Here is a 63,400-nt window from a genome sequence, read left to right as displayed (position 1 = left end):
GTTCATTGTCATTTATTATCAGACAAGTTCAACTCAGCTGTGAGCAGCTCTACTGAAGACAGCAGTGTCGTTATTCAGCTCGAATCAGCTCAGTGTTGATTCGGTTCAGTTCAATAACAGCTGTGACTCCGATCTCATGACTCTTGTCTTAATGGTCACTTGTAAATGAAATGTTTTTATTTAAGATCAAGTTTCACTGAGGCTCAACTGCAATCTCCATCCAGAGTAAGGAAATGAAAGAGGTCAAAAGTTTAATACAAAAATACAATGGTGTTCTGAGTGAGTCAATGGTAGGGCTGTCAAAAAAAATTTAGATTTTCGAATATTCGTCTAATTTAAAATAAAAATCCACATTCGAATGCAAGACCATTGGTAACCACTACCAGAACAATACAGCTAGAAACAGAATATCGGGAACCTCGCAATTTACCTTAATGCACAAAGATATGACTTGATCTCAGGACTTTCATCTCAGCACTCCTAAAAATCTGGGATTAGGCTGTCAGCCTCTTCAGGAATAAGGCTTCATCTTTAAGCCTTTATGGAAATGTTTCTTTGTAGGCAGAATAGTAAGCGCAAAATAGATTTGGAAAAGCGGATATGAGAGCAAGCCTCCCTCAGTGGGGAAAATTTAAGACACCGTATTAGTAACACACTCGAGGCAAAAATCACCCATAAATGTGTCTCATACAAACTCTTGTTTTTGTTCAGACAAGTTTCTTTTGCTTCATAACACAATTTAGGTCATGAGGTGCAAATTTATGGAATATTTTTTTCAGGACGCAAATATTTATTTACAATATATATGAAATTGTCTTTGGTGCTGAATATTACATTTGGTAAACCAAATCTTGTTATCTGAATAAAACATGAATAATGCTACTATTAAAATTCCACAGTGAACATTATGATTAATTTCTCTGTTTTGGCTGAAACTGGCTTTTTTGAAAATGTGCATTCTCTCATTCACTAAACTGTTAACTCCCTTCAAATCAATTGAAAACAGATTTAGAAATCAGTTTCATTGTTTGGAAGTTGTTGTTGGAGTGCCAACAAAAATCATCACTGTCAATGACACAACAATCCAGATTGCTCATTCTTTTATATGTGTCCAACTTTAAACACAGTTAATGGAAAGAATATAACAGGAATGAAAGTGTAAGTCATTACTCTTCCTTTCCAATAGATTGTCATGATGTTTTGCTCCATCTCATATGAAAGCTGAAAGTACTGTATTTTGATGAAAAACTATGTTTACATAATTAAAGAAAGAGAGAAGAATCTAATTAAAATGATTTGTTATAGTTAAATTAGCTTGTAGGTCCACCCAAAACCAACCTAAAATCAAATGCAAAACCTCTCCACACTATATAACCTATTAGAACAGGAAAAAAAAAAAAAAAAGAAAAAAACCTTATGTCATTGATTTTATTGTGTTTTATCCGAAGATTTTTGGATTTGATTATGGATATTTTATGAAAGGTAAAACAATACAGGCATGTTTTTAATTGTCAAAAAAAAGTTTTTAGGTTTTGCACATTTCTTTAACATGTAGTATTTATAAAATAAACATTTTTAAAAACTGTTTATTTTAACATTTAATTTTCCTGACTTTTCACACAATTTGTTTAAGTACAAAAATGGGTATGAGATATATTAACATTATTTTGGGGGTCAACTGTAATGCAGAAGATGCAATCATGACAGACTTGCCCAAGTTTCATTTCTCATATTTCATATTAATATATTTCCAAGCATTTGCCATCTTTTCATTAAAACCATGATGTCCTTTTTAAAATCCACTCAAATCTTGCATGTATAGTCTGAGAAATTCAGAGGACAAAAATGATTGACTGAGTCTCAGGAGAATAACGCTTACAGGCCAAATATGTTTGAGCATTTTGGAAACATTGTAAACAAATTCCACTTTCATTTCGGTTTATAAGTCCAAATAAGGACGTGTTGGTTTAAGGACATGTTTTGGGTCAGTAAAATCTGAGAATCTGTGAATGATGAGCTGAGCCTCTAGTCTCATGCATGTTTCATTTCAAAGTGATATTGATTTACAGGGTAGCTCTGGATTGACGTTCGATCAGGAGTGCAGGAATAATTTAAAACGGATCTCACTGAGCACTTGATGCACAACATGCACTAGACGTGTCAGAACTTGTGTATGCAGTGAGTGTTTGTATAGCTGAGCAACTGCTTTTACATTAAGAGAATGTGTTAACAGTTTTTAATACATGTTGTGTTTATTTTACGGTCACATTCTACAGTATTTTTCTTGTTTGTATGACTTATAGAGAATGCAAAGCTTAGAGGAAGTTGAGGTCATGCTCTCTACATTCGCAAATCGCAAATCCCTGAAAGATTGTTGAACCAAGATGGTCATAATTTGCTCTCACAATCAATGGACAGAAACCTCTTTTCATTTGTGACTGGGCTGTCGTCAGGGGGGACACCTGGGAATTAGGTGGTCCCACTAAGGTCCTCTATAGGACAGCCTACTAATTGGGCCCAGAAGATATGGGCCTATCCTTAAAAACAGAATTTTAGCAAAAGCTTTTTTTCTAGGTTAACAAATAACCAGCGTTATATGCACAAGTGCATTGCAGTGCATTTTCATATAACAAGAAATATGCATGAATTCACATTACCAGTGTTACCTTAACAATGGACATAGCTTTTGGCTGTTTGCACATAAACTATGGGTGAGATCAAGAAAAACTGTCTAAAGTTACAAAATGTCTCGGGACGGGCATGTTTATAGAATAAAGATGTTAATGTCAAACCATAACAGCATCGGAGAACCAGAACCGGATGTGTCATCTGTGTGTGTCGTTGTTTTTTGTACTTATACAATAACTTATACAATAAAATTCTCTGAAAAATTAATTGAAAACAAATTCATAATGTAATTTTATCTCTTTAAATAACTCAACTATGGGCACTTTTGTCCATTCAGAAAATATTCTTTCTTATGGGCATTTTATGTATCCTACAACATACAATGAAATAATATTTGCACATAATGTTTGCATAATGACTATGGGCACTTTTGTCCATTCAGAAAATATTCTTTCTTATGTTCTTTCAAAAACACTGTGTTCTTTTAAACATACAATGAAATAATATTTGCACATAATGTTTGCATAATGCAACAATAAAGCTTGACTTTATAATTAAATAAATAAATAAATAAATAAATAAAATTCACTATTTCACTATTTGCAAATGTATTAACATTTTAATAATCTATTTTTACATAAAAATAATAAAAAAAATAGTGAAAGTATTAAAAAAAACTATACATAAAAGTTATTTGAAAAGTAGCAAACAAAAAGGAGGCTAAGAAGTTTACCATTTTAATATATACCATCATGTAATAAAAATAAAACAGTTAAATCTGTTATTAATAAGAATCCACACCTGGATATACTGTAAAAGTGTCCATAATTGAAAAAACATCCTAATTTAAATTTGCATTAGTTTCTCTTTATATGATTATTTGCAAAGAAACAAAGTGCACTCCAGTCCCACTGCCAATATTTATTCATTTAATTTAGTTGTAATAAATACTTAATGTTAGTTACATCTAACCAAAACTAAACATCATTAGTGTTTTAATAAGCAAACACAAGCCTTTTTTCATCTTAAGAGTTGTCAGATTCAAACAGTTTTATGACAATGGCCTCGTGTGGCTTTATTTTTATTGACCTCAGAGACACGGGGCCATATCGGTCAAGACCTGTGCTGGTTACAAATACCCCACCTTCAGGTAGGCTGGGAGCCCAGTCTGGATCCAGAGTGTGAGGTTCAGACCCCAAATTAAACAGGGCCAGGAAGTGAACACAGCCCCATGAGCGCAGGAAAGCTAAAGGAGGTGTGGCTGTAGAATTGAGGCCAGAGGATGACATGCTGTGATTGAAGGAAAGGAAGGTGAATCTGCCAAAGTGTAGAGCCTCTTCATGGGCACGTGACTGACTCAGAGAATGGAAGAGGGCTAGAGGCTGATTCACCTGATCCAGGTCCTGAGAATGTATTTTTAAATAAATAGAAATGTCATGCCATGCCATAATTTGAATTTGAATTCATATGTGACAGAACAAGCCTTGTGGGTTCCTTAAAGAACATTTAAGTGAAACATTTTTATTTATGTTATGTTTATTTATAAACCTTTTTCCACTATAAAGAACCTTTTGTCCAATGGAAAGCTTCCATGGATATTTAAGGTTCTTCATGGAATCAGAGATGCCAATTAAGAACCTTTATTTTTAATAAAGGACCTTTCACACTTGATCTACAGCAGTGTTTTCTCACCTGAACTGGATTGACTTCATCTCCGTATTTGATGATGGGTGTCCCAGGTAAAGTCATGATCAGGACTAGAATTGCTCTCTGCAGCTCCCATGGTACTCCTCCACCCACCTGTTATTGGCACAAACACATGTGACATTGCATACAAAGCATTCTTAAAAACTTCTCTTGTGAAAATGCAACATGGTTTGTGCCCACCACAACGTGTTTTGTTCAATGAATTATTGGTCATCAAAGTCATCAAAATGTAAAGTTTTAAAGCCTTCTGACCAATGACTTTAATAACTTTTCCATGACTTTTAGACATGTTTGTAATAACTTGATGAACATTTTCATTTGCATATATACCTGGAAATCACAAATGAAGTCTCCCCTAATATTTAAATTTTTTTTTTTTTCATTATTATTTTTTACATTTCAATTTCTCTGTATGTGCAAGTTTTAGCACTAAAACACGAATTAAACTATATTGGTCTTGTTTACTGTAAATAAAGCTGTTCCTGTTTGATGCGTCACAAAAATGATACCGTGATCATGTTATTGCCAGATAATTTTTTCTTCCAGAGCAAAAAAAAACAATATTAAGCGAAAAAATAAAACGACAATAATCAAAGATTGTTTTGCATGTTAGCTTTGTTTTTGTTTATGAGTTCATGAATGTTTTAAGTCTTTAAAAATATGATTGTTGACATGATGTTGTGTGCTGATTTTAATGTGATTGGTTTTTGTTGGGTTTTTGTTGCTGTTATGGTTTCAGGAAATACCAAATCTTGTTGATAATGACAGAACTCGTGTTCATAGTTGGCTAACAATGCTTTTGGACAACACACCCCTGAGCAGTCTGACAAAGCAGACCAAGTAGGACCAGCAAACCAGCTTAGGTTTTGGGAATCATTTAAAGAATCTCTGTGCAAGATTCTGTCCCCAGTAGATGTACATGCACTGGACTTACACTAGCTTAGCAAGTTAAATGATTAGCATGCTGACTAGAGGATATAATGATGGAATGTTAGCTTAGCAGTCTAATGGCTAGCAACATTGGCTTTAATACGATAATTTCATAAAATATTTTGGGAATTTTGCTGTCAATAAACAAATCGAGTCAGTTCAGTGTAATGTCCACTCACAGTCCAGCTCGGCCAGTTTCCTTGTGGCATCTGCAGACTGGCCTCCATGGCCTCAGCCACCTCAGAGGGAGACAATGGATGGTGTGTTGGGGGGATCAGTGACTTTGTAACCAGCTCCACCAGTGAACCATTGACAGCAATGCTGGACACATTGAGTGCTGGAAGAGTGTTACCTGTTTGCCTCACCATCAGTATTCTACAACGAGATAACAAGACCCCATTTATGTCACCAAGACTGCAGCAAGTTTATATAGCAAAATTATTAATTATTACATTTGTCAAGTTTAGTGAATGGGCTTACAGTGAATATGGAGTTAAACTCAATATAAAGTTATGTTTATAATCTATTTTACTTCCATTTTTCATCAAGACTTGATTAATCATTCAGGAATTGGTTTTGCTTCATTGCCAGTGTAATGCCTGGATTTATGGGAGAGTAGGTTATTGGTTATGTTTTGGGAATTATTATGAATGAATGATTGTGTAACAACCTGGGTGCTGGGACGTCTGTGAACGACCCCCGAGACCACTGGTTACCATGGCAACCAGGATATGATTTATTTAAGAGCATGCTTTAAGTCCACATGTTGTAGTGAGTGAGTGTACTGATGTATCATGTATACGTGATCACAAACTTATTACCTTTAGTGTGTTTCCACATTCTCCACAGACAACCAAGGAGCATGTAATTTGCTTTAGAAAAATAAGAGATATTGACCTAGACACTTTTATACATACTATTTTTTATTGAACAACCAGTTGTGACTTCCATTGACCAATATAATGCTGCCTTTACATCTACTCTGGATGAGTTTGCCCCTGTGAAGAAGCGTGTTGTTTCTTTTAAGAGGTCTTCTCAATGGTATACGCCTGAGCTTTTTGAGCTTAAGGCAACTGGTAGGCAGTTGGAGTGACAATATAGGAAAATCGAGAACATTTATAATACTATTGGATCTGTCTCTGCTTCATTTGAACTATTAGACCTGCATCCCTTTACTTCCCCTCCTCTGTTTTCAAGTTTTACTGCTGTTAGTTCTGATTTTATTTTAAAATTGGTTTCAGCAAAGAATTCTTCATCTTCTATACTTGATCCACTTCCTACAAGTGTTTTGAAGAAGTGTCTGCCATTTTTTATTCTTCATATTAAAGTGATTGTGAACACTTCACTTGTTTCCGGGATCATTACTCCAGCACTTAAAGTAGCAGCAGTCAAACCAGTTCTTAAAAAAACTGGGGAGTGATATTGCCGACATGTCTAATTATAGGCCTGTCTAAAACTTGCATTCGTTGCTAAGGTTCTTGAGCGTGTAGTAGCTGGTCAGCTACAAAATCATTTCTCTGCAAGCAGACTACTAGAACCTTTTCAACCAGGGTTTAGGTCTGGAAACAGGATGGAGACTGCCCTTTTGAGGGTAATGAATGGTCTCCTTGTTGGAGCAGATTCTGGGGCTTGTGGCATTTTGATTTTGGTCAGATCTCGGTGCTGCATTCGATACCATTTGTCACACTATACTACTGGACAGATTACAAAAGTGGATTGGTCTTTCTGGTACAACTTTAAAATGGTTTGAATCATATCTTTCAGAATGCACTCAATTAGTTTATTCTGGTACAAACAGATCTCAGACTGTTCCATTGTGGCAGGGCGTCCCTCAGGGGTCGGTATTGGGTCCTACTCTTTTCAGCATTTATATGTTGCCTCTCGGGCAGATCACTCAAAGTATGGTCTGTGTTATCATTGACATGCAGATGATATCCAGATTTACATTAGTACTCAACCTGATGTTACAACCTGATTTACTGGACATACAGGTCTGCATGAAACTACAGAACTACAGTTAAACTGCTTAAAAACTGAAGTTCTTTAATTAGCACTTCAACTGCTGTAAATCAATGTAATAATTTTAAACTTACAGTGGATGAGCGCAGATTCTCCCTTCTGTACTGGTGCGGAATTTGGGTGTGATTTTTGATGCACAGCTGACTTTTAACACTCATTTTAAGACTGTTACTAAAGTAGCTTTTTATCATCTTCAGAATATTGCACGTATAAGACCGTTTCTCTATATGCCTGATGCAGAAAGGCTTATTCACGCCTTTATAATATCCAGCCTTGATTATTGTAATTCTCTTTTTGCAGGGTTACCTGCAAATATGATTAAGAGGCTGCAATATGTGCAAAATTCAGCTGCTCATGTTTTAATTTATACACCATTCCAAAGTCATATCACTCCTGTGCTTTCTCAACTACACTGTCTTCCAGTTCAATCACGTATTGATTTTAAAGTTCTATCTTAACCTATAAAGCAGTACATGGGCTGGCCCCAGAGTATATTTGTAATTTGGTCACAGTGTCAATGCCATCTCGGTCTCTCCGCTTTACTGGTTCTCTTACTCTGTCCCAGCCTCATTGTAAACTCAAAACTATGGGTGGGAGGTCATTCTCTTGTATTGCTCCCAGGTTGTGGAATTCTCAGCCTTTTCCTATTAGGAATGCTCCGTCTTTTGATTGTTTTAAGAAATTAATCAAAACATATCTCTTTAGTGAAGCTTTTATGTTATAATCTTACAGTTGTTGTTGCCGTTGTTGTTATTGTGTTGTCATTGTGATTGTTATTATGGAGTAGTGTTGTTTCTTTTATTGTTGTTTTATACTGTTGTAGAGCCTTGAGTGTAAGAAAGGCACATTACAAATAAAATGTATTATTTATTATTATTATAAATTAAATGAGTTTCTGATTCTGTCACTGCTTGTGGATAATGTCCTTTTAACAATTCCTGATCTTGTTACATGTTTAATGCACTAGTACTGTAAGGAAGTTATTTTCTATGGCCACGAAAACATCCTTTCTTAGAGTTGATATGAAATTACACTGAATGCTTGCTGATCAGATTAGTTGATGGTCAAATTCATTCTGCTACAGTTACTACTGGCAGCTGATATAAATAATTGTCATTAATTATAATTAACTGTAAATATTTAAATACATTTCCCGTTTAAACTAATTTGCTACACCAGTAGTTCAGCAGACAAACGGGATACCTTTCATCATCTTGTGAACTGAACTCTTGTATCAGCACATTCCACTCCATTAGGGTCTGTGAAGCATAAAAACACATCAATTTTTAAGCAGACACTGGGCATGGGCTCACCACATCATGTCTCCAAGAAAAACCCACACATTTTTTCCACATAAAAAGACACGTCAGTGTGTTTTCAGGCAGCTTTACCTTTGCAGAGAAGGCTGCGTCTGTGTCACAGATCCCAAACCCAGATATACCATGCTCCAGCCAATACCTTAATGAGTACTAGAGAGGAAAATCATACCACATGAGCAATAATGAACAAAAGGTAAGCAGAAATATGGTCATAAAACAAAAATCCTGACCACATGAATCTTTCGTTCATCTAGTGACATTTAAAGTTGCCACAATATAATTTTTTTTTTATTCTTCACATTTGAAAATAACGTACCACCTACATCAAACCCATACTCTAAACTTAACTGATAGTGTTAACAAAAATGCAATCTTGAGATAAAAACACTGAAGCAACCATGCCATTTTAGCTTGCTTCTACAAGTCTTTGAGCTCTTTCGTCACTTGTGTTTCATGGGACTCATATAAGTGCTCTGCATTGCACCAGGTGAGCTACCCAGCAAGTTTACTACATCGGAAAAGCCAGACAGAGCTGGTTGTGTGATGCAAATGTTTAAATGTGTTAGTTTAGAAATCATGGACTATGCAAATTGTTTGAGGTCATAAGTATTGTGCAAGTAATTACAAAAAAAAATCTTTATTAATTAATAATCTGCCCCGTAATAATAATTTTTGTGAAAAGGAATAAAAATGGTTGGCTGTTTTACTACTTCTAGTGATTATTTCAGCTAGATACATACAGTGAACTGAATGTATAGGTACTTTTTGGAGAGACATTTCCAATCAGTCTATGTTGAAAAAATAATACACACTCTTAATGATATCTTGCATTATATATATATATATATATATATATATATATATATATATAATTATATATATATATATATATATATATATATATATATATATCCAGTATATATGCGATATTTCTTACTTGAATGTACTCTGATGGACCTGACCAAACATCAGTGTCATTACCCGACTCCTGCTCAAACAGATCCAGCTCACAAAGGTCCAGCATCACTCTCACACCTGAAACATATACAAATCCAGTGGATCAGTTAATATTGCTTTATGACAACCAACATAGCCTAATGTTGCTTAATATTTTTAAGTGCAAAAATGGGTTTGTATTCACCATTGTTTAACAAGCATGGATTTACAGTAGCCAAAAAACACTTCACAAAAGATATAAAAGATGAAGCAAAAAGCATTTGGACACTTTGAGGACAGCTGTGTGAACTTGAGGGTCTTCATATATCTACTTTAAATTACCTTGAGGCCAGTTGGCTAAAAGTAATTAGTTAATATTGGCTAAGAAAAAATTGCATAATTTGTTTGCACATGCCACTTTGATATCTTTGTAAGTTTAATGCAATGACTTTCATACATGGCTTAAGTGTCCAAATACTTTGAGACCAGTGTGTAAGACAAGAGAAGACTGATGTGACCTAACAGCACCATCTAGTGAATGCCAAAGGTACCACAATCCTGGTCCACATGTAGATAAATCATTTAAAGAAAACTTTTCACTTTTATAAAAGGGTGAATGCCAGCAAAACTACCAAAATAAAATCAAGTGTATTTCTCAATAATAAAAATATACATACCTGCTTTGCGGCTTTCTGTGATAAGCCGTGTGAATTGTGGAAGTGTGCCCAGACTTTGGTCAATCTCTGTCAGGTTGGTAGGAGAGATGTCATGCCGGAATAACCCCTCCAGGATCACTGCCCCGACCCCCAGCGATTTCAGATACAGCAGCTGCTCGGACACCCCTGAACGTGAAACATACACTATCATGCTGGTCTTTACTACTGGAATTTTATTGCTGTTTACTAATATTAGGCCGCCTTTATAGTCCATTCTGTGCTGCTTGCGCTCAATCACAGCACCATGACACTTCTTATATCAGTAGTAATCTAATATTTGTTGGGTTATATACTGTAAAATTGATATATTTATTATTTATTATTACAATTATATTTCAGAAAATTGAAATTATTTTTTTTTTTTACAAACAAGTGAATAATGTGATGTAATTTGCCAGCTGAAGTATTACACATTTTATTTATTTATTTATTTATTTATTTATTTTTTTTTTTTTGCTGTTCAACCCTGTAACATGAGAAATGTTATGGGTTATTATTTTTCATATCTATTTAATTTGAAAGGATGATGATAAATAAAAAAAATCATTTATCATTTATTTATATTTTAATATTTATTTTTTTATTTTTTAATTTATATATTATATTGTAAAATTTGCATGTTTACATATTTGTTTTCTGATTAAGTGTATACTACACTCTCAAACATAAAGGTTTCAAAAATAATTTTTTTGCAGTAATGCCACTATGAACCATTTTTGCAATCTACCATCATTGTTACTGCTGTAAATGATATTTTAATTACAGTAACTTACTGCTGATACGGCTGACCTCGTCACTGTCTGCATCCATGAAGAGTGTAGGATGCAGGCGGTAAAACACATCCCTCTGCCACCAGTGCAGTGAAGGAGACTCCATCCGCGGGCTCTGAATGATTATTGTGATTGCAGCGCACAGCATTATCAGCCAACCAATCCAGAAGCAAAGCACAAGACGAGAACGAAACTTCTTCCATTCTGGTCCTCCTGCGCACTTCTCCAGCTCTTCTCTGCTCAGGTGCTTCCGGGTGTGCTGGTGTTGCTCAGTGTCTGGGATGAGGAGAGGTACGGTCTCTGAGCTGTCCAGATCAGTGAATCGACCTCCAGCAGATGCGCTGCCATAGCCTGGATCACCTTCGACCTTCAGTGTCATCTGGTCTCACTGGATGGTAGGAGCCATTGAGAAGAAAACTGTTTGCACAAAACTTTATAGTGTTTTATAGTGACTTTATAGTGTAGGTATCCCACAATACCAATACAACCACAGCACCAAATTCCATCGAATTTTATCATATGTAAAATATTTCTTGTTTTGTAGCTGATCAAAACCCCTGAAATTATCACATATATTGTGTTTCTCCATGAATGCTCAATATAAAAATATAGTCATGTATGATGTATACTGTATTTTTCATTCTTTGTTGAATGTCTCTGGTGGCACAACTGAGTGCTTAATGTTACTAATGTAAAGGAATTTACTGAGTAAAACATAGAAACTCAGCGTCATAAAATATCCCATAATACTTGTTCACTAGTGACTAGCTCCATGACACATTAGCACAATGTTATTTCATGCTCGGTATTCATGTCAGAGTTCAGTTAGTGTTTCGCGTATTTATTTACATATTGTTTAGTATTTCTTGGTCTGTATACTTAATGTAATGACACTAAACACTGTAAAATCCTCCCACCAGTGAATTCTAGTCTCAAAGACAAGATATTTTAGCTTTTGTACTTACCTGTTGGGAACGTCTGACACTGCAAGCTCTCTCTGTGACTCTGCACTTCTTTTTGTTTCAGTTTTCAGTTTATTGTTATGATAAACACACCAGTGATGTTGCAATGAAGAACAGGTTAAACTTCAGTGAGGTCCAAATGCTCACGAATCCTTGAGCCTCTTGTTTTGAACTCTCTTTGAACATTAAAGTATGACAGTTCCACCAAAGATGAGGTTTCAGTAATTAGTATAGAGGTGTGAAGAGCCATGACACCTCAGTCACACATTCTACAGAGGTTATGGTACATTCACTAAAGGCCAAACATAACATAAGCTTCATGAATGTCTGTTGTTCAGAGGGCTAACAGCAACTGAGAAATATTAGCTGTAACACTAACATTAGGAGCAGGATAAGAAATACTTCTACATCTAATCTATAATGAATAACTTAACATATAATAAATAAATGCATATTATCTTATATCTCTGTTTGTGCCTTTTCAGAAAAGCATGTATTTCTGTAAACCTTTGCATAGTGATATACTGGATACAACACACACACACACAAAAAAGTATTTGGACAATTCATCCACTCTTCACTAATACTTAACTGTAAAACATAACGCCTGAGCTCTTCATGTATGATTTCATAACTATTTAGACTGACAAAATGACAGAGAAAGTGCTTTTATACAAAATGAGTCCTCATTCTCAATGTTATTTTTCATGTGTTTTAAAACTGATGTATGTACTATAGTAAAACACAAATAAATAAGAGAGAGAGCGAGAGATAAGTGAATTTATATTTTAAGTACCCTTTATAAAGTTTTACAGATGTTAGTTTTAATATATTGTACAGGTTTGTTTATATAAATCTAAGCTCTCTGTAAGTAAAGAGAGCTTAACATCCATAAACAAATAAAGCAAACATATTTATAATACACTTATACATTGAAGTATCTTATAATGTTTGTAAATCGTGGGTCACTCGTGAAGTTAGTTATGAGAAACATATTTATAATTATTTTTTAATTTGAGTATTTATTTAAATACATTTAGAAAACTGTTACTTAAAAGGCTAAATAAATTGAATTATTTATTTTATCCCAGCTATAAGTGGATAGACAATCAAGTAAGCCTTATATTTAATTACATTTTTTTTTTAAGTAATCTTACTAAAAACTTGGGCTCTGTGGCATTTTAAAGTTTCCATATCAACACACACACACACACACACACATCATATATATATAATATAAATATATATATATATATATATATATATATATATATATATATATATATATATATATATATATATATATATATATATATATATTATGGAATATTGTGCCCTTGAAATCTTTAACCAAAAACACTAACAATTCCATTTGGTGGCACTAGTGGTATATTACGCACTTCACCTTTAAGTAAAGTAAAATCTTTATATCTTCCATTAAAAGCTTTACATGATGTCAGTGTTTAATGCTTTACCTTCATGAAAGCGTTTGATAAACCCTCCTTTCCCCCCATTTCTGTTTAAATACACAACATTGATTTAAAAAAGAAATAGTTTGGCTAAACAATCAGACCTCTGTAAAACAGGTGGTACACAAATGTCCTCCTCACATTATTACATTACAGAGATTCAAGGCTTGATTCTTGATCTCCAACATAATGGCCACTAGGTGGAGTCATCAGAGCCGCCAGTATCCTTAAATGACGACAAATTAGTGGAAAATTGTTGATGTTTGTAAATTGAACATTTGCACTTTACATTTAAAGACACCTAGAGATCGTATTAAAAAAATAAAAAATAAACTGTTGAGGAATAATATAATACGGCTTTAACATACCATCGGCTCAAGAGATCTGAAGGCTGCTGCATATTTTTGATATGCACCAATTATGCAATCTTTCCTGCAGACAAACAAAACAGAGATTGAGAAAACATGTTTGAAAGTTGAATTGTCACCTATATACAGTGCCCTCCACTAACATTGCCCCCCTTGGTAAAAATGAGCAAAGACAGTAACTAACTGTTTTAGTGTCCACTTACTTGCATGAGATTCCTCCACTTGGTGGGAGGCCGGGAATATTTTCAGATGCCAGGAATTTCATCACATAGAGCAGGTCAGGTTCCTCGTCTTTAGATCTGATCACGTTAATGATCTCTAAGTAACATGAAAAACAAAATGCACTTTTATATATAAAATCTGACATTTAGAGAGATATTTAATCTAATCTAGTATTTTTATTATATAGTTTAAAACCTTTTATATCAAGTGAATTAGTGAAATTACCTGCCACTTTTTGCTCAATGACGCGTTCTAACTCTGCCTCCTGTTGCAGTGCCTCTGGGGTCACCTTGGGGGCGCCATCAAAGCAAATAATGATAATGCTGATGTTGTCTAAACTTCCCTGCAAGATAAGAATTTAAAATATCGAGTTAATGAATTAAGATCAGTATGTTCAGCTAACAGTTATAAACTAAAGGACCTCTTGGCCTTGTTGATTAGCTGGTCAGGACTCTGGATATCCCTTAACCTGCAGTCTGAATCTCAGTCGTAATCCCCTCTCGCTCTCTCCTGTAATCATTCTATTTAAAGAACAGAACCTACATAGAACAGGTCAAGCTGATTCTATGATGCGCTCTGTAATCTTCCTGGCCTCAGCATGCGGCAGGGAAATACCATTATATAATATTATGTAATCCAAATGCCTAACCATTTTAAGTAACAAGACATTCTCATATTGTGAGAAAACAAATCTGACACTTCTTTTTAAAAGACATGTACTATTTTGTTTGTTTGTTTGTTTGTTTGTTTGTTTGTTTGTTTGTTTGTTTGTTTGTTTGTTTGTTTGTTAAATGGCATAATGTCAAATGTATTTTAAAGTTTATTCGTACCAAGAATCACCCACTAAGAAAAGGGGTTGTATTAAATTAGTGGAAAAGTAGAAATAAGAACCAAGTAGTCTGCATCAAACGAAACAGAATATACAGGTTTGTTTGTTGATATCTAAATTATTTGTTAAAATGCTAAGAGTCTCAAACCTTTGACAAACCATCAATTAGGTTATTGTTCGGAATAGTATACTGTACCATAGTTGTATTATTTTTGCTTCATTTAGTATGTATACTGTATGTAATAACTGGATTATATTATATGGTGCACATATATTTAGCCTAAATGTGCAGAACACATAATATACCTCAATGCATTGCATCCAGCAAGTAATATCTTGGTTATTATTTATATAAAATGATGAATTTGATTATTGAAAAAGCTTTTGTTTTTATATCTTCATTTTTCATTTTAATTTTACTTTTAGTTTTAGTAATTTTGCTCTGTGGTTTTGTAATTTTTATTAGATTTTTTTTCTTGTTTCTTTGTTTAAATTTTATTTAGAAAAAATAAATAAAAATGTATATTTCATTATTTTTATTTCAGTTCTAGTAATTTTAGTACCCCAGCTTAAATTAATGTGTGTTTTATTATTATTATATTTTATAAAATGTATAATTTCCCCTATATTTCTATTAAAGGATGTTTTTTTTGAGATGACTGAACATTTTTAATTTTATCTTTATTTCAATTACTGAAAACAATTTTAATAGTTTTAGTTAAATCTCGCTGGAGATTAAATTTATGACCTGTGGCCAAACCAATGGGATCCTCTCACTGCTGTAACCAACCTTATAGAGGCAGAGGTCAATGACCTGTGTGCAGATCTCCCTCAGATCATCACAGACTTGCAGACGGTTGCGCACAAATGCACACAGCTCCTCATTACTGATGGCGTCCCAGACACCATCACACGCTACCACCAGGAACTCATCTTTTGGGGTTCGCTCCAGCTCGTACACCTCTGGTTCAGGAGACACCAGCTGTTCGGTCTGAGTCCTCCATTCCACCTCCTTAAAGTTGAAGTCGCCAAGGGCGCGGGACACGGCCAGCGAGCCGTTGATGCGCTGCAGGGTGACGGAGCCGCCAGCGTTCTGGATGCGCTCTTTCTCACGTGGGTTGATAGGTTTGTGGTCCTCCGTGTAGAAGACCACCTGGCCATCGCGGCAAAGGAAGGTCCGTGAATCACCACAGTTGATGAAGTAGATGTTTCGTGGAGAGATCATGACAGCGGTTGCTGTCGATCCACTGTGGTCCCAGCTCTCATTGCGGGTCAGTGTGTGCATGTGACGATCTATGTTAAGAAAGCCAACTCTGATGCCATCTTTGACCTGGTCTACATCCTCATCCACCGTCACACAGCCTGATTAGACAATCATACAAAAGGGTCAAACACAGTGACATGAGGCCTTTCTATCTGCCCAGAAACCTGCCGCTCAACCTACATGACTGTTTAACCTTACATCACTTAATGTGTTCCAAAATATTAGATGGCCTAATAATTGACCTACTAATGAGTTTCTTTCTTCTGCTGAACACAGAAGAAGATATTTTCAAGAATGTCTTCCTCACTGACTTCCATAGTATTTTATTTATTTATTTTATTTTTTCAATTCAATGGCTACTGTCGACATTTTGGTTGCCAACATTCTTCAGAAAATGTGTTCATCAGCTGAAAGAAATTCTTACAAGTTTAGAACTTGAGGATGAGTATTACAAAAATATCTAGAAAAAGTAATTGTAGCATTTTAAAGAAATTTAGTCGACAACAAGTCCAAAAAAAGTCTAACAATCTTTTTATAAAAATTTTAATAAAAATATACAAATTAAAAAGTCTTTTTTAGCAGTTTATATATAAAACACCATCCTGACATGAACAATACCTCACAGCTCTTTTTACTTTGCCTATAAGTAACCATCTGCAGCAGTCTGACACGAGAAACTTAATAATATGAAGCTGTCTGACACCTAGAACACCAGCAAATTATTGTGCTTAGCAGATATTGCACTGGCAGTAATATTTCAGTCTTTAAATTTAAAAATCTAGTTTACATTTTGAAATTGCTGACATGTAAAAGCACAACATCACTGTTTGCATGTACAAATTCCATCATTTTATCTTCAAGACTGATAATCTGCATATAATCGGTGAGTACCTGTGTCGAGAATAAAATCCAGCAGGTGTCTGGAGCAGTACTGAGCCACCATTCTCCCCGCATGTCCATCGTACACGGCAAAATAGCTCCAGTCTGGCAAGGCATTGGTCATCTCTGGCATGCAGGTGTGGGAATCCTCCATCTGGGCACGCCAACCCTGCATACTGGCCATGCCGTAGTTAATGCCACATTTCGACCCGCCTTCTGCTGTATCTTTCTCCAAAATGGGCCTTTCTAGGTAGGGTCTGCCCATGTCCTCTTCATTTTCAGAGTACTCATCATCAACTCCCGGCTCCCGTCGGCCACCCTTGAAGAAGAAGGTCACCATCTTCTCGGTTTCCTTTACCAGCTGCCTCAGGAATGAGGGCACCTCCATGTTGCTGGCTCGCCTGGCGGTTCTCATGGCCACACAGATCCTTTGCTTCAGTCTCCTACTGTTCCTCAAACTCCTCTTTCTGGTCCTCCGAAGCCGATCCAGTGCCTCCCGTTGAGTTGGAGCTAAAATAGAAGGGTCTATTGCTGGACAAACAGTGTTAATGCACACAATTAGTTTGGTGTCCTAAATATGTTTGAGCAAGCTTCTGTTGTTCCCAAGGAAATCCATTGGACTGTTCTAATGACATGAAGTCTTCTGAATTCTGGGTGTGTTTATTACTTTTGCCAAGCCTTGTCCTCTTACTTGCCAAGTTCTGATTGGCTAATCTATTTATGTTCACTCATCCTCAGACAGTGTTCTGTCTTTCCTTTCATCTGTACACTCTCATGTAATCCCTACTCCGTAATGTGTCTGGATTAGTTAGCGTGCACACATGCACTTGATGAACTACACAGTGTTTCATAATGAGCATACAAACAGGACAGATTTAAATGTCATGTGCAATATTGACCATGAGCTTTTGCTGGGATGTGATTTGGATTTTGACAGTATATATTTGAAATGTGTTGTGTTATGCAATATAGTCCAATTATTGTTCAATACAAATTGATAGTGACTTAAAGCCGACTTTTCATATCTGTTCACAGCTGCTGTGGGCTTATCCAGATATTTAGATTTAATTTTGATCTTCTAAATGCCTAATCGCCAGTGAGAACCACATGTTGTCACAAACACTCCTAATTGACTATAAGTAAAGTTTGCGTTTCACTACTATAAATTGTTTGAAATAGTAAAACAGTAGTCTGGATGGTTGAATAGCCAGTTTTCATATCTCTTCAGGTAATTGTCTTTATGAATAGGAACTGTCCTCCTTAGGAAGGCCCAGTTCTTGGAAGGCTTGCAGATTATCTGTATTTAAGATGCGTAGGTGTGTGACGTTTGGATGTAAGCCATTTATTCACAATGAGTGATTAAAGTGAGCAAGGGCATTATATAACCCTGACATTCAAGCCTGCATAATTACAATTACATAAGAGGCAGGTTTACTTTTTTAGAGATTCCCTTTTTTGTGTTTGTACACGTTACTATTACACTTTTTATATAATGCTGTTTACTTGACTGTATGCTATGATTTTTACAATTACATGAATGAGTACATATGCTCTCAGAAAAAAAGGTACAAAAGCTGTCACTGTGGTGGTACCTTTGCAAAAGGTAAACCTTTGTACCTGTAAAGAGTCTATAATGGTACTGTAAAATTATATATAAGTATCTAAAGTTTATAGATTAGTACCTAAATGTACAAAGGTGTACCTTCTGAAAAAGTACCACCTCAGTGAGAGTTATTTGCGTATACACAGCTATTGATAATGCTTACCCAAGTCATAAAAAACACAATCCACTTTGCCACCTTTGTTTTTTTATTTTTACTGCATTTATACTCCTTACACTAATGGATATTTTAATATGTTTAATCACCATTTCATGTTTACACAATTTCATATTTATAACATTGATTTCTGGTCTACCGTGCCAACTTATTTATTACTAACAGTAGCTAAAGAATCTTTGTGTAGATAAATGTTTTAAAATTATTTAATTAAAATATTCAAAATAAAATTATTTATTTAAAATATTTTCATTAATAAATTAATAATTATTGAAATAACTATGTAAAATTTATTAAAGTTTTATTTGTTGTAAAATCTCTGAGTAATATTTCTTAAAAGGTGGTAATTAAAATTAAAAAATACTTCATGGGTCATTTTAATGGTGTAACATGTTCATCCTTGTTAAATTCAATCAGACAGACATAAAGAGGATGCTGATCTGAGATGGCAGAGAGCAGACACACACACACACACACACACACACACAATACTTCATGGGTAAACACACACACACACACACACACACACAGTAGCATTCTGAGTCTTTTGGCTGCAGCAGAGAATGAGAGAGCGAGTGAACCTGGGAGGGGCCGCATGATGGAGAGAGGGGAGGGTGAAAGAAAGAGAAACAGCAGTGCACTAAAGGAGAGAGGGAGGGAGGGGTGCGTGAAAGAGAACAGAGCGTGAGAGAGCTGAAAAGAGAGGGAGCGATTCAGCAGAGGAGTGCCACAGTACGGAGGAGAGGGGGGACTCTAGACTGGATGGGCCCAGCGGTGCCTTGATGGAGCATGGGTCAGGTTTTAGGGTTCTCCCACTGCAGTGAGTCCTTCCTTTGTCTCTATATTTCTCTCTGTATGCCGCTGACGTGTTTGTATTCTTTTGTTTTGTGTCTGATGCATCATCTTGGTTGCTTGTTGGCTCCAGCACTTGTTCACCTGTCTGTTTTGCTGGATTCTGCTGATGATGCAGTGTGTACAAGCTCTGTTCCTATAATGCAGCATCTGTATGAGACTTGTGCTGTTTACAAATGTATTTGAGGAAAATCAATGTCAAAAAAAGAGAGAAAAAAAAGAAAAATGGTTGTCATTAGTAATAATCTGGCATGATTTGGTGTAACAGTTGCTACAACTGGTTTGTTTTTATCTAATTTGTCTTACAGCATGTGTGTAAACACTGAGTACTGCTAATTACAGCAAATTATATTCTTGTTTACACAGAAAAACAATGTATTTTTTATTATTAGTAGATATTAGCATATATTCCTTTGTAATGGGCATGTTTGAAGTTAATTGAATTGGTTCTATCATTTAAATCAGGGATCTTCAACAGGCGTACTGTATTGTTTGAAGTAGTTTTTGTGAGAATTTCTTTTTATTTTATTTTTTAAATAAAATACAATATTATGGTGAACTTTAAACGAAGCCAAGAATGTAGACTAAAGACAAATTAAAAATGTATAAAATTAATTTAAAATGTACTATATGATGCAAAAATTATTATTTCATTTGCTTTGCAATACACTTTTAAAAATAAAGGTTCTTTATTAGTAACGATGGTTCCTTTAAGAACCTTTGACATCCATGGAAATATTCTTCAGACTGAGAGAAAAATGGTTCTTTTAAAAACTGGAGTAAGAACTGAAGTTAACTGAAAGGTTCTTTGGGAACCCAAAATGTGTTCAGTTACATAGATGATCAAACAAAGGCCTGTGATGACCTTTAATTTGGCCCACCATGCTATATCACAAGAGGAGGGGAAAAATGAAAAACAAAACAAAACATGGCATTGAAGTATAGCATATTAAAATTAGCGATTTAAATTTGTTTAACATTAAGTTTTTATAAGTGAATTTGATTCAAAAATCATGTAAAAATATATTTTTTTTAAAGTTCCATTATTTAGAAAAAGTATTACATATATATATATATATATATATATATATATATATATATATATATATATATGTGTAGTTGGATATAAGACAATATTTACCAAATTTGATTTGAAAAGTTATTTTGTTGTGTTTTTTGTATTTTATGTTTATTTGATAATGTTTACCAATTTTGGAATTTTTATTTATTAGTATATGCAAGTATGTAAATATAATATAAAATAAAAAGGCACTAATCACGTTTTTATAGACCAGACATGAAATACAACACTCATTTTTGTACAATATGTGACAAAGAGCTGAAAAGAAAACCTTTGACTTAGAGATCTGAATACAGCTTTGTTTCTCTTTTTTTAATTAGTCCAAATGTGGAGGATTGGAGGCTTTTATGATTTTTTTATATTTTTTTGTTTTATGTATTATTATAGTATTCAGGTGGAAGGGTGGTATGCTTTGTTTTCTTTTTTAGAGCAGGAACTGCACACTTGAAGGAAAGGTCTGTATGACTAACAATAAAGTTTGTTTTGTTTTAATGTGGCATTTAAGGTCAGGTTTATCTGCAACAGTCAATACCACAGGAGGACATGGGCTGCATCCGAAAACTTAGGCAGCTGACTTGCTGCCTCACTGCCGTGTCAGGCAATGACTTTGCAGGCAGCGTTTTTGCACGAAGGCACCTCATGAAACTGATTTTGGACAGGCTTCTGAGGCAGAGTAATGGTTTAATGATCTACAGCAAAATATAGAGAGCTTTGGTGATAAATAAGTGGTTTTTTGGTTATTTGAATATTAATTTCTCGCTAGAAATGACATAAAAAGTGGAAAACGTTGACCAAAAACATACATTTATACACAAACTGACCACTGACCGCAACTTTTAGATGCCATCTTTATTTTTTGGCTTAACTGTCACAGAATGGAACGCACAGGATTGTGAGATATCAATGGCAGCGAAGAAAACACATATGCTGCCTTCAAAAATCGGCCAGATGAAGGCATCTCAGGAGACAGGAACTGAAGCTAACACTGAATTCGGATGGGCCTTGATGCCTTCCTACCTTGCAATGCATCCTCCGAAGGCAGCATTTTTCAGTTTTCGGATACAGCCTTGGTGTGGACAGAAATCAGGAAGTAATGGGCATACTGTAGTCAAAATTTATTTTTTTATTTTATTCTTCAACTTACAACTTACATAAGACATCATGATGAACATCCGGGGGCAGCTGTGGCCTAATGGTTAGGGAGTTGGACTTGTAACCCGAAGGTCACAGGTTCGTGTCTCGGTGCTGGCAGGAGTTGTAGGTGGGAGGGAGTGAATGAATGAACAGTGCTCTCTTCCGCCCTCAATACCCATGGCTGAAGTGCCCTTGAGCAAGGCACTGAACCCCCAGTTGCTCCCCGGGCATGTGCTCCTCGGGAGCTGCCCACTGCTCCGGGTGTTTGTTCATGGTGTGTTCACTTCTCACTGCTGTGTGTGTGCACTTGGATGGGTTAAATGCAGAGCACCAATTCCGAGTATAGGTTACCAAAATGTCACGACTTTCACTTTTCACTGTACAATTTTCTGCATTTTACTTAAAATTACTACAGAATTTTTGCCGTGTTCTTTGCTGTCTAGCCAAATAATGATATATATATATACTCTAAGACTGTATATATTATATATAATATAAAATTTCAAGTGATTCCTTTAAATTGAGCATCATTTATTGCTCTCATATATACGTATTCAGATATATATGTATATATATATGTATATATATACATATATATAATTTTATTGCTCTCTCGTTTCAGAGGAATTTGGAACAGTGAGCTCAACACCTGACTCCACTCCTCCCTGCTCAGATGGTAATATTTTCATATACAGTATATTCACACATATTCCAATATATGAGTCCTTCAGTTTTCTTTGCATTGTTCGTATCTACATCTATTATAGCCCCTTAAAGGATATCACATATATAGCCCTAAATGTACACCATATTTTCTCAGGTGGAAATGAGGAGTCTGACTTCCCAGAACTGCAGACAGCCAGGGAATGGTCTGACGACGATGAAGGCCTGGAGGATGATGACGCATGTCTCAGCAGCTCTTCCGTATGGGGCACACCACGTCAGAACTCCTTTGAGCTCACCTTCTCCTACATTGCCTTCTCCGAGAGCGATGGCTCATCACGGAGAGACTCGGGGCGCCGCAGGACTGGCGGGAGGGGCAGCCGCGGTTCACTGCACCGCACGGATACTCTGGAGACCCAGGTACCTCCGGACTCCCCTGCTGTGGAGTGGGACTCTCATGCCTTCTTGACTGTAGAAGGGGAGGGAGATGCGGAGGAGGAGATCCTGCAGTGGACTCAAGAGCCACAGACTCACAGGGTGGAGGAGTTTCAGGATAAAGACACAGGGACATGGGAAGCAACGGAGGAGATCTCAGGCATCCAAACACACAACTTAACATGCAGTCATCAAGATGAGCAAATAGCAGGTGCTAATGTATACAAAATATTAACAAACGTGTGTGTTTGCATGTGTGCATGATGTATTTTTCAATAGCTTTGTTCAAAGCAGACACTGACTTGCATTATAGGGGCCTGATCCATATCTAATAGCCAGAAAATCATTGAAACTTGGAGGTGGGATATTTTGTCTTTGGCCAGTAAGAAACCACACAGAAAACCCATTGGAAAAGCATAGCAACACACTAAAACCCCATCAAAACACCTTTACAGCCACATACTGTAGCAATTCTCCAGCAACTACTAATAACCCCTCTAAGGAGCTCACTCTGTGTCCTCTAGCGGACACTACAGGGACTGCTGTCAGCAGGACTGGTGTCTGAAGCACATGTGAAACAACTCCAATCCCATTGGCCCACGTCGCCCATGATGTGTATGTTTGCTCGCATGTGTACTGTTTGTGGAAGGATAAGTGTGTCGCACGGTTTGGGTCCCGCTGCTGCTGAGGCACAGTATAGACTCGGATTTTGGGGTTCACTGCAGAGAGTTTTGAGAAGGCCGTAGATAAGCCTGAATCTGCGTTTGACTCTTGAGAAAGCAGGATGCCCTCATGGTGATGCATTTGCAGGCTACTGAGAGAAGAGGTAAAGCTTTGCCTTTAACTCAAGATTGTAGACAGCATTTGCATGAGTGCACCCGCCTCTCAAGGGAGTCGAACACACTCAATGCAATGCATTCGTGGCAGTTTCTGTTCTCACCTATGTTAGTGGCCCCAGGTATCTGTAGCTTGCCCCCTTTCTGAGAAAAGTTTCAGTGTATGTCTGTCACTTCTCTTGGTGCTCTCTCACCAGGTGAAGAGACATGTGCCGTTGCATGGCTCAGTGGGCATTCTGTTCCCTATAGTGTCCTCTAGAGGATGCAGTGTGAGTTCCTTAGAAGGGGAACATCTTGGGTTATGCATGTAAAGCTGCATCTCCTCACCATACCTTGGTTGTCGCCATACTTGGTTGTCTCCTTCAGACAACCAAGTTGGTGACGTGTTTGGCAGGCACCCACTTATGCTTCCGGGTGCCTGCCTGTGACCTCACAGGCTACGTGAGCCAATGGAATTGGAATTGTTTCACACATGCTTCAGACACTGGTCCTGCTGGGGGCAGTCCACATAGTGTCCGCTAGAGAACGCAGCATCTCATTTCCTCATGGGGCTGCATATGTCGCAGCATCTCATTCCCTCATGGGGCTGCATATGTAACCTGAGACGTTTCGGGCAAATAGCCTCTCTACAATTTTATTTGTATTTTAACTTAAAATAATTCAAAATTAAATTAAAAAATATGTATTTAAGTATTTTATTTTTCTATTTAGCATTTAATATTATTTAATTTAGAATTTTAATAATTTGTTTTAAAATAAAAATAAAATGTTATTAATTATAAGTTTTTTTTTTACAATGGTAAGCAAATATATAGACATAAACATTCATTCATCTTTTGCATAGAATCAGTATCACTGAGATAATATCATGATGATTAATTGTAAATTATGTTGGCAGTACCACAGTTTCATGGGTCAGACCCTTCTGTTGCCATGGAAACCATCACCACCCCGCAGATGGTGGAGCCATCACATACAACACCTCCCGCCATTGGACGAATCACTCAGGAAGAACAGCTCTGTAAGCAGTGGTACTCCGCTCTCAATTTATCCGTGGGGCCAACAGTTCGCATCCAGATAGCAGGTTAGACATCACTTCCCGTCATTATTATCAATTATCTGTTTCTCCAAGACTGCTCGAATTGTCATATTGATTAAACCCTGGTAGTTTTCTGTCAGCACTTCATTAGTCAATATGTAAAACAGAACCGAGGGATATGGATTCTCTTGTTCACGAGAAGCACAGGCCTCCCACAGGTTAGCACAAATGCTAATGTTTTACTGGAGAATACAGTTTCCATCGCCATGGTAACACACTCCAGGGGCTGAACCATAATGGGATGATGCCACTGAGTGGATTCTTGGCCAGTCTGTCTTCATTATTCCACACAGAGCAGTAAAAGCAGTATGCTCCCTTTGTCTTCCGTATGGGTCAGAGCAATTATGGTTGGCATGTGCTTCCAGCATGGAAGTGGCAAAATGGATTATGTGATTTGGTGCACTGAAGAATATTCTCTGTAAAGAGACATCTGTGTCCAAAACATACATTACTGAGAGAATTCTTGTTAGCAGTACAGAAATTGAATAATAAAAACGTATAACACATTAAAACTGCACAATAAATCTATTTACTCATGGATTCTCAAAGTAACCACATACATGTACACTGCAAAAAAAATTTTTTTTTTCTACAATATAGTCTGAAATATTGTAGGTAAAATAGCCTAAAATACATTATTTTTCACAGAAAGCGCACAATGGATGGGTGGGGAAAAAGGAAAATGACAATAATTATATTGTCTTAAACACAAAGACACTTTGAAAAATATTATACAGTGTTTTTTTTTTTTTTTTTTTTTTTTTTTTTTGGTGTTTCAAATGGTGTTCCATGCAAGCCATTTAGAGTTCTTGCTTTTGGATGAACTATCCCTTTGGGTTTTATTATTATTATTATTTTATTATTTAATTTATTTATTTATTTATTGCAGTGTAATGATATTGCATGTGAAACCAGTTTCCGATCATTGTGTGCATAACATTTTTCCAAATTTAAGATTAATTTTAGAACCACCTCATACAACTCATTATGGCCATCCATAACCTGAAATCTTGAGAAGCTTCCTGTTGTAAGCTAATGAAAACGTGCAAAAGGAAAAAGGAAAGTGAGGATAGAATTATAATATTCAGTAAAGAATTATGTTATGTATATTATATATAGAGGAGGTCTACAGTATAATGCATGATTATGATTTCAGTGAAAATAAGGTGTTTGTACATTGATTTAGATTTGTCTTCTTCATAACAGTAGTTGTAGGATTGTAAAGTCTAGTATTTATATAAATATAAATATATAAATAAATATAATTACATAATTTGTCAGAACTGATCACATGTACTGTAAATGTAAAGTATGTACAGTGTATTTGTGAGTGAGTGTATTTGTCAGTCTAACTGCTTCTGTCTTCTTTAATGGGGCGTGCACAATTGTGCAGATTTATTTTTGGGTTGTTGGACTGGGGGCTGCTGACAGAGCAGATCCAGCCAAAAACAGCTTGAGGGCTTTTTTAGAAAAGATCAGGGACATAGACACAGGCGAGAGAGGGATCGGCCCATGAAGACTCCAAAATGAGCAGTAAAGGTGAGGGAGCAGGAAATACACACAAACTGGGGTTTTCAGAGAATGATTGTGTCCATAGAGGATCATGTGAGCTGAGAGAACTTAGAGACATGGGTTAGGTCAACTTTTATTCCTGTCTGAACCACATAGCAAAGAGTTGAGAGTTTATGCTGTCATTTGAGTTGAGTCTATTATTTTTATTATTTTTGATTATGAAAGCGAGATATGTGTGGTATTTCATAATATGAATGTGTGTTTGTGAAGGAAATGAATGAAAACAACTTCATAGTAGGCTACATGTCTAGATGTTATTCTCAGTTTTTATTCAATATATATTTAATTGCCTATCTCTCTGAAATACTTGATTGGTTAATTGTAGCATTCGCCAGTCAAATATTTTATTATAGATCTATAACTGTGCTACTTTCATTTGTATTTTAATGTATCTCATATCAATATTTCATATCCATTTATTTATTTATTTGGTAGCTGTGTAATAAGTGGGATAATGTAGTCAGTCATTAGCCTACCACAAAATAAAACCCTGATGATACTAACCATTTTGTCTGGGTTGTGATTTAGTTATAATGATCAGCTGACTGTATATTATTCAACAAATAAACATGCTTTTGTCGCTAACATTATAAAAAAATGTGAAATTCTGTAACTTTCATTCAATCTGAAAGTACACAGTTTGTTTCTTTTAGAAACTAGTTTAAAATGTTATTAGCTTTGCATTTGTTTATATTGCCTGAGCTGAGTAAGCTTGCTAAAGCTAACTGCGTCAAATAAGTCAGCTGGGCCACCTGGCATAACAACAGTTTTGTCTAAAGCTAGAGGCTTGTAATTACATTTAGGTTATAAATAGTCCATTCACCTGCTGCTAGGTCCACCATTAAGAGTTGCACAACAGACATGAATGGCATTAGCGCTGTGGTAATTCTGAATGGATTAGCCACAGAATTAGCCTGTAAGCTATTGCTTTTCTTGAGTCCCTTTAGACAGGGTACAGAATGTTTTCCAAGTGAATAAAACTGGCTTTATAGCATTGATGAGTGGTTGTGATTGAGAAGTATAGCTGTTCTCATTACTGGGAGTCTAGGAGAGTACGTTATGTGCAGATCTTGAAGACCAGACACTATCCTGTCAGCATGTGCTTTAAAGAGACCGCTTTAAATTCTTAGTTTTCTCATCCTTCTTACACCAACTAAAAATAGCCGAGGACAGCCCAAAAGACTCCTTGCCATTTCATCTCCCTGTCATTGATAATTAAAACTTACCCTTTGACTCATTTACTGTAGCATCAATGTTTCTGTCCTTTCTTAGATGTTTTGATTTACATTTATCTACATTGATTCTTACAGTGCTTTCAAAGTATCACTGTATTTGTATTCCTCATTGTAACATTCCATTTTGGCATTCGTTAAAAAATAGAGCTCTAAACAAAGGTTTGGGAGGAGCTAGTTAATCTAATCCTGCCAATCGTTATGCAAAAATATAGCCTAGACAGCTGCTTAACTCATTACCATGTCACCTCATCTGCTGCCTTACAACTGTTCTTTCTTTTTATTTTATTTTTTATTAAGTTATCATCAAATGCTATTTATATTTCTGTGAACATTATACTTTAAGATTTAAGATTCTATTCAAAGGTTTGTCTCCATCTGTTTATTGTTTCAGATCTCTTATAGACAACCTCTATAACAGTCTTGTTCAATAAGTAAACATTTAATTCATTTTCCCCATAGGGAAGTTGGTTTTTAATGATAACTTCTAAACCTTCAAAGACAGAACTACGCTGAGCTACAAGGTTTGTAATTGATGGTATATGCATCCTTTGAAGCAATTAACCTGCATTATTTAAACACATTTTTAAATAATTGTGTTTAACAGTGGAATTCTTGGTCAAAAATTACCTTACCCATAATTCCACAGATAAAATCTCCACCAATCAGAGAACTGAATCAAGCAAATTATGCCAAAAGAACATGTCAGTGGCCGTCCATTTCCATGAAGCACTGTGATATTTGTGTAGCCTATATGTGTAACAGTAGTGTGTTGGTACTGTAAGGAGCACTAGACAATGGAGAATTACAGATAACAGTTTTTTAATAAATCTACAGAAGAAACGCTGGAGAAACTCAGGGAAAATGCAGCACAACCAACATCTACATAAAACATACTCACACTTAATACAGGACAAGGGAACTGAGGAGAACACAGGGGTTTACAAATCATGGGAGCATGAACTAATGCATACTAGGTCAAATGAAAATGAAGACAGGAACACAAAAGTCCATAACCATGACAGTTCGCCCCCCCTCCCAGAAGGCACATCCTCGTGCCCTAAAGTCCAACTGAGGAGGGAGGGTGGAGGTTTTGGAGGAGGACATGGAGCAGGAGAAAGATAGGGACTGGGAGAAGGTGATGGTAGGAACCATGGTGGAGAAGACAGAAGGAGGAGCAGGAGAAGCCAGGTGTTGGTCCAGAGACCAGCCAGCAAGAGGCCCCAAGGTGGAGTCGAGGGAGGGAGGAGCCATGGTGGAGATTTGGCAGACGTCACCCTGGAGACGAATGATGGAAACAGACCCAGGTGGAGCTGAGCAGATGGAGAGCCATTATGACACCCGAGGTCCAGAGGGCCAAGTTGGAGCTGAAGGCTCAGGCGACCGAGGTGGAGAAGAAGATCCGGAAGACCACGGCGGAGCCAGAGAGACTGAGGATTAAGGCAGAGCCAGAGGGAAGAAGGAGCCTGACAAAGCCAGAAGGACGGAGTGACAAGGAGAAGGCGGAGGAGTGGAGTCCCGAGGCGACGGATGGTCGACGCCTGACCAAGGCGGAGCCGGAGGGACGAGGGAGCCCGATAGACCCAGTGGGATCATGGGCCATGGTGGAGACGAGGGAGCTAGGAGCAAAGGCAGAGCCGATGGGTCGGAGGACTGAAGTGGAGTACGGGACTCAGAGGCTGAAGGCGGAGATAGGGGATCCTCACGCCTAGGTGGAGCTGGAGACTGGAAGTCCCGAGGCAGATCAGATCACCCAGATGGCACTGACTGAGGGTGAGCTGAGGGACTGACAGGAACCAGCGGACACTGGGCTGATGAACTGGCTGATTTTAAGAGAATAGGCGGGAGAGGGAGGCTGGGTGGTAACATGAGAGTCACAGGGAGCTTAGGAGATGTAGGAGAGCTGGACGGAACCAGCGGAGACTCAGGAGACATAGGAGATTCGGGAAACACTGGAGGTTCAGTGGAACTGAGAACAACCTCTCCAAACCAGTCAATTATATCATCTTGAAAGATATCCATAAGTTCCTCATAATAACCAGAGACCCGTTGCAGCTCACCCTATGAGGCAGGAGTGTGGGCCGGGCTTTCCTCCAAGCCCACGATCTCCACAAGCACTCCCTTAGGCACATGCAGTGTAGCCGGCTCACACACTTGGTCAGACGTCTCTTGAGACTCAGGCTCCAGGGCGATGATGGGCTCAGTCACGGGTTTACACGCTGGCGCTCGTGTCGCTGCGGTCTCAGGCTCTCCCTCTGCGGTGAGCTCAGGCGATTGCGCCGTGTAGTGGCTGGTGTGGTCTCTCTTTCAGGAGTGAGGCTGGAGATGTCCTCCTCAGCTGGGCAGACAGAGAAATACAGTCCATTTTTCTCCAGCACCCACTCCACGAAAGCGGCGAAACTCCCTCGGGGAGCATTCCCGGACAGCTTTCCCTTAGTCGGGGTGTTAAGTCAGACAAAATAAAAGGTGCACAGGCAGCTGTCTGGGTAATGAGTCTGGTTGGCCAGATATAGAAAGTCCCTTGTGTGGTCCTTGAGGGAGCGATCCTCTTGCTCAAAAGAGGAGCTTTACTTAAAGGATATGATTTGCGTTGGTTGAGTCAGAAGGAAAAGGTAAAAGTAGAAGCTAAGATTAAAATTTATATTTTCTGTATTGTGTTACGGTAGTGTGTTGGTGCTGTATAGAGCATTAGACAATGGAGGATTACAGATAACAGTCTTTTAATAAATCCACAGAAGAAACGCTGGAGAAAAACTCATAACATAAAACATACTCATACTCAATACAGGACAAGGGAAATGAGGAGAACACTGGGCTGAAATGAATGGAGACAAACTAGATAATTGATAAACACAGGTGAACAGAACAAACTAATCAAATGAAAATGAAGACAGAAACACAAACAAAAGTCCATGACTGTGGCAATATGTATATTTTGCAATAAACCTAAAATGTATTTCTTTCTATATACATATGAAACATCTTTTTATATTTATCCCTCATTTTTATTTTATGCCATTTGCAATGATTCATTGTATTGTAGTTCTTTACAATTTTTAATTGTTTCAATTTCCATTGTTACACACCTTTTTGTCAGGTTTCCAATATATTTTTTTATTTCAAATCAAAGTTTGTAATGCTGTAAGTTCTCCTCATATGTAATGTATGTACTCTTTAAAAAATGCTTCTGAAACAATGAGCAAGGACTTTATGGTGTCAAATAATTTGTTAAATTAAGACATCCTTTGGTTTCTATTAACCACTCATTGCCCTACTGTACCTTATCCTTAACCTTAATGCTATAGGATGAAAATGATGTTGTTCAAGACATAACCTCAGCGTTTAATTCTAACCTTTAGATCTGATTGGTTGATCTGAATGTTGTTTCATGTCCATCAAGGACATTCACCTAAGAACATGTCCTTCTGGTGAGTATGTCATTTGGTTTATCATTTTCTTTTTGTGGTTGTGATTTAGTGGATGTTGTTTTATGTACCCCATTAATGACAGTTATGATTTGAAATTTTGTGATATAAATATAGATATGAATAATATCTTAAATCCAGTGGCTTGTTGAGGAGAATCATGAGTGTAATCTTGTTTGTATTCTAGTATTTTTTGTAATTGTAGTTGTGAGTTGGTTTGTTTTTTTAGGAGTGTAGTGGTAATATGATGTTTTGTTTTTTAATTTTTTTTGTAGGAGTAAATTGGAGTCTCGTTCCATGCAGTAATGGACCTGATCTACTGGAAAGATATGGAGCGGACAGGGATGGTGCTCACAGGATTGGTGGTGGGGCTGCTGTCCCTGTTTCAGCTGAGCATCATCACTGTAGTGTCCACGCTCTCCCTGGCCATCATGTGCTTCACAATCTCAGTCAGAATCTATTACAAACTGCTGCATGTGCTCCAGCTGGGAGATGGAGTTCACCCTTTCCAGTGAGTCCCTGGCCTCTTCTTCACTCTTTTTCAGTTTTTAATTAACTGATTCGAGATATTTCCTTAACATATCCTCACCTTAGTACAAACAGAACATAACGAGCCCTGAGGAGAGCATTTGGTTGTAACCCAACATCATGTGGTGGTCTTCTACACAACAAGTGCCCTTTCCATTATGCCAAGATTTTTAAAGCAAATTGTTTAATAATTGTAAACATTATATAATGCAAAGACTGTCTATAAGTGATAGTAAATTGTTTTGTTCCATTAAGCTAAAAGAATATAACTTTTAAACTATATATAAACTTTTCCTTCAGGAAAAATTGTTTAATACTAATATTTTGGCTATACAATGTTAAGATTGTTCTCTACTTAAGATTGTTCTTTCTACTATACTGATTTACATTTACTTGTCGTTGCAATGTTCAATTGATTCTTAATCATTTTTACGCACTTACAGTAACAAATGTATACTTAAGTTGCATCATTTCCATCATGACCAACATTTTTGCCCCTTATGAAGTTCTTTGAAGAGCTTGAGCATTATTTTTTTAATTGCATATCACCTGTAATCAATATGTAGTTTTGTCAGATTCTGCTAAATGTGTAGAACATCTGAACTGTACCTATTTAGGTTACATAAAATGCTAGCTATGAATTTAGTCAGAAAAGGAAAAAAAGAGTTTAGCAAGAAACCAGAGTCTAACATTTTATTCCAAAAATGTATAAAAGTTAATTTCCACCTGATGGAAATGACTCTGTGATGGAAATATTTTTTGAAAAAAAAGAAACAAAAATTTGTGATGCATGGATGTCCACGTTATTAGAAGGTGGATTAATAATAAACTAAACAGAGTGTAAAAAGATGTTTTTCATAGGGCCAAAAGAGCAACTATGCAACTATTATAGAAAAAGTTATGGGATCTACTTTGGATAAATGAGTCATCTTGATCGGAAAAAATACATAAAAATAAAAAAGTGTACATTAAATGTCAGAATCTCTGTATGCATTGATGCGTTGCAGGTCATATCTAGAGTTGGACATCAGTTTAAGTGGAGAAGAGGCTCAGCACTGCATGCAGAAGGCCATTGTGCTGTCCTTCTCTGCCATCGACGCACTAAGGAACCTCATCTTTGTGGGCAACCTGTTCAACTCACTCAAGGTGAGCCCTGGGAACTGACGATTCTGTATAAAATTCATTAATCTTAACACTCACATGCTGAATCTGTGTGCTAGGTCAATGAAATATATTCCACATCGATGAAGGATCGCTCTCTTAGAATGTTTTATTTAGTATTTTTCTTTCTCTCTCTGTGAAAGAACATCTCTCTTTCAGAATATATCACATTCACATTTCTAGTTTTGTGCTCTGTAGTGCTTGTCATAAGAGGTTCTTGTCATTTCTTTTTTTTCCGTCAGCTTCTATTTAATTCTCATCTCATCTTTTTTTGGTCTCCTCTCAAATTCAGTACTTGAATATGGCTTTTGTTTTTGTTCATCATCCTCCTGAGACCCAGCAAACAGTTTTTTTATATATAATATCTTGAGAAAACAATAAGAAACACATTATAATGAGAAACTCTCTTGAAATGTTTCATAGCAAGTTCTCATATTTCATGGTTATTTTTTTACACTGTTAACGTGTATTGTCTCCGCAACAGGAAGAAACCAACGAATTGCTTCTTGCTTGTTTGTTTATATGAAAAAACTTGCTTCTCTTTCCATGACATTCATAAATCTAAGGATGCTTGCATCCCCACTGTGGCGATTAAAAAGGTCCTCTACAAAGGACAAAAATTATTTTCTTTATTTCAGGCCTCTCAGCTGTGCACTTAAAATAATGCCGCTCACAGCTGTCATTCTAATTACACTCAAGGCTTACCGCATGAAATTCTTCTTACAGTGTTTTGGGTGTATTTTGAAGTGTGTCCTAGACATTATGGTACAGAATTACAGAATCCGTTATAATATTCTGCATTTTGAGAAAAAATTTAAGGGGTCATATGATGCAATTTCAAGTTTTCCTTTCTCTTCGGAGTGTTACAAGCTGTTTGTGCATAGATAAGATCCCGAAAGTTGCAAAGACTAAAGTCTCAAACCCAAAGAGATATTCTTTATAAAAGTTAAGACTTTAAACGGCTCGTTTAAACATGCCCCCACATGTCTACGTCACTGTGTGGGAAGATTTACATAACGCCGCCCAAATATTCACGCAAAGAAAGAAGGCATAAGTTTGATTCTCACTGTAGTATTGTTGCCGCCGACTCCATGTTGTGGAGACACTGTGTTTCGTTATGAAATTAAAACTACATTGTTTGGCCTTCCAAAAGAGGACACAACTAGAAATCAGTGGTTAAGTTGTATTTACAACACTGTTCCAGAACAGTTCAACCCAACTATTCAGATGTGGGAGAGTAGCCTACAATGCTTCTGTGCACAAAGGCTGTTTCTATTAAGTGGGGCAGTTCCAACTTTGCAAGTACAGTCTGGCGCTTCTGATTCACAGCCTGTAAGTATGTTTTCATATTTAAAGAATTTGCCACTGATGATTCAAACGCGAGTTTTGAGCAGTGTAGAGCAGCATTTGTTGTTTAGTGTTTCTCCGATCAAACATGCAGACATGGTTTTATGTTTACACGGTGCGATATGTGGCAGTATAAGTCATTATAATCAGTAATTAAGTTCCCTACTGGATGCAACAAATGCCTGTACAATAATGTACAGTATGTGGAAAATAATGTTTTTTTTTTTTTATTTTTTTTTCATTAAATATTATAAAATTGTTTTATTACAAATACACATCATAATGTTCTTTTTAGCAACGTCATATGACCTCTTTAAGGTTTATAAGTTGCTATTGTGTTTTTATGCAAACTTTTATGGCAGCATTTTAAAACTAATTTTCTACATTAATCAATAAATGTGGATGGCATAATTATTATATTTTAGTGTTGGAAGAAATGTTTGAGTTAATATTTAGATCTCTGACATTTGGTTGCAGACTTCGATATCTTGCTTATCTGAGCACAGTTTGAGACATTGCTAGCATCTCTTCTGATTCTAGCTGAGACACATATGAAATTACTAGGGGCTTTTGTTCAGGTGGGAAAAAAATGAGAAGCAGGAAAAAAAAATCCCCTTCCTCCTCCCTAGCTCCACATGTCTAGATCTGCTTTATATGCTTTATAAAAAAAAACGGTTACACTTTATTTTAAGGTGTCCTTGTTACAGTGTAATTATATATTTAAGTACTTAATAATATTAATTATCTACATGTATTTACTATATGGTTAGGGTTAGGATTAGAGTTTGGCGTAGGGTTACTTGCATGTAATTATGCATAAATAATTGTTATTATAATATTAAGTACATGTAACGTGTAACAAGGACACCTTAAAATAAAATGTTACCAAAATATATATATATATATATATATATATATATATATATATATATATATATATATTTATATATATATATATATATATTTACATTTACATTTAGTCATTTAGCAGACGCTTTTATCCAAAGCAACTTACAAATGAGAACAATAGAAGCAATCAGATCAACAAGAGAACAACAACGTTATGCAAGTGCCATGACAAGTCTCAGTTAGTCTAGTACAGAACACGTAGCCAGGGTTTTTTTTTTTTTTTTTAAGCATATGATAGATAAGAAAAGTTTTTTTTTTTTTTTTTTTTAGTTGGTTAAGTGCAGGCGAAAAAGAGATGGGTCTTTAGATGTTTTTTGAAAATGAGTAAAAGACTCAGCTGTTCGAATTGAGATCGGGAGGTCATTCCACCAGCTGGGCTCAGTCCAGGAAAAGGTCCGTGAGAGTGATTTTGAACCTCTTTGGGATGGCACCACAAGGCGTCGTTCACTTGCAGAACGCAGACTTCTGGAGGGTGCATAAGATTGAACTAATGAGCTTAGGTAAGTTGGTGCCGTGCCAGTGGTCGTCTTGTAGGCAAGCATCAGTACCTTGAATTTGATGTGAGCGGCTAACCTATATATATATATATATATATATATATATATATATATATATATATATATATATATATATATATATATATAAAAGAAACATTGCAAACTATCTACGAGTTTTTCTGAAATTATGTCTAGGAGAAACAATTGAGATGTTAATGAGATTTTTTGAAAACATTTTCTGAATTTTTAAATACATTTTTATTTTCACTATATGAGCAAAATCCTGATAAGTATTCTGTTTTTTTGTCTTCAATTACAATGTATTTAATACAGTGATGTTTTATTTCAGTGGAAGAGCAGTTATTTAAAAGTGACCAAACTTTGTCTTTCAAACACATCTCAATTCTGCCTAGCACTGCAAAGTCTTCAGCTGAAACTTTTAATAGTCCTCAACTTTCGGGGTGTCACGGAGTCACACTATGACCTGTATGGAATGTGACATGATGGGACACATGTGGTCTCATGTAGTATGAGACTGGAGTATACAAGAGTGTCTTGTCCTGAGTGCGGTTTCCAATTTTGGACTTGGTGACTAGAAACTCCACACTGAGGATATATAAGCAGACACATATGGGCCAGAAGCACTGTTTCAGATAACAAACTCAGGAATTTACACCTGGTTGTGAATGCTGAGTTTTGACGGTATGCTGAAGTGCCTTGTGGCATCAGATTTGTGTTTTCTGTAAACTGGTTTGTATACGCAAACATTTAGGAAATGAGTGATAAAATGTTTTTGTTATTCCCAGTTCTTGTTGCTGATGTATCTGGTCACGTTCCTGGGAAACCTCTGCAATGGCCTTACCTTGCTCATCATCGGTATGATGTCCAACTTTAATACTTTTTTTTATTTTAGCTATGCTGTGTAACTTGCATTAGTTAATCTATAACTTGCAAATCTACACATATACAAAGACCTCAAATATATTTAGACATTTTTGTGTCCAATTACATTACATTTACTATGAAGAACTGACATATACCTGTATTATGATGCTTTAGGAGCAGTTAATGCTAAATGCTTTTTTAACTAGTTCTTCCTCCTCTTGTCATCATGTGCTGTTCAGGTGTGATTGCTGTCTTCTCTTTCCCTCTGTTTTACACAAAGCACCAGGTAACACATTCTCTGTGGGTTTTAATGACAGTGACATCTAATCCATAATCTCTATGTACTTCTTTGTGTAGTTTAGTTAAACATATTATATATTCAAATAAGCCTAACTCCTGAATATAATAAGAAACATTGTTTACAAATGTTACAGATGTTAATCCCATGGTGACATCAGGCATTGCAATTTTAATTATCGATTTATTTGTATCTTGATAATCTGTAATTGAATCTGGAAATTATTTAAGTGGATCTACCACCTCATACTGTTTATACAGTATTATGTTAAATCTGTTTTTCTTAAAAAATGTAGAGTATAATGCTAATAATACATATCACAATAATAATAATGCAGTGTCATAGAAGTAGTGCATATGATTTCTTCCCCATATCTGCATCTATAATATCTAATCTGCACTTCTTATGTTCAAACTGGCTCAGTGTGGTTAGTTGCCATGTGTTTGGCATTGCTGATGTTAAATCTGGGATAATGTGTCTTCTCACAGCATAATTTTGAATTTAATTTGTCATTTTAATTGTAGTTTTTGATTGTTAATGGAGAAAGTCTTCCTGATTAAATATATACATATAAGTATACATTTATATCATTATTATTTAAATTAATTGTAATGAATAAGCATACTAAATTGACAGTCCAGTGATTCATTTATTAACTGGTGATGGCTTATGTGCAATGATATGGAAATAAAACAAACAATATACTGATTTCGAAAGACACTACAGTATTTGTAATATTTATTATAGTGGATTTTCTGAGCAAATATTGAAAAATCAGTTAATTAGATTTTTCGACAGTCCTAAACTGAAAAAAAAAAAAATAATAATAAGTACTTTGAAACACATTTCACTCAGAAATTGATAATAAATTCCACAAATAAATAATTATAAACAAACACTGAAATTCTGAAGTTTAAACACTGACAATATGTTTCTTGTAAAAATAATCAAAATAAATCAAATAATCTTTGTTTTATTTACAAAAAAAAAAAATACTATTAACACATATACTATTAATACATTAATGCTATTATTGCAGCTCATGTAATTTTCTTTCTTTCAGGACAAAGTGGACAGCTGCTTTGTAGCAGTGCAAGCCCACATTGACAACATAAAGGACTTGTGAGTATAGCGCCATCTACTGCAGTCAGTGATTTATATCTTCCTTTCATATCAGTGCTTAAATATGCCTCATGATATTTGTGATCATAATAGATAATCAGACAGTTCTGATCTCCATTTACCAATAAACATTGGTTCTCTTAATCTATGACAGAGCACAAATTATACTTTATTCTAATTGTATTTTTGTCTGTTGAACAGCCTTCATCGCCTGGCCCAGGGCGGCGGACCACCCCCCGACCCCACTCCCGGTGGAGCTAAACCCAAAGCTCACTGAGACACCTATCAGAGAAGGAGGAGCTACACACTGTCACTCAAAAATGTCTTAAATAGCAGTTTGTACTCAGAGTCCCGCCTCTGCAACAGTGGGGGAGGGGCTAATGACACAGGGCCTTATATAGGAGGAGGACCACGCAAAGAACAATCTTGGATAAAAATCAAAGGCTTTGGAATTCTGAGAAGTTAAAGACACGTTTTCATTTCCACATTTCAGTGTCAGTATGAGTGTATGAATGAAACAGACCACTAAGATACTTGAGCCGCCCGTACAATAATGGCCCCTTGAGAGTTATCTGAATAAACATGGATGACTTCAGTGAAGTAAAAGAGGCTAGAATACAGACTGACTGCAGTTCGCCTGCCAGAAACATAATGCAGGACCAGTAATCATTGTATTGGTGTGTGTGTGTGTATGTGTGTGGGCAGCTTAAGCCTGTTAAAGTTCCTACGAGCTATTAAAACCACAATGTTATTTTCTTTTCCAATGTTTTGTTTCCTTGGTATTATTTCAGTGTAAGTTTGATTTCCCATCAAAGAAAATCCCTTTTGCCACCCTATACCAAAACTTGACTGCACCACATACTTGACAGCTGACCTTTGAACAAAAACATGTCAGAAGAGTCATCACGTGGCTTATCGCTGAGATCAGCTGGGCTTTTGGCCTCATGTGGCAGAATGAATCAGTTAAATGTCTTTTGCTATCTACAGTATCCTAGTAGATGCCATTTAAAAAGTAGGGGGTTAATGGCTTAAATTTAATTCTTGTGGCACACAAAAATATTGACTTCAGAAGGGATGGAATATAGTGCTCGAGACATATGGGCCACTTTTATGGTGCTTCAGAGAGAACAGTACAGACAGTAAAACAGGAGCTATACTTACATATAAGTCATATTCTAGGGACCAGAACTCTGGTGAAAAGTAATACACAGTAGCATACTTCTAAAAAAAGAGTACTGATGACAAAAATAATATACGTCAAGTATAGTGTAATGTGTATTGAAATATATAGTATAAATATATATATATATATAATATTTTTAAATATAGTGTAATGAAATATTTCCAAGGCCATGAAGCAACGGAGGGTCAGCGAGAATATTCATATAATTCCCTTCCTCCCTCTGCACTTTTTCCTGAAAACACCAGGAAGCCTTTAAGCCTTAAAAGGTTTAGTCACAGGCCTGAGTTGATACTGATAGTACTTCCTTTTAACACACATTGTAGTTTCACTTTTCACTTTTTTGTTTTGTATGCAATATGGAGAACTTTGTTTCAGGCTAAAGGCTTATACAAAATCTGAAACACACAATATAGGATTTTGGATCATTTTGTGCATGTTGTTATAGTGACTGAGGCTTTCGAACTTACAAAAAATAAAAAATAAAAACACACCATAAAAGTATTTTAAAACTGATGCATGCATCGTCTTGTGTCCACGTTGGCTTGTGTCCAGCTAGCTGCAAGAAAACATTCTGCTATAAAAGTTTTATAATATCCCCATCTGACATTAAGCTATAGACAAATGTGTGATTTCAGAAACAAATAATTCGTTTTGCATTTATTTACACAGACAGAATCTTTCTTTCTCATACAATTTAATAACAAACTAATCCTGTGAATTAATGTAGCTCTAGTCCAGTACAGTCAGTTTAATTCAAATTAAATACATTTATATACGTAGACTCATCTTACATTACATATATACAATTCATAATACGTATACATATTGTACATTAATTTCTCATAATATAATATATTATATTAAATAGCTCAGTTGCACATTTTGACCACTAGGTGGAAGGAAAGCTCAGTTTAATACCTAGTTGCATGGGTTCAATCAGACGTAAAAAAAAAAAAACAACAACAAAAAAAAACGGCATATTATTCAATTCTGCTAATAAAGTTTAATACAAACTATCATTATAGTGTGCTGTAAAGATTAATTGTTCAGTTACGTTAAAGACATTGTTATATTTTATAAACCCAGTTTTTAAGGGATTTTTTCAACTTATTTTTATAATCAACCTTTTAACATTTAATATTCATAAACATAAATGTGCCTAATGAGCCCCTAAGTTGCATACTTTCCTCTTAGATTAACATTTAAAAAAGAATTTTAATGGAACCATGTTTACAAATCCTCTGAAGTAAAACATTTGCCGTCTGTCGTCAAGAGGGGCCTGCCAATATTTTATCTCAAACTCTTTTTTTCTGAATATATATATATATATATATATTTATATATATATATATATGAATAGATTTTTTGTTTAATGCATATATATATATATATATATATATATATATATATATATATATATATGCATTAAACAAAAATAAAAACATTAAACGCAGTTAAAATGCCAATGTTTTATCTCAAACTCTTTTTTTTTGTGAATATATATATATATATATATATTAATAGATTTTTGTTTAATGCATATATATATATATATATATATATATATACTGCATTATATATATATATATATATATTTTGTATATATATATATATATATATATATATATATATATATATATATATATATATGCATTAAACAAAAATAAAACATTAACCGCAGTTAAAATGCCAATGTTTTATCTCAAACCCTTTTTTTGTGAATATATATATATATATATATATATATATATATATATATATATATACACACAAACAGCCATAGCCATTGTTTCTAGTGGAACAAATGTAATGAAGATGCTGGAGCAGCCATGTGAGGAGGGAGGAGCTAATCAAATGAAGGCTGACTATAAAGGCTGCTTCTCTCACTCTTTGCCCAGCTGTTGTAGGTTCTTTAAGTCTGTAGATTTCGTGGAGATACTACGTATTTGGATCTTATAAAATTGACGGTTTACGCGCACTGCACCGGATCAAGCGCATTTACGCAGTGCTCGTAGTGCTTAGTCGTTTATAGAGGCTTCTTATTGATGTTTTTTCCTGGGTCACTCCATTAGGAGTGTGCGATTCACCTGCGGTCGAGCAGCGCGTCATGGATTACAGTAACCTGATGGCGCCTCCGGTGCCGCCACACAAACCCAGATCCCCCCGGCCTGCGCACTGCCAGGGGCGCCTGTTAAAGTGCGTGTTTCTCGGGGACGGAGCTGTGGGAAAAACCAGCCTGATAGTCAGCTACACAACCAATGGATATCCAACAAAATACGTCCCGACAGCGTTTGACGATTTCTCAGGTGAGTCTTTGGATTCGTATAATGATGCCATTGTAGAGCATCAGTTGCAAACAAATGCATAAACTTTACAGAGAATTAATTTCACTTTTCCAACAATTTTGTCAGTGACTTTTTGCCTAGAACTCTGTACTTTTTAACTTGTACCCTAAACAATTTTTCGAATGGAAGTCAGTTCTCCTGAAGTTCACACAGGAAAAAACACAATTGCAGTTCATCAACTACATGCCAGACTTTTTAACCTTCATTTTGATCATTTTCAGTTATTATTATTATTATTATTATTATTATTATTATTATTATGTATAGTGTTCTTCGTAACAGGCATGCTTGGTTAACATTATTGATTACATCCATTTAAATAGTATTTTGTTTTTCATGTCATCTCTCCATTTGGGTCAACAGAGCTAGATTCAAAAGTCATGACAAACCAGTGAGTTCATTCAGAATACAGGATTGTTTAGGATTTTTAGGTAGAAATAGTTATTTAAGGTAATAACTGCAGGTTACCACTTTTGCAATGTATACTGAACTGTAACCACAGTCTGAAAATCACTCATACACTGAAATTCATAGGATCATGCATCAGTTTTATGAGTCTTATGCTGAACTCATAAAAAAAATAATAATAATTTGAAAGCAAGAAATATTTGACCACCACATGCAAGACTGAATTCGATGACTAGTTTTCATAAATATAATCGTGCTGACAAAAAATTGGGACACACCTGAAAAATCAGCAAAGTTGATTTTTAGTGCCAATTTATTGTTGTAAATTGTTTTTTTTTTTTTATTAGTTAGTCAAGTATTAGTCCCTTACTTTTTTAAAAAACCTAAAGCAGTGCTCACTATGTAGTAGGCCTACTATAACATCATTTTCACTCAAAGAAGCGTTTCATAATTTGGACCTCAAACAAGAGCCAGTCAGTGGTCAGATCCCACAAGCATGTCTTTGTAATTAGAAAGCCCTTGCGTAATAATGCCTGACCTGAAAATCTGGCCCCTAAAATCCATTGGGTCCACTGTGTGAAGCACTGTGAGCAGATATTGTGTGCTGGAGTCTGTGATGATGTCACACTCACTCTCCTGGAGCCAGATTAGAAAACTCTGCACTGATTTGAGAGCAGTTACGCAATTCAACAGGTGCCACTTTGAGGGGGGAAGGGGCTGAATTAAAGGCAGATCATATGACAGGGATTTGTAGACAACTCCACAATGGGCACTTGACGAGCAGAACACTTTGAAGTCACGAACCGTAACTGTGTTTCATGAGATCACTGTTCCATGGCATGTTGGAACAAACATTCTCATAGGTTTTAACAGCATGTACAGTCTTTCAAACATGCAAAGCGTGAGAGGCTGAGCTGTTTATGAGCTGCACTAACCCAAAAGTCTGGGCAGTTGATCTGTAACACGTTCATGAGGGTATAATAATATTATTAATATTATGCCTATTAATATTATAGTTAGATTTTATACAAAAAGATCTTTTGAAAATAAGAATAATGTTGTTGTCTATTATATTATTATTATTATTATTATTATTATTATTATTATTATTATTACTGACAGAATGTATTATATTTATATAAATCCATATAAAATTTGCTTATGAAAGTTATATAAAGTTATTGTATAAAGAGATGCATATATATTTGATATAAAGTTGTTAATGTATATGTACGTATAAGGGAAAGTGTCCATCTTAGCTCTTTAATTATGTATTAAAATAACCTCTTAAATCTTAAAAGCTCATTAAAAAAGCTTAAATTGGTCATTTAAGGCTGTAAAGTCCAGTCAAGTTGTGTTTGTTCACAGTGTCAGATGACTAAATGGAAACAGGTGTGTGTGTGTGTGTGTGTGTTGACCGTGTGACTCATCCTCTCTCTCTCTTTCTTTTTCTCCAGCGGTGGTACAGGTGGATGGACAACCAGTGAGACTTCAGCTTTGTGACACTGCAGGACAGGTAAGAACTGCACTGCACCACCTCATCATTTTGAGTTTACCCCAAAGAGGAACATCAACTAAATAGTTCTTTTTGTTTGGGGTTGGCATTTCTGTCACTCTCTGAAACCAGGATTTGGAAATTGGATGATAAAGTGATTACGCAACAAAATCGTAGTAATTAGAAGAGCTTGGCAGGGATGCCATACTGTGAGGAAATCATAAAGAGAGCGAAAAGAACAGTCCTCAAGCTATTGGCACTGTTGTTATTGGATCTCCCTCTCTGTTTCTGAGCCATGCAGGCTTGGACAGGGTGAACCATGTAACCAGCGGCTTTGCCTCCAAGTGATGTTTTTGATGCCAAACTTTTTTCAGCACTGATTGTTTTCAATTTGCAGTAGTGAAATCACTGAAAATAATTTGAAAAGGCCCCTGGCTGTACATTCATTCCGATTTTCACATTGGAATATTATATTGTTTCATTGAAGGGTTTTGTTTAAGGCTTTGAACTTCAGAATCTGACACTCCTTTGTCATGCATTACATGGGTTAACAAATGAATGACTCTGCCCTCTTAGTACATAACCTATAAATCCCTTTACACAACCATGCAGAGGCAAGCTCAGGCATACACGGAAATATAAGAATTCAGTTGCCCAGTTATAGTACTGCAGGCTTTCACTTAGTTTTCAAAGAGAAAGAACAAATGCACATTGCCCAAAAGTGGAGAAACAAAGGCTAGCATCACAAAAGTCTCTTGCTTTCAGCCTGTTTGGATGTACTTCCATTATATTGTGCAGGTGTCCATGTCAACAAAAGAAAACAGCTGTTGTTTGATAATAAAGTTAATCAGGTGATGTCTGTGCATCAGTAAGTTAGCGTCTATGTACTATTATTATTATTATAATTTTTTTTTGAGTGATAATTTTAGGGCTGGGAGATATGACTGTATATACTGCACAAATCTGACATATTCACCTGTGTATACCACAGTTAATCTTTCTTAAATATATAAACCCAAAATATAAAAATCCAACACCAACCAGAAACAATAATAATAATTGTTTTTATTAATACTAATAATAGTAATAATAGCAATAATAATATGCCATTTCAATCTAGTTAATTTATTTATTTATTTGCAGCATTATATATTTATTAGTAGTATAGAGGTACCTAGATTTTTTTTTTTATTAATTTATTTTTTTTTATGTTTCACATTTTATCTAAATCTTAGCGTTACGATAAGTAGATGTAGCATAGACATTGAAAAGGTTTGACATTCTCATCTGTCAAGATTAATTGATGTTCTCAAAGTTTTGAGCGGCCCTGCTCTACAAAAGCGCAACAGATTTATATTTTAATTCATTTGAACAGCATAAATGAGGCAGGGTGTGCTAATTCATTTGAACAGCATAGGTTGTGCAGGGTTTGAAAACCTTGGCTGAGTTTAAAAGATAAAAGCAGGCACTGTGAGGGAATTATAAAACACCCCAAGAGCTAGTTAAATGATTTTATTATTTAAAATAACAATTTGGAATCCCACAAATGATTTTTGAGGGCTTCACGGGTTACAAAACAATCTAAACATCAGTAAATGATGCTCTTTTTCCCTCTCTCTCCACCTCAGGATGAATTTGATAAGTTGCGTCACTTCTGCTACACGCGGACTGACGTTCTCCTCCTGTGCTTCAGCGTCGTCAGCCCCGCTTCCTTCCAGAACATCGGTGAAAAATGGGTGCCGGAGATCCGACGCCGTTGTCCACTCACACCTGTGTTACTGGTGGGCACCCAGTGTGACCTACGGCAAGACGTCAAGGTCCTCATCGACCTTGCACGGCGCAGAGAACGACCCGTCCTGGAAGAGGACGCCCGCGCCCTGGCAGACAAAATAGGAGCGCTAGCCTACATAGAATGCTCTTCTCTCACACAGAAAAACCTTAAGGAAGTGTTTGACACCGCCATTTCTGTCGGGCTCCGACACTCCGACCGAAGAGCCAGACGAGAGCGGAAGGTCCACAGTACTGCTGATAAAATGAAAATGCTCTCCAAATCGTGGTGGAAGAAATATATCTGCATACATTAGCTAAGAGCAAAACAATCTTCTGAGGCATGAACAATGTGATAGACTCTTGTTTAGTGTCACGCTCCTCAAGTGGATGATTGTCATTTGATAACGAATCAACAAAGGACAGTGTTGCTACTTCAAGGATGATGTGAATGGTTGCAGCTAGCTTCCCAGTAACCAAAGTTTACTGTATGCAGGGTCATCGCTAGAAGTCAGGGGGCCCGGGATGAAGATTTTCTACCTTTGGGCCATTGAGTAGACCTAGAGGACCGCATTAGCCATGTTTCCATCCATGTATTGTCATACAAATTTTGGGATGTTGCATAAACGCTAGATGGAAATGGCATAAAAGATGTGCCTAAAATCTTCCAATCCTCTCAATTAAGGTTTACAATTATTTTTATTCAGTAAGAAAACATGCACGTAAACTACAGTGGAAATTTATCACTGGCGAATGAATTCCTGGTTTAGCAACAAAAAAACTCAAGTGCCTCAACAGATCATGTGACTGGACAACTGGACTAGCCAGTGGACTAATTTCATTGCACACCATCTAAATTACTGTGAGCCAGATTCTGTCATCAAAATGATTTTCCCTCCCAGAATTGTCTCATACAACTGCATTCTCAGAATGCAAGATAACATGACAGCATTTGTTATTGCGTTTCTTCAGAGGCTCAAGTAATTTATTACTGTATGTTGGAAAAAATGAGTCACAAGCTTTCCCGGTTGCTGATTCTTTGCGTTAATTTCCCAGGAAGTACCGTTTTTGTTCTCTTGAACACATGGTATGGAAACTGCTTTATTTCCAAATGTTTTACGCAGTATTCCAGTGTAATTCACAACTTTGAATGGAAACATAGCTACAGAGACCCTTCATTGCAAAGCCTGGGGCAGTGTTCCCAGTTGTGACCTCTTCCACAGCCAAAACCCTCTGATTATGTAGATGATTAAATCATTTACTGCTTATTTTTTATAACCAAATACAGTGCCACAGTTTCTATTTATCAATTAACCCATGTCTTCTACCTAATTAATGCAGCTACGAACATTGTGTCCACATGTTAATAATGCTAGCATGCTAACACTGGTGATTAAGCCCCCTTTTGTTTGTTTAACCTCCATGTCTGAGGTCACAAAGGCAGTCCTGGGGCCATTTACACCCACTCTAAGTGGCCTTTCTATCCCATCATGCTGAAGTGTTCATTCTGTAACTGTAGTCCACCTTATGATTGGGTGTAACTGCAGCTCTTCAGTTGAGTTCAGTGAACTCTTGTGTACTGTTAGTCACAGAAAGGTTGGACCTATTATCCATAACGCATTACCTTGTATTCCATACCATATCTTGTAAACCCCATTGCAGTCTTTATGTTTGATTTGATCAACACTGATGTGCCATGTTGTAAAAACTCTAGTACAAGGTTCTTTGGCTGTGTGTCCTCCTGTTTAACCTGCAGTAATGGAGATGATCAGCCAATGAAATGTTGAATTTGCTTCTCATTATTCAGAAGCCCAATCAGAGTCATTCAGTCAGAGATCCGCCACAAATGTCAGAGCCTAACAGTAGGGTTCAGGAAGTAAAAATCCCATTTATTTTTTCCCTTGGTCAAAATAAACATTCTTCTGTACATTGAAGATTTCTGTAGAGTCAATATTACGTCAAATTCCCAGTGAAACTTGGGCCTCATCAAGACATCATGGCCTCTGTTCTTTATGTACTTTATTGCCGCCGGGATAACACTATCAGGGTAATGTACTTTTAGATTTGTACATTTTATGATTGCATGTAAATTGATCTTCCTCTATAAACACTCCTGTTTATGGTACCGTGTGCTATCCATGTTTTCCATGGAAAATAAATGTGATATTAACTAAAACCTGAATGTATTTTTTTTTTTCAGATGTACTATATGAGTGACTGTATCTTACTTGCATTGCAGTTGACATTCAATAACATCACCTACAGCAGCAAGATTCTGCACCAACTGGAATTTTTCCCAGTCTTTACAAAGTGACTACATACTTTAACTAGCTGTTGATAGCAAGACAGAGAACATGAAAAAAACAAGAAGAATACGAGTGTTTTTGCAATAGAAATGTTCTATTTGGAACGCTCTTCTGTGTGGAACATTAAATTTTTTTATTAAAAAATAAATGTAATTTTTGCTTTGTAATAAATCTAGTTAAGCTGCATAGCGTAGGAAAAATTAATAGAGACCACTTCTAAAATGTGCATTAACATGAACAAGTATTTGGATAATTTGAAATATTATAAGAAAATTTAAAATGAATTGGTTTGTTAAAACATCAATTCTAATGGTTGTAGCTTATGCTAATTCCAATGTTTATTACTACTATTTTACAATTAAAATTAGTAGGTTGAGTATTCATTATTTTAGAGGTAGTATTTTTGGTTTTTGATGTTGGCTTGATTTAAAATGTTATGCATAACAGAATTATTTGAGCTGGAAGACTTTGGAAGAGCAGGCCACTGGGCCACATGAAAACAAGATGCTAAAAGGAAACTTGCAGACCTTTTCTGGTCCAACCAGATAAAATTCTGATTATAATTATGTCTGCAACTATCTTACAGTAAACCATCATTAAGAGACTTTGTTTTGTCTCTCAGAAAAGCCAACTGCACAGACAACAGTTTCAGTGAATGCAATCTGTGCCTAGCTTAGCATAACTAGCATTAATTTAGGAATAAACAACAGTTACTCTTAAACCATAATCTGTACTTTTACAACGCAAGATAGTAGTGCTCAGACGGTCTTGTGGTCAAAAGAAGATATTACAGTTAGCACACTCATGCTAAAAGAAAATAGGATTTTTAATAAACATCCCTTAACGACTGTCTAAAATGTCTATATTGACTGTGGAATGTGGAAACAACATATTTCATTATTATCACTGAGTGAAAAATGGTCGTTTTGTGAGATTTTAAATAACAGCTTTTGCAAGACTCTTAAAATGAATAATAGCAGACCCAAACACACATCATGTGACCTTGGTGTGACCATTGCTTGTTCATTTACTCACTTTGATGTTGTTCCAAACCTGTTTAACTTTCCTCAGTGGAATGCAAAATGAAAGATATTCAGCATATTTCTAACTGCTTTTTTCATTGAATGAAAGTGAATGGTGACCAAGACTTTCAGGCTTCAAAAAAGATTGTAAATTATTCTATATTTATTTACTTTATTTTTCTTAAGCACAGCATTTTTAGAATGCAGTGTCAATGGTGAAACAAAGGTCAGACACGTCCATCTAACACACAGGGCAATGCAAAAATCATCAATATGTGTATGGCTCCTAAGTGGTGTGCCACATGTTTGATCTGTTTTGGTTTAGTTTTCTGTGTCTCTGTTATCCTGCCTAGTTAGTTTCCATGGTTTTTGATTAATTAGCTCCACACCTGTTTCTGTTCTTCTTGATTACGTTCACACAAGTCCTGTGTTCTCCCCTGATTCCTTTGTCCGGTATTGTTTGGATTTGTGTTTGGTTGTGCCCATTCTCTCCTGTGGATTATTAAAAGAACTCTTTATCCCCCACCTCTGGGAAAGTCGTGGCCTAGTGGTTGGAGAGTTTGACTCCTAACCCTAAGGTTGTGGGTTCGAGTCTCAGGCTGGCAATACCATGACTGAGGTGCCCTTGAGCAAGGCACCGAGCCCCCGACTGCTCCCCAGGCGCCGCAGCATAAATGGCTGCCCACTGCTCTGGGTGTGTGTGTGTGTGTGTGTGTGTGTGTGATGTGTGTGTGTGTGTGTTTGTGTGTGTGTGTGTGTGTTCACTGCTGTGTGTATGCACTTTGGATGGGTTAAATGCAGGGGTTGTTCCGAGCACGAATTCTGAGTATGGGTCACCATACTTGGCTGTATGTCATGTCACTTTTTTTTCACTTTCACTTATTTATACTCCTTTGTCGTGTGCTTTGTTTTGCATACCGACACGTAACAGAATAGCAGACCCTCAAAAGTGAGTATAGTTTAGCAATGATTTTCTTTCTTTTTTGTTTCGTTTCTTTTCCTCCCATTTACATTACATTTAATCATTTAGCAGACGCTTTTATCCAAAGCGACTTACAAATGAGAACAATAGACGCAATCAGACCAACAAGAGAACAACAACAGTATACAAATGCCATGACAAGTCTCAGTTAGTCTAGCACAGAACCCTTAGCAAGGTTTTTTTTTCCAAGAATAGGATAGACAAGAAAAGAAAAGGTAAGTGCTAGTATTAGTTGGTCAAGTGCTGGCGAAAAAGATGAGTCTTAAGATGTTTTTGAAAATGAGTAAAGACTCAGATGTTCGAATTGAGATTGGGAGGTCATTCCACCAGCCGGGCACAGTGCAGGAAAAGGTCCATGAGAGTGACCTCTTTGGGATGGCACCACAAGGCACCGTTCACTTGCAGAATGCAAGCTTCTGGAGGGCGCATAAGTTTGAACTAGTGAGTTTAGGTATATCGGTGCCGTGCCAGTGGCCATCTTGTAGGCAAGCATCAGTAACCTTGAATTTGATGCGAGCGGCTGCTGGTAGCCAGTGCAACCTGATGAGGAGAGGAGTAACGTGAGCTTTTTTTGGCTCATTGAAGACAACCCTAGCTGCTGCATTCTGGATCAGTTGTAGAGGTTTGATAGTACATGCAGGAAGGCCCGCCAGGAGAGCATTACAATAGTCCAGTCTGGAGAGAACAAGAGCTTGGAAAAGAAGTTGGGTGGCTTGCTCTGACAGGAAGGGTCTAATCTTCCTAATGTAGTATAGGGCAAATCTGCAGGACCAGGTCATTGTAGCAATATGGTCTGTGGAGCTTAACTGATGATCCATCACAACTCCTAGGTTTCTGGCTGTCCTGGAAGGAGTTATGGTTGATGAACCCAACTGTATAGAGTAGTTGTGATGTAACAATGGGTTAGCTGGAACCACCAGCAGTTCTGTCTTAGTAAGGTTGAGCTGAAGGTGATGGTCATACATCCAGCTTGAAATGTCACTCAGACAGGCTGCAATGTGAGCAGCTACCGTCGGATCATCTGGTTGGAATGAGAAGTACAGTTGAGTGTCATCAGCATAGCAGTGATAGGAAAAGCCATGCTTCGGAATGACGGATCCTAATGACGTCATGTAGATGGAGAAGAGAAGTGGTCCAAGCACTGAGCCTTGAGGAACCCCAGTAGCAAGAAGTTGTAACTTCACCACTCCAAGACACCCTGAAGGATCTATCTGAGCAGTAGGACTTAAACCACAGGAGTGCGGTTCCAGAGATGCCCATCTTTCTGAGGGTGGACAGTAAAATCTGGTGATTAACTGTGTCAAAAGCAGAAGACAGATCCAGCAAGATGAGTACTGAGGATTTGGAAGCTGCTATTGCCAGTCGCAGGGCTTCAGTAACCAAGAGCAGGGCAGTCCCAGTTGAGTGGCCGCTTTTGAAGCCAGACTGGTTGCTGTCCAGGAGGTTATTCTGTACAAGAAACATAGAGAGTTGGTTGAACACAACTCGCTCAAGTATCTTTGCAATGAATGGAAGAAGGGATACCGGTCTGTAGTTTTCTAGAAGTGCTGGATTTAGAGATGGTTTCTTAAGCAGTGGGCTTACCCGAGCCTGCTTAAACGCTGAGGGAACTGTACCAGAGTGAGGAGAGGTGTTGATAATGTGAGTAAGTGAAGGTATTACTGAAGAAGAAATCGCTTGAAGGAGGTGAGTGGGAATAGGATCAAGTGGACAAGTAGTAGGATGACTTGACAGGATAAGTTTGGAAATGTCCATCTCTGAGAGTGGAGAGAAGGAGAAGAGAGAGTGTGTATTATTCGTTATGAAGTTATCATCCGTCTGCGGTGTGGAGAATTGGTCACTGATGGTTTTTATTTATTTGTGAAGAAAAATGCAAAGTTGTCGGCTGTAAGAGTCGATGAAGAAGGAGGTGGAGGCAGACTAAGAAGAGAAGAGAAAGTTTTGAAAAGTGTGCGAGAATCAGAACAATTGTTAATTTTGTTGTGGTAGTATGATGTTTTAGCAGTGAAGACATTTGCAGAGAAGGAAGAGAGGAGAGACTGATACACACTGAGGTCGGTAGAGTTTCGTGATTTATGCCATTTCCTCTCTCCAGCCCTGAGTTTAGAGCGATGTTCATGGAGAACATCAGACAGCCAGGGGGCAGATGGGGTGGTGCGTGCTGGTCTGGATGACAGTGGGCAAAAGCTGTCCTAGCAAGAAGTCAGAGTGGAGAAAAGGGTGTCAGTAGCACTGTTCGTGTCCAGAGCTGAAAACTGAGCGAGTGAAGGAAGTGAGGATGAAACCAAAGAGGATAGGCGAGATAGAGAGAGTGAGCGTAGGGTCCGTCGAAACGTGACCTGCGGTGGAGCGTGTGCCGCTTCAGAAGTAAGTGCGAGGTTAACAGTTACTCCTGAATGGATTTATCAGCCTTCCAACTCTTGTGCCTGGAGCAGTTGGACCGTTCGCTGGAGGACCATACTAGGGACTTGCTCTATCTGGTGTGCCTTACCCACTTCCCGGACTGCTCACTCTGTGTTTTCTACAGCACCAGTCTGAGCAAGTGGTGTAAGGCATGCCTTCCAGCAAATGGTCCCAAAGAGGAAGATTTCGCCACTTTTGTGGAGTGGGTGCTGGTGAATTGTGGAACTCCATTCACCGTCTGCCCCGCTGAGGAGGATATCTCCAGCCCCACTCCCGAACCAGAGACCAGCCAGCCGTCATCCTGCTGCATGGACCAAGCAACAGAGCCAATCATCGCCCCGAAGCTAGGACTCGAGAGCGCGACTGACCAGGTGTGTGATCTGGCAACACGGTGCATTGTGGGAATACTGGTGGAGATTGAGGGCTTGGAGGAAAGCCCCGCCCACACTCCTGCGACTGAGGGTGAGCTGCATCTGGTTTCTGGGAATCATATGGAGGAACTAATGGATGTTTTTCAAATGGATTTAAAAGACTGGTTTGAGGAGGTAATTCCCAGTTCTCTTGCATCTCCGCTGATTCCACCCAGCCCTGAATCTCCTGCGTCTCCGCTGGTTCCGTCCAGCCCTGAATCTCCTGTGTCTCCGCTGGTTCCACCCAGCTCAAGTCCTCCTGTGCTCTCTCCCAGCCTCCCTCTCCCACCTCAAAAAATAAATAAAAAATCTAGTTGTTTATACTGCCATTGTCTTAGTGTGGTGCAGGAGTGAATGTACAAAAAAGATAGATAAACAGTCTTTAATAATCCACATAGGGGTAATCCATAACAAGCAGGTAGCAAATATGTGTATACATCGATGAGACCGGACAAACAACCACTGAACAGAATGCAACTTATATGGGGAAAGTAAATGAGGGTAACGACTAGACACACCTGAACATAATGATACAATCAAACATGAGGAAAAAGTAGGTCACATGGGTAACGAAAAACACAACAAAACGTCCATAATTGTGATATATCACCCTCCTCCCGGAAGGAGCGACCTCGCGCTGTGGAGAAAAAGGGATGTGACAGAGAAGGACTTAGGAGGAGGACAAAGGAATGGAAGTGGGATGGAAAAGGGTTGGCTTGAAGGTAGGCAAACACATACTGGAGGAGGTTTAGGAGGTGGCCGGATGACCGGGAGGAGGATGAACAACAGAGACCAGGATGGTGCTGACAGAGGGAGGACCCATGGAGGAAACAGGAGGGTCCATCGAGGAACAGACGGAAGGAGTAGAGAGGGTTGTGGTAGGAAGGATGGAGTGGAGGGGGAGATAGAAGGATCCAAGGCCACAGCCATTATGGCAGCCCAAGGTGGAGCCGACAGAGGGAGGAGCCATGGTGGAGGAAGGGCTGACAACTACTGATTTTACTTCTCCTTTCCTCATTCTGTTCTCTCTTTCCCTTACAGTCTCTAGGCTGCTCTTTGATCTCCCATGTGATGACTGATAGCACCTCAGCCCCTGCAAAGTTCCTGATGACCTCGAGACATTCTCCTCTGTTTGTGAATCAGATAGTCAGTCAACAGGACTGCCTTCATTGCACAAGTCAAACCGCTGATCATGTGTTCGTGTATTATGAAAAACGCAAGCTAAACCATAACCATGACTAAACCAGCCATAAGTCCATTCTTTATCATGCCCCTTTTACCTGAATTGTGCTGTCACATGCCGGTTCATTCACAAAAGGATATGCTATAGGACATGCTAAACTGATGAGAGAGTTAATCTGGATCATGTGGTTTCAATGGGATCTCCAAGGTTTGAATGAGTAAACCCCGTACACTTCAAAATACAACATCATTAATATAACCCACTAGAATGTAATTTTTAATGAATAGGGACAGGAACATTGGTTGATATTCTGATGAAAATTGCATTTGAAAATAAATTAAAAATGTTTACAAAAAGTTATATTAACACAATTGGTAATCTATGTATATTCATTTATTCAGTTGTTCGCTCATTAGCTCATTCATTCATTCATTCATTCATTCATTCACCTTCTAATTTTATACAATATTAGCACTTCACCACGTTGCAGAGCATTTTTACAACTTCATATCTTAAATTTATTGCATAAGAGTAGGTCCTGTCCTCTTCTATTGCTGAGAATGCCTCATAATGTGTTTATCTCAGTAATTAGAGAAATGCACGGATTGCTTGCCTATAGATCTGATATTTTCCATTCACAGATTTTATTTGAATTTGAAAACTTCAATATTACAGCGTCTTATTTCTCAATATGGGGACGTCGTGAATGAACTACAAATGAAACACAAGGCTCCTTGCTTGTACCATCACTCTTTTGATGTGAATGGGCTTGTCACTTTGTAAGGACTCGAATTGGCCATAGCCAGCTGCTCAGGTATGTAGTGAGCTTACACACAGAGGCCTTGTTTGCTCATATAGGTCAAATGCTAAGTGAACTGTGGTGGTGATTGATGAGGAAATCATCCCATGGCTGTTAAGTCCAATAGTGCTTCTGTGTGTGTATAATGTCTCCACCATGATGCTGCCTAACATGTTGTTGCGGTAGCATGCGTCGCCCCACAAATGAGCCAGCTAATCGTTTCCACTTTCAGCCTTTTATAGCTGCAGAAGTCATTAGCACTGTCTCCTTGAGGCTCAGCAGTCTCACTAGAAGTCCGTGGCTGGTGACCTAGGTCTATAACTAGTGTCCTAGCCTTTTAAAACCTAAAAGAGATGGGTGCTAACCTTTAACCTGCCTGCCTCACCTCCCCCTGCTCTGGGACAGGATGTGCCCTCACTGGTTGGAGGCCCTTGGACAGAGACACTGTCCAGACAGCATGTCTGCTTTAAACATGAAGTCTTTGTTTGGGAAAAGTGACGGTTTGGAGAGGATGTTTATGTTTAGAGGTGGTTAATAAACTTACTAGAATTAATAGAAGCTATGTGAGGTCAAAGAAGATCTACAATTATTAATAACTTACTACACGTACACTGTAAATAATAATACTAATAATGACCAGGCTTGATTGGTGTTGACAGATGGAGTGCATCAGTATTTGGATTGTGAACGAGAGGGACGATCTGTCGTTGCTGTTGACTCCCTGACATTTACTATATGTGAAAAACTTTTGTCTACCAAATTATAGTCAAGATCAATAAGTCTTTTAATATATCAAATAAGGTTAGTTCAGGTTGTAAAATGTCAAATGTCATGTGGTGCGACTCCCCAGAAACATAATGTTATTTCAAAACTGAAGTTGGTTTAGATAATTTGGGAATATTTTTGGGTAACTGTAATTTCTGTATAATTCCATTTGTGTCACTTCATAATTCTGATGACTTTACTATTATCTTAACTGTAAAATATAGTAATAATGATTAAAAAAAATAATCAGTATATATGCCCAAACTTTTGACTTGTATAACTATTAGTGTAACTGCTGTACATTTGTATGCTGATGTTCTGTCAGCCGTTCCTGGTTAGGGTGAATAGAGCAGATGAACAGAGTTTGTATTATTGTTCTGCTGTCTCTTGGCCCAGTGCACACACTCAGTCTCTCCCCCGCTCATGAACCCTCCCACATTCAGTTTCGGTCTTTGAATGCTGCTAGTCATTGCCAGTATGGAACATATGAACAAAATCCCTTGTTCTTCTTATTTGTCCATTATGCAACTGGTTGATGTGAATCCATATAATTCATTTGCTTTTAACTGTTCTCTTCTCTGACTGTTGACAGAGACATTAGTACAGAGAGAAAGAGAGCTTTTCCATTCCAAGAGTGGGTGTGTGTGTTCACATCAAAGAGCTCCACACTGCATTGTGCTCAGTGCTCTAAATGTCCTCTTTATTTTATTACATCTTCAATGTGCTATTACACACACATAGCATTCTTTAAATTTCCCCTGATGTTCACTTATAATGCTAGTACAACATCATGAAAACTATTTTAGTGTCGCATGTTCAAATGTCCCTCTTTGATTTTGTAATTGTTTTCCTGCAGAGCTGTAGGTGCTTCACACAGCCAGTGGTAGGTCAAGGATTGGTGGGCCTTCTTATTTTGCTCTAATCATTTTTTCTTCTGATATTTATGAATATATTTTGCTTTTTTAAGAGTAACAGAATCTATCATACTTACTCTGAATAGACATCACTGCAGTGTAAATGTGGGCATTTAAATGTGCTCATTTAAGGTAATGTTGCAATCAAAAAACTAACTAGCATTTTATTGTATGTAATATGTCATGAAGACATTAAGCATTTAACTAAGCAAGTACAAATCATGCAAAGGTAAAATTCACCACATAACACAAAAGCGGACCATATACTTAGATTTTCTTTTGTTATTATAGTTGTTTTGTAATTTGGAGTTGAGTTTCTCTTTCTCATTACTCAAACTAGTGGTTTAAGGCTGGTCTCTTTTAGAGGATTACTTTCTTGTCTTCTTTTTGCAGAGAGTAATGATCAGGGGGTCAAAAGGGTGATGAACAGGGTCAGAGGAGGATAAGCACTATAGAGAAGTGGGGAGGGGGGTGGACAGAGTTTATCCAATGAAGCAGAGAAAAGCCAATATATACAGTAACACAATTTTTTTTTTTTTTAAGTGCACTTTGTAATAATATTATAAATATATTTATATATTAATATATTTTAAATGTACAAAATTCTTCATTTAACATTTTTATCAGTACAAAAGTGTAATTACAAATATTTTTAAAAACATGACATAGTTTCAATACCATAAATGCTGATCAGTACAATTAGCAGTACACTTTAACAATATTTTAAAGACAATATAAGTAATTAATTAATTGCATATAAAGATGCACTTAAGTACTGAGTCAAAAAATAATGTAAAGCATTAAAATTGCATGAAATAAAGTTTTAAAAACATAACATTCAGTACAACATATATTTGTAATAAGTATATTAAATGTATATTAAATTGTACTTATTTTTCACAAGGGGATCCACAGAAAAAATCTTTCATTTTGTGTAAACTATTCCTTTAAATTGTAAGTTTAGAAGAAGAAAAAAAATAGCTAATGATAGATAATGACATTTAATTATGTTTAAAGTCTAACCCTAACCCTAAACCAAATGTATGTGTTTTTGCTTTCTCCTTAAAATGTAAACTCAAGCACAAAATTTATGATTATAAGTTCCACTTTGTTCTTGGATGTTCAGATCAAAGACTGAATTTGAACTCACTTCTAGTAATGAGAAAAACACTCGCTGTCATGTTTCTAATGAGTTCATAGCAGGCGGTATTGAAAACATACTTAAAAGAAAAAGGCCAAATCCTGACATCATGGATGTGTGAACAGAGGAGGAATATTCGCCCCTCATTCAGCTTGATAATTGAGCTCATTAGTGAGAAACTTCCTCATACGACCACGTCTGGTGACCTTGGCCTCTGAAATGTAGAACAGAGCCCTCTTATGAACAACCGGCCCCTCAGTCAGGAATTGTGCGCTAGTGTGCATCTCTACGTAAGTATGCACACGAGTGGGCTCACCGATACTCCACATGACGTCAAACAAAAACAATTACTAAGTGTTCACCTCACCTCCCTCCTAAAAGTGTCAAATCTCAGGTCATCATCAGGCCTGAGTTATTTGACAAAAAATCCTGCTGTTTTAAGGTCTAAAGCATTTGGAGTTCATGTACAGCAGGCATTAAGTCAAATGAAAATGGCTGTGTCCTGACAGCAGCTGCTGTTAAAAAGATTCAGGGTGGCCTGATTCCTCCCCCTGCTGTTGCTGAGATCTCCAGCTGTTCTTTAGATTACAGACTTGCCTGATAGACACAAACAGAGTTGCAACTTTTGCCCCTTATATTTTTATTTTTCTCTCTCGCCTGCCACTTAGTAATGTAACAAGTTAGCATAATTATTATATTATACTGTGAATCTAATTTAAAAAAGTTTTTATAAAAGTTTGGTTTCTTTATAAAGTTTGACATGCTGAATATTCAAATCACATAACTTTTGTGTATCATTGATAGTGCTAATGAAAACTATGTTGATAACTTATACAAGCTAATCTGTTATTAATCATTGTACATGCATAATACTCAGCTTACAAAAAGTTAGTCGTCCCAAACTTCTGTACACTGGATGATTTTTATCTTTTATGACTAGTCCCACAATGTTCTGGAATATTGCAAAACATTACAGAAATTTCCAGAATGTTCCCATCCTTGCAAATAAAAAAAATTAAAAAACAAACAAACAAACAAACAAAAAACATGCAAAATGAGTACAAAAACTTATCTGTACTAATGTTTTATAATTAATGATAGAAGTTCTTAACTTTACCTGACCTAAATATTTACCAGAATATCGATGCGACATATCACCGATATACAGAAGAACCCTAAAAAATTGTGAAATTGTAAAAACAAGTGAAAAATTTTTTGTTACATTGTGCTATATTATATTATAGTTGTTATCTTACGGAGCCCTGCATATGACATGAAAGAAAAAATAAATAAATTGTGCGCACAATTTACTAATTTGTTCTCTCGATGTACTAAAATGTGCACATGATTACTATTTCGTTCCCTCGATTTGCTTAATCATGCACCCAAATTACTAATTTGTTCTCTCGATTTATAAATTGTGCGAATGAATTAGTAAATTGTGCACACAATTTATAAATCGAGGGGAACGAAATAGTAAATTGTGCACATGATTTAGCCTACTAGTTTTTTTCGTGCATGCCATGTGCAGGGCTCCATAGTTCCCCACCTAACAATAGTATATGAAATGACATTTTTTACATATATTATGTATTATATTTATGATCTACAGTTTATTTAAAAGATGCTTTTGTCCCTTTAAAATTTAGAAAATTGTCGTGCAACTTATCATAAAGAAGCCAATAATATTAGCTGTAATAATATAATGTCAAAAGTGCATTCTACAATTGCAATTTCAGAGTTTTTTTTTTTTTTTACAAACATAGGGGCGAGTCAGAATATATACAAAATAATTCTTCAAAATGTAGTTCAACATGAAAATGAATGTGGATTGTGAGCTGCTTCATAACTTTGTGCATGTCACAGCCTGAGTCGTAACTTCACCAAATCTGAACCCTGTGTTATTTCAATATGGATGCTGTTGCATAACAGATCATGAGCCTCTACCTGCACATAATGAAGTTATGATCTACGATACACCCAATATAATGTGGGTGAAAACTTACGCAAGGCATTCACATCTTATTCATTCTTGTGGCTGGTCCATTCTGTGGTGATCTGGTTTTGTCTCCCGGGTGTAATTTTGGTAGAGATTTTGCCCAGTTACCGAGTACTTAAGCAGATGTCATGGACATACCTATATTTAAATATCTTTTCTTTCTTTTAAAATGGCTGTATCTATGTGCCAGAATAGCTTATCTAATAATAGAGGCACTTGTGAGACACCGCTGTACATTTTACAGCATATATTTAACAGTCTGTTCTTCTCCCTTCTGAAATAGCTCTGTTGTCAGTATGCATTCATTCAGTACTCAGTAATGAGATATCTGATGCCATAGTTTTTAAGCAAAATTTTTTTTTTTGTTTTTTTTTATGGTTGTTGAAGAACATGATTGGTTAATAAGATATTATTTGTTGTAATATAATTGTTGTGATTGGTGGCTCCTTGTGGTGCAAGCAATGCTTCCAAAATAATACTGTTAAAGTTTGTACAAGAACCAACACATAATTTAAATTCTGATTAAACAAATGTAAAACATGACATGACATCTTGCCAAATCACTGGCTTCAGATCACACTTATACATGCTAACAGAAGTTCTTTCAATGATGTTATTTAGAAATAGAAAAGTGATGAGGACACAGAAAGCTCTGTGGCTGTGAATGAGGCCCATTGATGGAAGAGAAGAAGAAGGACCTATGTTTGACAATGCAAATTTCTCTATGGCATTGCATAATCTGCTAAAAATCATCCATGTTATTTATACACCTACATAAGCATACTAAAGATCTACATATACTTACTGAGGCCCAAGTATTTGGACATTTAAGCCACACTTTAAAATCTATTAATGTCATTACATTAGATAACAAAATATGAAAACAAGCCCCAACAAGTCAATGGCTACCGTCAACTGTTTGGTTACCAACATTCCTCAAAATATTTTCTTTTGTGCTCGAAAAAATGAAGGAAACTCATACAAGTTTGGAATTTGAGGGTGAGTAAATTGTCACAATCTTTATCCCTCTTTAATAGGAATTAACTTTATACATCCATTTAAAAGGATATTGGAAGATACTGACAAAGAAATGGCTCAGAAAAGTCAAGTTAGTTTTGAGAAAATATTGTTTTGTTTGTTTTGGTTTGATATTTCTATGTGTGACTTAAATGTCTGAATACTGTAAGTAACCGTACACACATGTGCAAACATTAACAGGTAGAAATGTATGTAGAAATGTATGCAGTTGACCCTTAAATAGGCACAAATGGAGTATAGACTCCACAGACAAATTTAAATTTAGACACATGAATAAACAAACAAGGCTCTAGAGATAGAAAGTCTTGCCAACAGTCACAAATATCACAAATCACTCACACTACACCTCAAATTTAGATGCTCAGACATCCGCACAAATAACCCTCCCTCTTCACTCTTTACTTTTTCACTCTTTCTTTAAAAATCTTTTAAATCTCTGCCTTAGGAACACACAACCCGAACCCAAGTGGTAATTCTTATGCAAATTGTATTAACAATCAATAGGCTCCAAAATGTTTAAGTTACAAAACATTGAATGGACAAACCATGTGATGATCTAAATCTAAAAATTTATTTGTTATCATTTTCTCACCCTCATGTCCTTCCAAAACTGCATGCATGAACAGAAACAGAGATGTAAAATGTCCAAGCCGCTCTTTTCAGTGAAAGTGTGAAAGTGCCCAGATGCTGCCAAGCTCCAAAAATGATGCAAACACAGCATAAAAGTATAAAATTAGTAGTCAATGTGTCTTATACACTAAAATCTTTGGAAGCAATATAATGCATTTATGTGATGTATTTTAACATTTTAACTATTAAAGGGTACATTTGTTTTTAGCTCCACTATAAGTCCAATTCTAACAAAATGTGGTTCAGTGTCTCATCTAGATACATATTTGCCAGATTTCATTATGATCAGCCATTCACAATTTAAGTTAGCAGCTACTTAAATTTGATTGGCTGCTGGCAGCCATATTTGTTGAATTGTCTAATTAATATTTAAAGTGTATGTTAGCACTTTGGTCAAAGGGTTTTTAGTTGTCACAATCCCTACGGGGCAAAATATGATGAAATATGACATGTCTACGAAAGGTCTATTTGTATTTGCTTTATAATTAATTGCCTTCATTTGTATAATCAAAATTATTTTGACAACTTTTTTTGTCACAAGTGTCTCCTGATATAAAATAGAAGAACAATTTGCAAATGGAAATGAAAACACAGCTCTTAAATCTATTAAGTTTTACTCTCACATTCCTCTCACGTCTCTGACCTGATGTCTTAGTCTTCTTCTCTACTAATAGCCGAGACTGTTGCAGACAGGACAGCACTGTACAGATGTTTCTTTATGACCCCTTGACTCATGGACCCCATCGGCTGCCAGATGAGTAGTGACGTCATTCAGGGATCTAGGCCCTGTTGATGGAAACCTTCTTTTTCCTTGGACACTTTGCCGAGCTTGGGATTTGGGGGAAGGGAAGCTTCATAAATCTTGGGCCAGTAAAACAGATACATGCCATAAAGACAATCTGTCAGGCTTTGTGCACTTTGAAGCACTAGCTGTGTGGGAAAAGGAAGGTGGAAGAGGGTAGCGAAAGGGTGGGATATAGGATTTGTTCTGATAGAGGGCTCTTCATCAGCTGATAGCCTTGACTTTGCCCCATCAAGCGGCTAAACAATCAGTTGGCTTCAAAGAGCAACAGTACCATTTTTTATGGCCTGTTGTGGAAGTGGAGGCCTTGGACTTCCATCACCTTGATTGCAGGAGGCTTTTGCAGTGCACTGCGGTTTCGATTTTATTGTTTGGTTTCCAGTGATAAGAGGCTGTACATAATCCCAACTGCCACAGCTTACAAAGAAGTTTCTATTTTCGTTCACATATAATTGTGCTGTTTAAAGTTCTTTCATTACAATTACAAGGAACAAAGAGTTCCAAGAGTAGTTCCACAGGGGTGTGTTTCCAATGCTATCTCAAGGCCAATTCATATGTATTTTACGAAATAGCTAATCTGTACAAACTTGCACGGCCTCACTTTTATAATTTAGCATGATTTCTGTGACAGTTCAATTTAGGGGCGGGGTTAAGTGTGGTCCTTTGTACAAAATCCTACGAATTTGCCACCATGTAAAGTTTTTCACAAATCGTATTAATTCTTACAAGTGAGGTCGTTCAAATTTGTACAAATTAGCCACCTTGTTAAATATGTGCGAATTGCCGTGAGTTCGGTTTAGCATTTCCCCAAAGCAACTTTGGTCGAAAGTTCCGCATTACCAATAGAGTTCAATGGAACTTATGACCATAGTTAACAATGCTTTTGGGAAATGCACACCAGGTCTGGATTTGACCTCAGACTACCACATGCAAATCTCATAAACAGAAGGGAGATGAGTGTGTGACCGACAAGTGTGAAGGTGTAGTGGTGGGAAAAGAGGTGTGAGGTGCCACAAAACTGGTGTGAGTGTAAACATTACACTTCAACACTTGTTCTCCTGGTGGGAGACCAAGCTCTTTCCTTACTTCACAGCAGAGTTGTTACTATTATAAGTGGTGCATACTAAGGCAATAATCTCTGTTATTATTTCTCCTACAAATTAATGATACCTCAAATTGAGCGATTTGTTTAGGAGATTTTTGACTGGTAGTTAAAGTGTCCAGTAGACTTAGACTGAAAGAATGACCTGAGCCATATTTAGGAACAAGCATATCATAGAGACTTGAACGTGGACGCTTTTGAGGGCAGTAAGCAACCCCCTAAAACCTAAAGGGCAACCTACCAACCACATTTGCCAACAAAGAAGATAAAAGTATATCTTAAGAATGATTCTTTGACATGTTTAAATAAAAATAAAAAATAAAAATAAATAAATAGACCTGTGATTGACCAAAACAATATCCTTGTACCAATAACAGCCAAGCAAGTTCTGATCTGAGGTCAGAGTTGTTTTTGGCAGATCACTGAAGCTCTCAGATTTCAGTAGGACATCTGCTGCCGCACACACCATTAGAGACCCGCTGACCTCTTGTACAGTAAACCCTCCTGAACCCTAAACCTCTAACCTTCTGAGATTATCTGAAGTTGCCCTTTGCGCCAGACTGGAACCAGTTTCACACTGTTTTAGTATTTGTCCGATCACCCAGAGACATCTTGGATATGATCTCTGACAACCACAGATTGTTGAGCTTGTAAAACATGAAAGTGACCTTTTCAGTTGTTCAACTAAAAGTAGAGATTACATCCACAGGTTAAATAGACCGGAACAATCATATATGATGTTGTGGATTCTTTTACTTTGTTTTCAGCCCTGCATAGATGGTAACAAAAGGCATGTTTACACTTGGTATTAAGTTGCATTTTTTCGATCCAATC

At 36.8% G+C, this 63,400-nt stretch overlaps 4 protein-coding genes across 7 annotated transcripts; 2 read left to right on the top strand and 2 right to left on the bottom strand.

Annotated features, from left to right (window-relative positions):
- Positions 1–3,421: 3,421 nt before the first annotated feature.
- Positions 3,422–12,705, bottom strand: LOC109057102 (4F2 cell-surface antigen heavy chain). 2 transcript variants are annotated; one of them, XM_019074298.2, is made up of 9 exons: positions 11,991–12,705; positions 11,029–11,442; positions 10,217–10,381; positions 9,541–9,638; positions 8,676–8,753; positions 8,488–8,543; positions 5,445–5,640; positions 4,321–4,428; positions 3,422–4,031 (listed from the first exon to the last, which is right to left on the bottom strand). In XM_019074298.2, exons 2-9 carry the CDS (start codon positions 11,402–11,404, stop codon positions 3,654–3,656), a joined length of 1,455 nt encoding a protein of 484 aa, XP_018929843.1. In that variant the 5' UTR covers positions 11,405–11,442; positions 11,991–12,705; the 3' UTR covers positions 3,422–3,653. The 2 variants fall into 2 exon arrangements, with proteins under 2 accessions (XP_018929843.1, XP_018929842.1); XM_019074297.2 differs by having other exon boundaries at positions 11,029–11,413.
- A 597-nt stretch (positions 12,706–13,302) lies between these two features.
- ppm1na (protein phosphatase, Mg2+/Mn2+ dependent, 1Na (putative)) lies at positions 13,303–17,671 on the bottom strand. The gene is made up of 6 exons (XM_042770939.1): positions 17,031–17,671; positions 15,666–16,237; positions 14,272–14,389; positions 14,028–14,142; positions 13,825–13,888; positions 13,303–13,682 (listed from the first exon to the last, which is right to left on the bottom strand). Exons 1-6 carry the CDS (start codon positions 17,431–17,433, stop codon positions 13,653–13,655), a joined length of 1,302 nt encoding a protein of 433 aa, XP_042626873.1. The 5' UTR covers positions 17,434–17,671; the 3' UTR covers positions 13,303–13,652.
- Positions 17,672–19,462: 1,791 nt separating this feature from the next.
- On the top strand, positions 19,463–38,636 carry LOC109057088 (reticulon-2-like). Of its 3 annotated transcripts, XM_019074283.2 has the most exons (10): positions 19,463–19,616; positions 22,486–22,539; positions 22,684–23,172; positions 24,696–24,881; positions 31,429–31,636; positions 32,661–32,799; positions 36,374–36,443; positions 36,692–36,738; positions 37,814–37,872; positions 38,074–38,636. In XM_019074283.2, exons 1-10 carry the CDS (start codon positions 19,586–19,588, stop codon positions 38,147–38,149), a joined length of 1,359 nt encoding a protein of 452 aa, XP_018929828.1. In that variant the 5' UTR covers positions 19,463–19,585; the 3' UTR covers positions 38,150–38,636. The 3 variants fall into 3 exon arrangements, with proteins under 3 accessions (XP_018929828.1, XP_018929829.1, XP_042626872.1); XM_042770938.1 differs by lacking the exons at positions 19,463–19,616; positions 22,486–22,539; positions 22,684–23,172; positions 24,696–24,881 and adding exons at positions 26,375–26,435; positions 28,163–28,224; XM_019074284.2 differs by lacking the exons at positions 19,463–19,616; positions 22,486–22,539; positions 22,684–23,172; positions 24,696–24,881 and adding an exon at positions 26,277–26,435.
- Positions 38,637–40,931: 2,295 nt separating this feature from the next.
- On the top strand, positions 40,932–47,249 carry LOC109057089 (rho-related GTP-binding protein RhoU-like). Its single transcript, XM_019074285.2, has 3 exons — positions 40,932–41,361; positions 43,266–43,324; positions 44,932–47,249. Exons 1-3 carry the CDS (start codon positions 41,163–41,165, stop codon positions 45,385–45,387), a joined length of 714 nt encoding a protein of 237 aa, XP_018929830.1. The 5' UTR covers positions 40,932–41,162; the 3' UTR covers positions 45,388–47,249.
- Positions 47,250–63,400: the final 16,151 nt, after the last annotated feature.

This window comes from Cyprinus carpio, chromosome A15 (assembly GCF_018340385.1).
Source record: "Cyprinus carpio isolate SPL01 chromosome A15, ASM1834038v1, whole genome shotgun sequence".
Classification (NCBI taxonomy): Eukaryota; Metazoa; Chordata; class Actinopteri; order Cypriniformes; family Cyprinidae; genus Cyprinus; species Cyprinus carpio.
Note: the sequence above shows the minus strand (reverse complement) of the source record. Positions and strands in the feature narration are given on the sequence as shown.

Bases quoted from the DNA above. Each gene is read 5' to 3' on its own strand.
- LOC109057102 (XM_019074298.2), bottom strand. From the start codon at position 11,404: ATGACACTGAAGGTCGAAGGTGATCCAGGCTATGGCAGCGCATCTGCT. The intron at 9,639-10,216 runs GTATGTATATTT...TATATGTTTCAG, and splicing joins CACAGAAAGCCGCAAAGCAG to GTGTGAGAGTGATGCTGGAC. The intron at 5,641-8,487 runs GTATCCCGTTTG...ATCTCGTTGTAG, and splicing joins AGTTCACAAGATGATGAAAG to AATACTGATGGTGAGGCAAA.
- ppm1na (XM_042770939.1), bottom strand. From the start codon at position 17,433: ATGAGAACCGCCAGGCGAGCCAGCAACATGGAGGTGCCCTCATTCCTG. The intron at 16,238-17,030 runs GTACTCACCGAT...TTGTCTAATCAG, and splicing joins GGATTTTATTCTCGACACAG to GCTGTGTGACGGTGGATGAG. The intron at 13,889-14,027 runs GTAAGTGGACAC...GTTTGTCTGCAG, and splicing joins AGTGGAGGAATCTCATGCAA to GAAAGATTGCATAATTGGTG.
- LOC109057088 (XM_019074283.2), top strand. From the start codon at position 19,586: ATGGGTCAGGTTTTAGGGTTCTCCCACTGCA. The intron at 32,800-36,373 runs GTGAGCCCTGGG...TGTTATTCCCAG, and splicing joins ACCTGTTCAACTCACTCAAG to TTCTTGTTGCTGATGTATCT. The intron at 37,873-38,073 runs GTGAGTATAGCG...TCTGTTGAACAG, and splicing joins ATTGACAACATAAAGGACTT to CCTTCATCGCCTGGCCCAGG.
- LOC109057089 (XM_019074285.2), top strand. From the start codon at position 41,163: ATGGATTACAGTAACCTGATGGCGCCTCCGGTGCCGCCACACAAACCC. The intron at 41,362-43,265 runs GTGAGTCTTTGG...CTTTTTCTCCAG, and splicing joins AGCGTTTGACGATTTCTCAG to CGGTGGTACAGGTGGATGGA. The intron at 43,325-44,931 runs GTAAGAACTGCA...TCTCCACCTCAG, and splicing joins TTTGTGACACTGCAGGACAG to GATGAATTTGATAAGTTGCG.